The sequence below is a fragment of the Rosa rugosa genome, chromosome 6 (genome assembly GCF_958449725.1).
Source record: "Rosa rugosa chromosome 6, drRosRugo1.1, whole genome shotgun sequence".
In the NCBI taxonomy this organism is placed as follows: Eukaryota; Viridiplantae; Streptophyta; class Magnoliopsida; order Rosales; family Rosaceae; genus Rosa; species Rosa rugosa.
This window is the reverse complement of record NC_084825.1, coordinates 26,586,410-26,656,812: the sequence shown is the minus strand read 5'-3', so window position 1 is coordinate 26,656,812 and position 70,403 is coordinate 26,586,410. Positions and strand designations below refer to the sequence as shown.

The following is a 70,403-nucleotide window of genomic DNA, read 5'->3' as shown; positions in this document are numbered from 1 at the left end:
TCAAATTATGGAATTCAAACCAATCTGTTTCTTTTAATCCTTTGATAGGAATTCTAGCACTTTCTGGATCTTCCAGGTAGTGAATTTTTTCATTTTTAACAGCACTATGCGGAACTTCTTCATGCTGTGGTCTAGCATTTTCATGGACTTCCTCAGCTAAAGCGAACAAAGTTGGGAACATGATACCACTGTTTCTTTCCTGAAAAGCAAATAAGAGGTTATCTAAGATTGCCTTCTGGTGGTATGCTAGCCTCCTGACAGTTCTGAACACAGGATCAACAAAGGTTCTTAATTCATAATTAAAAACATTTATAACTCCAGTTGGAGTTGGTTTGCTTTTGGGCAAAGCAACAGCCATCAACGGTCTTGATGAGCCTTTACCGTCTGTCGTTTGAGACGGGCTAGCCAATCCTTTACCCTGGGATTGATCAGTTGTGGCTAGTCCTTTGGGACTTAGCAGGAACCTTTTGAGGATTTTTTCTTTGGGATCCTCAGCAGTTTCAGGTTCTTTCCCAGTTCTTCTGCTCCTAGGATTGCGACCTTCGTCGTCATCTCTTCGGCTGAACATTGCCATTTCTCTGGTTAAGGCGTCTGGAAGATAGTTCTTGTTTCCTGCAATTAATTCAACATTATAATCATATTGGTTAAGAAATAATTGCCAGTTTGCTAGTCTTCCTCTATCTGCAGCTTTATCAAGTTTAACTTTTTTGAAATTCTTTACTCTAGCACAATCGGTGCGGACCGTAAAGGGTTTTTCAAGAAAAGCTAGAGAATTTAAAATTGTTTTCTTGACAGCGAAGATTTCTTTTTCCCCTGTGGAATAATTCAGTTCTGCAGGTCTGAACTTGCCACTACAAAATTTACAGATCTTTTCGATGTTAGTTTCAGGAGTTTTTGCCAGAACTACACCGGACCAGTAATTATCACTCGCATCTGTTTGGAGGATAATTTCATCATTTTCCTCTGGTTGTTGTAGAGGAGGGAGATTTTTGCAGAGATTTTTTATCTGCTTCACAATTTTTTCATCATCTTCTGTGAAGTTCCATTTTCTCTTGGAACTTGTTTTAGGCGATAACATTGCTGTTAGTCCTGAGATTTTGGGAATGAAATCTCTCCCATAATTAATGACTCCTAAGAATCTCTCTAGACTCTTAGCTTCAGGAATTCTATCTGGGAATTTCCAGATTCTCTCAAGAATGTGAGGTTGGAGTTTTATTACTCCATTTTTTATGTTTATCCCTAGGAAATCAACTTCATCGAGGATAAAGTAGATTTTCTTTTCTCCTAGGATAATTCCATGCTGAACTATCAGCTTTACAACCTCATAGAGGTGTTTCATGTGTTCTTCTCTGTTTTTGGAGAAGACAAAGATGTCATCAATATAGACGACACAGAATTCAACCACATGCTTGAAGATGTTGTACATCTTTCTTTGGAAGATTGAGGGGGCTTGTTTTAGACCAAAAGACATTACTAACCACTCATAATGACCTTGTGGTGTTCCAAATGCAGTGAGAGGAATACTCTCAGGATGCATCTTGACTTGCCAAAATCCCGACTTTGCATCGAATTTTGAAAAGACTTTAGCTCCTCTGAGCTGGTTGATCAGTACTCGTACTTGAGCAATTTGATAACCATCTTTCACGGTCTTTTTATTGACATCTCTGTAGTCAATTACCATTCTAGCTTTTCCTCTTAGGTTTTCTGCATGATTTCTCACATAGAAAGCAGGAGCGTGATGAGGGCTAGTGGAAGGTTGAATTAATCTCTTGTTCAGGAGATCTTCAATATCTTTTCGGAATTCTTTTTGATCTTCCTCTTTGTATTGAGGAATGGCTTTAACATGACAGATAGCATTCATATCATGTAATCTTAGTTCACAGACCACTGGGTCTTTTTCCCAAAATTTCTGAGGGTCTACATCGATATTCTGTTCGAGTAGTTTCTTGATTTTATCAAGAGTAGGGGTTTTCTGAGACTCAAGCTTATTCTGAAAGTGCTTGAGGTTATGCTCATGGAGAAAACTAGCTTCTTCATCTTCACTAGTTTCTTCTTCTTCTCCAGAAGATTCTTCAACAAGTAATTCTTGTTGTTGTTTGATTTGGAGTATGGGTTCAAATTTGGGTTTGTACGGGGTAAGATCACCACTATTCTGTTGCGATCTCTGATACTGAGTAGTAAAGTTGGGACCTACTACACTTTTGGCTTGTGTAAGTCGGTCTGCCTAGAACACCCGTTCTCCTTTTCTGAAGTCTATCGCTTCTTCATCCTGGATGAATCTCTGTTGGAGAATAAAATCATTTCCCAACAAGAAATCTGATCGAGGCCTTCAGATTGTCAAACGTTGTGGATGATAACAGTTCCTCCACCAATGGTGATTTGAACATTTTTTGCTACTTTGTTCATTGTAAGGTGGCTTCCGTCAAACGTGACACCAGTAGCTGTTCTTTTCTTATCTTCTTTCCAGAGTTCTTCTGGAATTGCAAATCTTTTTGCTACAGTGAATCCTGACCCATTATCTACAAATGCATGTAGATGATATTTCTTGTGATCAGGGAATTTTAATCCAATCTCTATGTAGTTGCTGTATCTACTAGTAGAGATGATTTTTGAGTGTTGAAGCTCATTTTCTTGAGCTTGTTCCTGTGGTATGAATGGTTTGTATTCTTCTAGAACAATTTCTGGTGGTTCAACCAGTTCAATATTTTCATCGATTTTTTCTTCCTTTATTTTTGAGGAAGATGGTTCCATAATTTCTTGGAACAAGGATTCAACCTTTTTCTCTTTTTGTTCAGAGAAATATTCTTCATATTCTTGTTCAACCAATTGGCTGATAAGGCCATGCTTGGTTTTTCTTCTTGCTTCAGCTATGAAACATTCTTTGTGGTAAGTCTTTTTTGACTCTTCACAAAACATAGGAAGTCCATTCTTTTCATGACATAGGCAGTAGTCACAAGCGAATGTACCAGGGTTTACGTGATAAGAAGATATTATTGCTTCTGTTTTAATTTCTTCCCAGTTTTTGACTTTAAGAACATTCATCTGTCTAGATTCTAAGTACTCTACTTCAGAATCTGTTTCAGAGTCAGATGATTCTTCTTCTTCAGACCAGGCAGAGTATACTGACCTGTCATCTTCTTCATCATCAGAATAGGCTATTTCGTAGCCTTTCATATTAGCTGTTTCTACTATGAGCTCATATTGGTCAAATAGAGCTTTAGTAGATCTTTTACCCTTTTCCGAGCATTCATTGGCGTAGTGCCCTTCAGCTTTACATAACCAGCATCTGCAAGCTTTCTTGCTTGGTTGTTTACTCTGATGGTTATGGTTAGTATTCTTCTTTTTCTTGAAGAATTTCTTTTTAGGATCTTCATCCTGTTGTTTCTTGAAGTTGGAACTCTTCTTGAATTTCCAATCTCTTTCTTGTTACTCTTTCTAAATTTTTTAGAGTAATATTTTTCTTTTCTTTTTCTGTGGAACTTGGATTCATGACATCCCCAGTTGGTTGGCATATCCAGTATTCCATAGCAGAAATTTTCAACCCCTTTGAGTTTTTTCTTAGCCATCTTTGCTCTAAGATTGGCTTTGCATTGTTCTTTTAGTAATTGCCTGATTCTGTCGGCAATTCCTCCAACTGAAAATCTTTCAATTGGTTTTTCAGCTATACTTTCTCTTAAAGCTGTTCTCCATGGTTCAGGGAGTTTTCTGTGCAACAGATTAACTAGATCAGTATTCTCTAGTTCACCAATCGTACAGTAATATTCTTGAAATTCATTCAAGTATTCTTCAAAATATCTCATGTCACAAATTTTGAGAGCATATATATTTGATTTGGCCGTTTCTTTAGCCTTCTCACTTAGATTTGAGAGATCTCCACAGAACTGATTGTACAGGGGTACTGCAAAATCATACGGAGATTTCAAAGTTTTGATTTCTTCTAGCCAGTCTTTTCCTCTGGCAGTGTCTTTGAAAGAGAAGTAATACTTTTTTGCTACACCGGTGAGAGTAGTTTCATAGTACACCTGAAGATCTGGTGCTTCAAATTTTCCAAGGGTTAAAGCAGAGGCCATCATCAGGCTATCAACCCATTGGTCAAAAGTTTTTCTCTTGTCTAGAGCTTTGTCTAGATTTAACCAGATACCATGAGAGGAAATTGGTACTCTGGGTATATTGTCCTCCGGGACAAATCTTTGAGAATTTCTTTCTCCATTTTTCCCCGTAGGGGCTCTCTGTATAGGGAGTTTTACTTTTCCTTTTTCTCTATTGATGAAAGTGTTGGAGCTTTCTCCTTCTTTCATTTCAATATCTTGATAGGGAAGGAGTTTTATTTCCTTTCCTGGTTTGAACTTTCTCATTTCTTCGATTAGTTTTTCTAATCGTTCAAGATTTTCGCAAGATTCTGCTTCGTCATAGAGATCATAGAGCTTTTGTGCTCTAAGCATATTAACTGGTCTGTTTAGATCAGCTTCTAATTCTTCTTCAGAGATAGGTTTTGTTGATTCTTCAACAGAGAATTTAGTACCACTAACACTAGTTTCTCTAGTGCTGTAGCTTCTTCTAAGAAGATTGTTTTTTATCCTGATATTTTCAGGATAGACGTCACTTTTTCTGTGATCGTCGAATTTAAGACTGATATCTCTAGTCTTTCTACTTTCATAGATTGCCGCTTTGGCATTTTCTGCTGTTTTTTTTCGGACCAGATAGTTTCCATTCAATAGGAAAAGTTACTTCATTCCAAGCAACTTTGTGAATAGTTCTTCTGACTGGTGAGAAATCCAGTAGTAAGACCTGGGATGTTTGATATCCTTGTCTTAGGTTCTACTGTGGTACTCATCAGTTTATAGTATATTCTGTATACTATAGACAATTCTTGCATATCCTTTTTCATGGATATGTCATCTGTCTTGACTCTCAGTCTCAGACAGTGAGCTGCATCTTTCAGGCTGGTCGAGAAATTTGGGAAGCAATTGAAATAAGCTACTTGATTGCATAAGGATGCTTCAAGTGTTCCCAGTAGACTAGCTTGAAAATCTGTTAGTCTATTGTCTTGTAGGACACATAGAACTGAACAGTTTATGCCTTCTTGGGCAAGAAGTTTTATGCCAACTTGGACTGCTCCAATGTGCATAAATTGAAAGTTTTTTGTTTTTGCCCTGGCAACTTCCGCAGGAGTGATCATTAAGAGATCTGTTTCTCCTGTTGTAGAGGGGGTTGTGAATTCCAATAATTTGAAGTGATAGCTATCCATCAGGTCAAATTTTCCCCTTTTGTAGATTTGTTTAAAATCTAACTTTGGAATTGAGGAGTTTTTTACCTCATGTTCAATTTCACTGTATTCGAATCCTTCAGCATTTAGGAGTTGTACTCCTTTCTTTTTTCCGAAGATGCTCATCATTTTGACATCTCTTACTTCTTTCGGATTTTCATACCGAATACTAGTATTACTAGTGGATGGTTCCAGAAAAATCATGTTTGGAACAGGATTCTTGTCTGGTCTTTCTAATGTTTTGAATCCATTAGCTTTCTTTGTTTTTACTGTAGGCACTTTCTTGTCCTTCAGTATATTTTTCATAGAATCCAGCGTTTTTTGCTGTTCATTGATTTTTCTACTAACACTTGTTAGTTTTTCTTCTTCCGTTTTTGGAAGATCCTTGATATAATCTATTTTGTTTTCCAATTTTTCTAATTGGTAGATTATAGCAGGTAGTTTTCTAGATGATCTTGACATCTAGATAATTCCTTTTACAGGTTCTGATGTTTCTCATCAGAGGATTTCAGTAGAGAATTCAACTTCTCTAATATTAATTCTGACATTGTCCCCATTGGGGATTCCTCTTTTGAGCTCTTTGCAAGCTCTGATACCAGTGATTTGCGGATCTAACCAATGCTCATATAATCAAGAGGTTTTTGTTCCTCTTTAAGAGTATATAAGAGGTTTTCAATATTCTGCTCAATTGTATAGATTATTGTTTGAAGTCTAAAGATGGTATCCCAATAATAGGGAGTTGCTCTTTTAAGACTTTTTCTATAGTCTTTCAATTTTTTCAACTTTTGTCTTTCTTTCTTCAATTCTTTGCTAGTAATTTTACAGATAGCAATTAACTCAAGTCTGTCAAAGATCGAAATTATGAATAGGTAAATTTTAATTGTTTTCCTTCGAATATAGAGGATGAACTTTAGCTGCAATTGCTATTTAAGCAAATAATTTCAAAGATTAGGCCTACCACGTTCCGTCAAAAATAAAGAAAAATTATTGTTCACTGTAGTAATAGTAAAACGGAAATGATAAAAAGAAATGATTGTGAAAGAGTAAGGGTAGGTAGTGGAATAAATATTAAGTGAAAGGAATAGTTGGGAGAAAAAGGAAAAACTTTTGGGTAAGTGGGGATAAAAATAAGTTGGTTGGGTGTATGGGATGTATTTTGGTATTTTATGGGTAAGTGGTCATTATCCCTATTCATTAATGAAGTACCTAAACAATTGTGGTATGAATTAAGTATGTGTATATATAAGACTAATTAAATATATTAAAAACCTAGACTATCATGGAATCCGTCAGAGTTGGGCCAAAGCATTTAAAAGCAATTTTTTTCTTCATGTCAGAACTCAGAGGGTCATATTAAATATAATATATGTATGCAGCTGTGTATATATCAGCCGATCATGCGATAATTTCAATAATTGAGAAGGGTCATTTGATCCTTCTCGCCCTACTGTAGCTACGCCACTGTTAGCGTCATGTTCAATAACTGCTACGTAGATAGGGCTAGGCACGGGTCGGGTCCAACTAAAATTTTACTAGGCCCGAGACCAGCCCGTTTTTTATGGTTCAAGCGTAAAGCCCATTTTGACACTAATAGGGACGGACCTGTTTCATTTCGGGCCGGGCTTCCAGGCTTTCGGGCCCAAACACCTGTTTCACAAGAACACCAAGAACACAACTTTACTTCAATCGAATTTCACAAGTATCAGCACATTTCTAGTAACATTTCCAGCACAAGCACAAGTACTCACAAGCCATGCTACTGTAGTCACCAAAAAAACCCAAGCACATTTGCAATTACTAAAAATCAAAATTTTAAAGCATAGAATTCAACAATGGTTCAGATCTTAGCAATGGTTGAAAAAATTGATGATGATGAAGTTAGTTACCGCGAGATAGAGAGATATGGTTTGCATCGAAGGCTTGCCTTGAAAAAAAATAAAAAAAATTGATGGATGATGAACAGATGATGTGTCCCAGCGAGAGTAGTTGAAGTTAGTCTCAACAATCGAAGAGAGAGCAGTCTCGGCGAGCCGGAGAGAGAGAGCAATCTCAGCCAACCGGGGAGAGAGAGCAGCGGGTCTTGGCGATCGGAAGTCAGAGAGACAAAAACATAGAGAAAGAAACTCACAGAGATTAGCAGTGATTTGCGTCGGATATGGTGAATGAGAGAGAGCAGTCTCGGCCGTGCAAGTGAAGTGGAGAGATTGAGAGAGAGAGAGAGCACACTACAGATTTCTTTTTTTTTCTTTTTTCTTTTCCCTTCTTTTCTTTCTTTCTCTCTTCTTCTTCTTTCTTTTCTTTTCTTTCTTCTCTCTTCTCAATGCACTTCCGCGTATACTATCAAAGGCAATTGGATTCCGCTCTCTTAATGGTGTTGACCACGGTTAACCCGCATTGACTATTTCGTCCTTTTGTCGGAAACTCCAATTTCGCACGATTTTTTCTCGTTTCAGCAACTCCGCTTATTTTCTACAAAATAAATAAAAATTGATTAATTACATAATAATTGACTTGAGGATTAACTTAGTTCTAGTGTTTTAGATACAATTACATGCATATAAATGCGTGTAATCACACCCCCACACTTGAACTTTGCTTGTCCTCAAGCAAACTAAATGAAATCTAATCCGAAAATCTACTAACTCACAAGCATAAAGGAAGTGTAGTATTAGCCTTTCCGACCATAACCCTCGGAGAACTAATTATGTTAATGACCATGAAGTAGATGTAAGCACAACATAAGGTTTTTGAATTTGTAAGGCAATGAAGATGCACATATGAGAAATGCTCAAGTATATACATGTGTTGACCATGTGTCAAATCAATCTACCATAATCAAATAGGCACATAGAAGACCCGATATAACCCACTAAACTCACATAGGTTAACTAAATATTACCGTTCAAGTGTTTAGGGGCTATATGTGTTTCACTCAAAGGCAATTTCGCAACACGAGTCACCATATGTGTGCTCTTCGATCTCATCTCCGCTAGGTAGCTCACAACATTCAAGATCAAGAGGTCTTTTATTTGGTTGTAATGGGGTTAAGGGCAAGTGGCTAATAGAAATCAAGGATATGGAAATACAAAGTCCATGGAAGCCCGTGAAGCGACTCTCTCTTGTGGAGATATATGCCTTTTGCTTTCGAATACTTAGTCACTCACTCTAATCCCAATGTACAACTCACTAACTAAACTATGTAATACTTTCTTTTTTTTCAACACTTTCTCTTTTATTTTCCTTTTTTTTTCTTTTCAAACAACTTTTTTTTTTTTTTTTTAAACTTTATTTTCTAAACAAGTTCACTCATCCCCACACTTATTCTTTTGTAACCTCACACTTTTGACTTTTTCTTTCTTTTGAAGCACTCAAACATAAAGTCATTCTCTCGATTCGCTTCATCAACTACCATGGAATGATAGGGTAAAAGTGTATAGGCTAGGTAGAAATTTGTGGTGGAGATGAACAAAAAGGCTAAATATATAAATAGGCTCAAAGTGGCAATCTAGTGGTAAATATCTTTGGGCACATGCTTCTTTGGCCATGGTGGTATTAAGCCTAATGCCTCAATCCTTTCCATCCCATCGTAAGCTAACATATAGTCTTGAGAGGTCTCAAGCAAGTTCTAGATACGCAATGTCATGAAATTGTACACACATGTAAGAATAAGTGAATGAACGATGCATACACTATAGATATAGGCACAAAATCTCACAAATAAGGCATGCAAGTTAATCAAATCATCTATATGCTTCTTTAATTATGATAAACCAACCTAACCATAGGCTATGTGCACACATATAGTCAAGCATAGATCACATATACACTTAACCACTAGGGCTAAGTGGTACCCCTAGATCATGCTCAATCTATCCACAATCATAATAAGTTAAGTCCATGGCTCGTCATTGGGGTTGGAAAAAGGCATTAACCACTAAAATATAATTACAAAAATCTAATCAAAAGGTGAAATTTTTTTTTGATAGGGGTACCCTCATCCTCACCCCCACACTTAAAACCAACATTGTCCTCAATGTTGTCAAGTGAGCTCGAAATCTAAAATCCATGTCGGATTTAGGCATGAGAGTGAAATCCGGGCGAAGGCACAAAATTTAACTATGAAAATGGAAATCTAAATGTGGAGAAGAAATGCTAAAACCCCCTTTGTCGACATTTCCATTGCTCACGACCTTCGGAGAAGCCCAATATGAGACACCAATCTCAAGGCACAAAGCCTTGACTTCCTTAACGTATGCTCCATAATAGCTCTAGGTGCTCATGTAAAGATCAACTCCATCGAGAAAGATATAATGTCCAAAGAGCAATGCGTCACAAATAGCCCATCAAAGAATAAAGACAAAGATCCTCCATTAAAATCATAGGTTTGGCCACCTCCAACACACCTCACAGCAGCCCTATAATGGCCTCCATTGAAGAATTGAAGTGCAAGAAGTCCAACCACCCCGAGTGAACAAAACTAGTGAGTGCAGATAACTTTCAGCAATGACCTTTCTATTTTCAAATTCCCATATCTCATACTCAGAAATAGATAAGTAAGTGAGACTACTTGGATTAGAAAATAGACTCAGAGAGCTTTCTATCCATATAAAGGAAGCCACCTATCTCCAATTGAGATGAAAACTATAGCTGGTCAAAGTTGCCAACTCGTAATGAAGTCTGCTGGTGACCCCCAGTCACCAAAACTGTAATATCTGAAGCTTCAGAGGTAAGAGGGTGAGGCCAATAGGATATGAAACTAGACTCAACAGGATACCTGATGGTAAAATTTTACTGGAATCTGAGTCAAAAATAGTTGTCCTCCAAACTCACTGATATGTTCTGCAATTTCTGTTGTGCCCTGTTTCTGACCTCTGTCACTTAGAACACTATATCTGAAGCTAGGAAGCTTCAAATGAAAAATTGTTGTATCAGCACACATAATACATATGAAGATACATCTCCAAAAAAATTTAGCTCCAAGTAACTTAATATGTAGAGGGTGTTGCTTCCCAAAGTCACTCTATAATAGCTGTCTCTTTTCTGACCTCTATGATTTGACCACTAAATAACTGGAGTTTCAGTAACTCAAAAGGACTGAAATTTTGGCACAAATTAGTAGACATATAGAAAAATAGACCAAGAAAATTTCAGCTGAAAATATCATGCATACTGGAAGCTATAGTCACCCAAAATCAACTGAATTTTCTGGATAGAAACTGCTCACTACCAAATTAATTCTCCTTCACATTTTCAACTCCATACACCTCCCATCCTCTGAAAAATGACTCAAAAACTTTATTCACAACAAAAATAAACTAAGAAAGAAATAAATACTACCGATGATGTACTAGGGTTGCCTCTCTAGCGAGCGCTTTGTTTAAGGACTTCATTGTCGGTCCATAGAACATGAACTTTGTCAAGGTGGATACTTCTCAAGTGCGACCACCCTATTGTTTGGGGCTAAGGAACTCCTCGGTGTGTCATAGATACAAGACCAAGAGCTACATAAGAATACTCCAATTGGTGGCCAAAAATATAGCTTCTTAATCTTCCCCTTCTTCTTGATTTTTCTTCTATGAATCAATCTCCTTGCCTTCTCCTTCTCAAGTGGTGTAGAAATGATACTCATAGGAACAATAAGTGGTAGAAGCTCTTGAGAATGATGGAAAAGGGTGAGTGTAATCGCTCCATTTCCTTTCCAATCCATCACCTCATTGTAGAAACATTGACTACTTAATGGTGGATTGGGAGGTAAAAGTACCTCGATCCCAATCCTCTCATTAAGAACATAAGTACGTGCTCAATGTTCTACTCTCCACCTTGGGAAGCTCATGATGGATCTCCATGGATTTGGGACGCGAGAAAGTCCTTATCTCTTCAACTTCTCCATCATCACAAGCTATTGAATGCTCTCTTCCTCCTTGGGAACATCAGCCTCAATGAATAAAGGATTATGGTATATGACTTAAAGCTCCATATCCTCCTCGATGAACAACGGATTATGGTGTATGACTTCAAACTCCGCATCCTCTTCACTAGTCAAGTCATCATCCTCTTCGAAATCATCTTCAAATATCTCTCCTCCAATAGGAAGCATAGATTTCCAATATTGCACCCATTCCTCCAAAGTGTGGTCTCTCACCCCACTTGCATTAGAACTTTCATAACCAAGCTCACTTTCTTGTACATCAACTTCACTATCATCATTTTCAACTTGAATAAAAGACTCTTGCTCAAGATGCTCTATATACACTTCTTCTCTTGAAATAGGTTCCACTTGGTCAAAGAAAGACTCATGCTCATAAATGACGAAGGGTGGCTTTTGTGCAAGACTTGCCTCAAGTTGGTCATTGGAATGTGCAAGTATTTCTTGAGAAGATTGCAATTGGGCTTGTGAGGCTTGCAATTGAGCTTGCAATTGGGCTTGTGAAGCTTGCAATTGAGCTAGCAATTCTTCAAGAGAAGGCTTCCTAGACTCATATGCTTGCTCATGAGGATATGCTTCAGGAACCATGGTCTCTTATGAAATTCTAGCTTGAGAGACTTTTAATAGAGCTTGGGAAGCTTGCAATTGAGCTAGTAGACCTTCAACGAATCCCTTCCTCGGCTCATAAGCTTCTTCTTGAGGATATGCATCGGGTACAAATGTCTCTTGATACATGCCCATCTTGTACTCACACTCTTGCATAAAATCCGGGCACTCAAAAGGTGAATGTCAGGGAGAATTACATAAAGCACAAGTTTCATTTCAAGAAGACATAGAACCCACCACATGAGAATTCCACTCTTGATGACCTCCACCATAGAAACATTCTTGCTCATATCCCCTCGAGTCATCCCATCCATAGCTCCATTGATCCATAGCTCAATATGATAAGAAATAAGCACCTATGAGTTCCCAAAAGTAAGATTAGTACCCAAAAAAAATTAAAAAATATAAAATTAGAGAGTAAGCAAACAAAATAAACAACTAATTTTTTTTTTAAATAAAGAAACAAAAATATGCTAATGTGACCTAAATAACTGATTCACCAAGGGATTAAGGCTATTAAAACCTAATCCCCAGGAACGGCGCCATTGACTTGAATCATAAACTCTCACAAGCGTACGATTTGTGTCAAGATAGGGAAGTATTAAGCCCAAAATTATCGTACCACGGGGATTATTGGCTAACCCACAATCCTTGGGTAGTCGGAACTAAAGACACTTAGCATGCAAAAATAAACAAAAATTCTACTCTAAGGCTCCAAGCCTTAGCAATGCTCGGCTTTGGATCTCACCAAAGCCTAATCAAAACTAAGAGCCTAGTGGTGGTTATTTACAATGAGTCGGAGTTTCAATATTTTGAGAGAGAATTTTAGATTAACAAAATGTAATGAAATGTAAAGCAATTAATAAAAATACAAAGAAATTAATAAAAGTGTAACCAAATAAATGGGAATGTCAGGTGCTAGGGAGGTTCCTTCACCCAAATCTCATGTGTCGGAAGTTAATCTAATGTATATGCAAATTTCCTACTTTTCGGTAGTTGTATCCAAGGCGGTTCAAGGCTCAAGAACCAAAATTCTCTTTCATGGTATTCCTACTCCGGTTCAAGGGTCGTAGGAACTCACTTGACATAAATTAGAGCCGGTTCAAAGGTCCCTAATTCACATCAAGAGGCCTAGAGATCGAGGAATTAGACTAGTAAGCGACCCGCCCACGCAATAACGCAACGGGTGTAAATCACCATGCTTATAACCCTTCGAATATGAAATTGAAAGCTTCTAGCTTAGGAATTAGATGACAGGACCTGCCCCGGATTTCACCCCGAAATCCGAAGTGGCCCTACGGGGCCCACTTTAGAAGAAATTATACCAAAAATTTGGCGGAACTTCCCCTAAAAGTAGGCTACCCAAAACCTGTAGGAAACATTTACACTTCTAAATCATCCATCCTTATTCTCCTGGAGCCATCAGCTCCCCAAATCACAACATCGTCCAATTCACGTAACACCAAACCGCAACTTGAATAACATTAATTCCACAGGTAATCAGAGCAATTCTAATAGAAAGGTAAACAAGGAAAACCTAATTCAAAGGCAAACGCGGAAGCCATGCTGTTGACTATACCTCAATTCCATGTACGCCCGACCTCAACTAATTTCGCCTGCAAACTGGGCATTTGAAACCGAAGGGCCCAGGGGAAAGTATTGAAAAAAAACACGTTAGTGTGAGTGGACAAAAATAAATAATTAAGATGATTTAAATGAAGCAAACTTGAATACTCTCCCACTTATTTAAATTTATAAAACCTCGATGCATGCAACGTTTATAAAACATATTTCTATAAACTCAAAATCTCGTGAAAACATACCAGCCCCGCTGGTTAAGAGAAATCGGTCTAGGCCCCGCTAGTCAAGTAATAATAGGATATGGGGAAGAGATATCACCATACGGGTAAAGCAGCCCCTTAGGCTCAACCTAACCTCGACTACCACTCACGTGAGGAGGAGAATAAATCACCTCGACTGCCACTCACAAACACAAAGTAAGTGAGGAGGAGACCTAATCGAATGACCCGAGTATGGTGAAGAAAAACAATCGAAAACCAGTAAATTAGTAAAGCTTCCCCAACCTCGCAACAAAACACGAGTATGAATCCCATCCATACTCATAAAATCTCAAGAAAATATATACACCAAAGACGTGGCCCCGCACGCTAAAATATTCTAGAATTCATAAACCATTAGACGAGAAATAATCGATACAATAAATCAATCGAAAATCCCATTTTCGAAAAATATTCCAAAAAAATCTCAATATTGACGAATAAAATATATTAATAAATTCCGGAAATCACCTCGGAAAGTAATTCGTCGAAAATCACTTAAATCATGATTTTAAATAAAAGCCATATATCGGAGATACTTATCAAAGGCTCAAAATCCATTCCCGAATCATAATTGAAAATAAATTATAATTAATTTCCAAAAATTTAATCATATTCCGAAAACAAATCATAAAATCCAAATCTGAGCATAATAGATTCGTATCTGAAATTCATATGGAAAAACAATGCCAAAATTATAATCTAAGGCAAAATATTATGCTCGATAATAAAATAATAAATAAATTATTATTTCGGAAAAAATAAATGCATGCATCATTCTTTAAAAATAAAAGTCCAGTCACAGTACTATTCAGGTGATCACACATACGAGTTCCTTCGTCGAGCAATCGCTCGGTACGTCACCCTGTACACAATTATATTCCGTGAATAACTATTCAACAAATTAATATGATTCCTAAGATCAATTCCTTATAATTACATCTCCACTTCTTGTCAAATTCAACCCAAATTATACCACTAATACCAATTCGTTAATTTAAAGGTTCCAAGGAAGAACCGAGAGATATCCGACGGTCGGATTCTCGTAATCCGATAATCGAAACCTTAAACTTCAAAAATTCATAATTAATTTCAAGCTTCTCCAAAATTCACCAAATTTCATATACAAGCTCTAAAACAATTATAGGATTTAATGGACTAAAAACTAAAGTCAAATGGCAGCCGGAGGCGCCGCCACGCGCTTGCTACAGTGGAGGCGCGTGGGATTCACGTGCCGCCTCCACCAGCTCCGATGGCCGCCAAATTTTGGCAGCAACACCTACTCATCAAACCTAATACTTTTCTCAACTACAACAAGTTCCAATTTTACCTTGAAGAGCTCCAATTAGGCCGGTGAAAAATTTCCAGAAATTTGAATCGGGTTTCTCCTTGATTCTCCCTCTACACTGCAAATCGTGGCTCAAGGATAGGGGGAAAATGATCCTTGGCGAAAACCGCACCTTCGTCGCCGGTTTGGTGGCTGGAGACGGCCAGAATCGGGAGAAATTGCCGGAAAACGTCAACTGCTACAGTAAACTTCCAAGCTTCAAATCGTGCTTCTCCGGCCAAATCGTGACAACCCACGACCACCAGCATGTAGAGGAGGAGGAGGCGAGTCGGTAGCCACTGGTGGCTCACCGATTGGTGGTCGAACGACGACCAATCGAAGGGAAGAAGGGAGGGCCGACGCGGGGGAGAGAGGAGAGGAGAGAGAAAATCTCGGGGTATGGGGTAGGTTTCCCGAAATGGAAACTTACCCTGGTAACTTTCTATATATATATAAAGTTACCGGGAACAGTAACATTAGAATTTAGGCTATAACTTTCGCATACTAACTCCGATTTTTACGTACCACATATGCACGCTCTCGGTTTAACGTCCTCTACAACTTTCATGAAAGAAATTTTCTCAAATTTTGACCCGAACAAAAAGTCAACTTTTAGGGTCACTAAAAGTATCGAAACAACAGTAAAAGTGAAAGTAGTAGTCGTTTACCGTCCAAATGACTAGTAAACAGGTAAATTGAGATACAGGACGTTACATTCTCCCCTCCTTATAAAAATTTCGCCCTCGAAATTTCATGTCAGTTAGAAAAGAAAAGGCACACCAATTGATTCAAAATACCACAATCTCAACACTTATTAACTCTTCCTCAGTTAAACTTTCCTTTTCGCAACCTCAAGTCAACAACCAACAAAACTCTGGTGATCTCCACTACAAAAGCAAAGAAAACATGTTCATAATCCAAAATTATCAATGTCCAAATTCAAATCACTTGACTTGCTGAACCATGTTTTGCACCATAAACTTGCGAGCATATGAATTCCGGTGTAGAAGAAAATTTTATTTCAATAGTTAGCTCAGACAACACCGGATATTGACGTTACAAACCACCCTGTTAAAATTATAGCATTCGTAACTTTCTCATAAAAGTCGCTTAGTGAAGATCCAACCCATTCACCATCAATATTGTGATAACCACAAGATGGTCATTGCTAATCGGCAATTCCAGGACAAATAACTTCCTTAGCTACCACAAAACAGCACTTCCTCCCTGGGTTGTTTGTGCTTAAATTTCTAATCGAATGTCGTTCATATAAAAGTCCCACAGTTGTCAAGCATAACAAATGGTAGCCTCAAGCAAATCTATAAGTTCTTAATCATGTAGGTTAGAGGCCACCACCCTTCCGTTGTGCCACGCTGATACCTGACTAAAACATTGATCAAGCCTTGGGATAACATTTAAGTCAATTAGAAAAACTCCTTAATAGCTACCCTGCTGGCCATACTTACAACATCTTTAACTGACCAACTAGCATTGTTCCTCAAAAACTTTTTTAAGTACGATAATGTGGAAAACTTTTCTAACACAGATGTGTCTCAAGAGCTCTACTAATTAACAAAGTCTCTAATCATGACTGCTAATATTCCCACAAGTTAGTACTCATTTAACTGCCTATGACATGTACCATGTCTCTACAAATTCGGTGCAAGGCAAGAATCATAACTACTAGCTCTACTCCAGCCCAAGTAAAAACATCTCCAACCAATTGTCTGAATAAACCTCATGACAATTTTATCACAGATACGACATTGCGGAAAATTTCCAAACCCTGTATGTACCAAATCCTTTAATGGACTACGATGCCTCCAACAACACTAGTAGATGCTCCAAATCTAATCCAAGAGTTGACTAACTAGGTTAGAAACTCAATACTTGAAATGAACAATTCTCAAACTGAAACCTTGCCAGCCAGTCATAATAATCTGATCGATTCCATAGCAACCCCGCCGATTTCAAACATCCCAAAAGAAAGGTTTACCTCCATTCGTGACTAAATAACCTTATGTTCGAAGCAACCTGTAAATGGTTCGATAAGTATGCAAAAGCGCATCGTGTTACGTAAATGTAAAGCACCCCAAATACTGCAGAGAGAAAAATCAACTCGTGAATTAAGAAAAAGAGATATTGAATCTACGACGTAATCCACAAGCAGGAAAGAAATTCTTTCATAGTCCCCAAAAGACTTATCGAGAAACCCATCATTGAAAGCTACCAGAATCCCGAAATTTGTTGAGAAGCGTCGCCCCGCAAGGAAAACTACTGCCAAACCTTCGCCATAACTCAAAGATTTTAAACTAAGATCATAACCGCATCACCTAACACTTCCACTTGAATTACTATGGACACCCCCGTGGCGTCACTACGACTATTTCTTGATCTCAAGTTCAACAATTTCACCCAAATGGATATCCAATGACACCTAATAGTACCTTCATGCACGATAAACGTGATCAAAACCATCGTAAGACGATCCGAATGTCCATGATTTCTGAAACCTTTCAAAACTTCAATACACCCCTTTTTGCGCTCTTAATTGGTTCCAAATTCCAAATTCTTGCTACACGGGGCCATTCCCCCCCTGACCTCATCACCAGTTTTAAGGTGAAGGACACCCGTCCAACATCACGTATCACTCCCAACGATACCAAGATCCGAAGGTGGTCCCACCACCTAACGATCAAATTTCCAAGTTCAACCCACAAAAAGTTTTTCTCAAAATACAACTCAGAACTCTGGTCAAACTATGACCTGAAATACTTTCTGAGTCAACTAGGAAAACCTATGTCCTTAGAGTTACTCTACTTACTACTCTTATAAAATCTCAACCATTCCATCTATCACTTGCTCCACCAAGAACTTACCACAATTCAATCCCTATGACTTCACGATTTAGAATTCGAATCAAACTTTGTATCACATAGTAATTCGCTTGAACCACTATGGATACCCAACAGTGTCACTACCGTCACTCCCCGAATTTGCATTAAACTATTTCACCAAAAAATGAAACACCAAAGACAAACTTGTACAATATCATTTACAAAGAGTTGGTTCTAGTCCCTTGAAAAACTCCCTTAAAAAACTTTAAGCATCACGCTTACTTAAACTTAAAACATAGAAACAACTTCAAAAACTCATTACTGTACATCTCCATACACACAACGATTCCTAATTTAAAAAGACTAATTCATAACTCAAAGAGCCAAAACTATGGAATACTCAAAGTTTACTTAAAGTCGATATTCTCAAGTGACAACCGTCTTCACTGAAATGAGAATAAGATTGCTGAAATCCGCTCTCCGAACCACACTTAATTAATAAGATTTCGGCTACAACAATATTCTCAATGACTTTCCTGTGCTAACCAAAATCGCACCAAAAAATTTTTCCGAACCTCTTCTCACTGAGAAAATAAACCAACAACACAACACAACTCACCATTTAATACCTTAATTAAATGTCTGTTGAAACCTTGATAAAACTTAAGTCCAATCAATTAATTCCAAACTCAACTCCTACTTCCTGTTCAAGTCATCTTACTATTAAACACATGATGGTGATCGGATAACACTCGTACCAAAACTTTCTATACATACTATTCCAATCAAGAGTCATCAAGTCGTCAAAAAAATCGATCAAAGCGAGAACTAATATCATAAACAATTAACCCATCACCACCAGTAATGGCACCAAGGTAGTAAAAATTCACTCAATTCTTCCAAAACATTCCGTTACTTTCAAACATTGCACTCAAATTAATAATCAAGGACAGACATCGGCACAATCTCAAGTACAAAAGTTATTCCTGATCCTCCCAATTGAATACCGATAAAGATCGTAACTCCATTGTAAAACTTCAAGCATCCAAATAAATACTCAAGTTTCAAACATAAAATTATTTCAAAAGTCCATTCTATCCATCTCCCAACTCTCTACAATCTAGAACTTAATAAGATGATACAATAACTCAAATAACTCAAATTACCTGGAATCAATTTCTTTCGCTACGAATAAAACTAAATTCAAATGTCATGGTCAGCTCAATGACTCAAGATAACCAGTCCTATCATTTTCAAGTAATCTCCCACGGCTGCAGTAATGTCTCAAATGTCGCTTATGTAACCGATCACGTTAAGTAGACATCACCCGAAACTGGGTTCAAAGTGAGAACCACCATTACTACTAATTCTGCTTCTAACAACAATCCTGATTCCTGAAGCAAATATATTATCTAGGGACAGCCAAACCTATGGTTGCTCGTCTCAAACACTCAAGCACAAAATAGAACTCCAGTCTCGCACATTAACCTTGCTCCAATAACTTACTGGCGTCGAGGAAGAAATAACCACAACATTTTCTCGAATCATACTTCGTAGCACAACTCGAAATTGTAGAGTAGTCTTACTCTACCATCAGCAGGGAAATGTGGAAAACATGCAAACAATCCACTATGCAACGAAAACCATAGGAGGTCGGCGTACAAGAGGCATAGCACCTAAAGGAACATCATCTAGACATGCACCTTACACACTTAATGAATACATCAGTACCGAAGAGTAAACGATGGGGAACCGCTGCAGTCGGGCCATCACTCGGGAGGTACTGTGTGACATCAAGCATATAAGGTGACAAGATAGAAAATGGTCTACAGAATCAGACAACCTAAAGCTCTGATACCAACTGACAGGACCTGCCCCGGATTTCACCCCGAAATCCGAAGTGGCCCTGCGGGGCCCCCTTTAGAAGAAATTCTACCAAAAATTTGGCGGAACTTCCCCTAAAAGTAGGCTACCCAAAACCTGTAGGAAACATTTACACTTCTGAATCATCCATCCTTATTCTCCTGGAGCCATCTGCTCCCCAAATCACAACATCGTCCAATTCACATAACACCAAAACGCAACTTGAATAACATTAATTCCACAGGTAATCAGAGCAATTCTAATAGAAATGTAAACAAGGAAAACCTAATTCAAAGCCAAACGCGGAAGCCATGCTATTGACTATGCCTCAATTCCATGTACGCCCGACCTCAACTAATTTCGCTTGCAAACTGGGCATTTGAAACCGAAAGGCCCAGGGGAAAGTATTGAAAAAAAACACGTTAGTGTGAGTGGACAAAAATAAATAATTAAGATGATTTAAATGAAGCAAACTTGAATACTCTCCCACTTATTTAAATTTATAAAACCTCGATGCATGCAACGTTTATAAAACATATTTCTTTAAATTCAAAATCTCGTGAAAACATACCAACCCCGGTGGTTAAGAGAAATCGGACTAGGCCCCGCTAGTCAAGTAATCAAAGGATATGGGGAAGAGATATCACCATACGGGTAAAGGAGCCCCTTAGGCTCTACCTACCCTCGACTGCCACCCACACATAGATTGTGTGAGGAGGAGAACTAATAACCTCGACTACCACTCACGTGAGGAGGAGAATAAATCACCTCGACTGCCACTCACAAACACAAAGTAAGTGAGGAGGAGAATAAGCTACCTCAACTGCCACTCACAAACACAAAGTAAGTGAGGAGGAGACCAAATCGAATGACCCGAGTATGGTGAAGAAGAACAATCGAAAACCAGTAAATCAGTAAAGCTTCCCCAACCTCACAACAAAACACGAGTATGAATCCCATCCATACTCAGAAAATCTCAAGAAAATATATACTCCAATGACGTGGCCCCGCACGCCAAAATATTCTAGAATTCATAAACCATTAGGCGAGAAATAATTGATAAAATAATTCAATCGAAAATCCCATTTTCGAAAAATATTCCAAAAAAATCTCAATATCGACGAATAAAATATATTAATAAATTCCAGAAATCACCTCGGAAAGTAATTGGTCGAAAATCACTTAAATCATGATTTCAAACAAAAGCCATATATCGGAGATACTTATCAAAGGCTCAAAATCCATTCCCGAATCATAATTGAAAATAAATTATAATTAATTTCCGAAAATTTAATCATATTCCGAAAACAAATCATAAAATCCAAATCTGAGCATAATAGATTCATATCTAAAATTCATATGGAAAAACAATGCCAAAATTATAATCGAAGGCAAAATATTATGCTCGATAATAAAATAATAAATAAATTATTATTTCGGGAAAAATAAATGCATGCATCATTCTTTAAAAATAAAAGTCCACTCACAGTACTATTCAGGTGATCACGCATACGAGTTCCTTCGTCGAGCAATCGCTCGTTACGTCACTCTGTACACAATTATATTCCGTGAATAACTATTCAACAAATTAATATGATTCTTAAGATCAATTCCTTATAATTACATCTCCACTTCTTCTCGGATTCAACCCAAATTATACCACTAATACCAATTCGTTAATTTAAAGGTTCCAAGGAAGAACCGAGAGATATCCGACGGTCGGATTCTCGTAATCCGATAATTGAAACCTTAAACTTCAAAAATTCATAATTAATTCCAAGCTTCTCCAAAATTCACCAAATTTCATATACAAGCTCTAAAACAATTATAGGATTTAATGGACTAAAAACTAAAGTCAAATGGCAGCCGGAGCCGCCGCCACGCGCCTGCTACAATGGCGGCGTGTGGGATTCACGTGCCGCCTCCACCAGCTCCGATGGCCGCCAAATTTTGGCAGCAACACCTACTCATCAAACCTAATACTTTTCTCAACTACAACAAGTTCCAATTTTACCTTGAAGAACTCCAATTCGGCCGGTGAAAAATTTCCAGAAATTTGAATCGGGTTTCTCCTTGATTCTCCCTCTACACTGCAAATCGTGGCTCAAGGATAGGGGAAAAATGATCCTTGGCGAAAACTGCACCTTCGACGCCGGTTTGGTGGCTGGAGACAGCCGGAATCGGGAGAAATTGCCGGAAAACGTCAACTGCTACAGTAAACTTCCAAGCTTCAAATCGTGCTTCTCCGGCCAAATCGTGACAACCCACGACCACCAGCATGTAGAGGAGGAGGAGGCGAGTCGGCAGCCACTGGTGGCTCGCCGATTAGTGGTCGAACGACGACCAATCGAAGGGAAGAAGGGAGGGCCGACGCGGGGGAGAGAGGAGAGGAGAGAGAAAATCTGGGGGTAGGGGGTAGGTTTCCCGAAATGGAAACTTACCCTGGTAACTTTCTATATATATATAAAGTTACTGTGAACAGTAATATTAGAATTTAGGCTATAACTTTCGCATACTAACTCCGATTTTTACGTACCACATATGCACGCGCTCGGTTTAACGTCCTCTACAACTTTCATGAAAGAAATTTTCTCAAATTTTGACCCGAACAAAAACTCAACTTTTAGGGTCACTAAAAGTATCGAAACAACAGTAAAAGTGAAAGTAGTAGTCGTTTACCGTCCAAATGACTAGTAAACGGGTAAATTGAGATACGGGACGTTACATTAGAGGAAGTCAAGCTTCTAACTCCATCCTCGACATGCTCAAAATACACACCCTAGAGTTGACTAGGCTCCTAGACATGCATTTCAACCAAACAATAATTGATATAAGCATCCATCATATGAAAATTGCATCATTACATTAAATTAAACATCTTTTACACAAAATTTGGGTTAGGGCACACAACCCTAACCCCCAACAAGGAAATTACTCACAACTCATAATTATAGACATCAAAATTACAAAATTCAAATAGCAAAGAAAATAGAAGTGTAAGAGAAAACAAGAATAGTCATAAATAGCTAAAAAACTAGCATGACTAGTCTTGAATTACAACTCCCATAATTACTCAAGTCTTGAATGTTATAGAGGTAGAAGCTTTTAATGAATATTTGAAGCTTTGAGTGAGTAATCCTTCAAATTCCTAAAATAAAACTAGAGAAAATATGGAAAATAGAAGATGAGGCGTGAGAATGGGTCGTGGTCTGATGGGATATGAGAGAGAATGGGATAATTGTAATGAGATTCATGGGTGCGTGTGGTTGTGAGAGAAAAGAAGAGAGATAAGGGACATGTGTACAAAATTGAGAGGAAGAGAGGAACGGAAAAAGAAAACAAATGAAAAAGAAAAAAAGAATAGGCAGCATGTGGGGGGAGTAAAAGATGAAGGCTGATGATGTAACATTGCTGACGTACTGATGACGTCAGCACACTACAGATTTCTTTTTTCTTTTCCCTTCTTTTCTTTCTCTCTCTCTTCTCCTTCTTTCTTTTCTGTTCTTTCTTCTCTCTTCTCAATGCACTTCCGCGTATATTATCAAGGGCAATTGGATTCCGCTCCCTTAATGGTGTTGACCACGGTTGACCCGCATTGACTATTTCATCATTTTATCGAAAACTCCAATTTGCTCCAATTTCGCACAATTTTCTCTCGTTTCCGCAACTCCGCTTATTTTCTACAAAATAAATAAAAATTGATTAATTACATAATAATTGACTTGATGATTAACTTAGTTCTAGTATTTTAGATACAATTACATGCATATAAATGCATGTAATCACGCCCCCACACTTGAACTTTGCTTGTCCTCAAGCAAACTAAATGAAATCTAATCCGAAAATCTACTAACTCACAAACATAAAGGAAGTGTAGTATTAGTCTTTCCGACCATAACCCTCGGAGAACTAATTATGTTAATAACCATGAAGTAGAATACAAAAAACTCGCAACCCTAATCTGTACCAACTGAGACTTTTATTAATTTCACGTAAAATACAAAAAACTAATACGAAAATCTAGGTCATTACATTCATCTATGCCCACAGACGAAGGATGAAAAAAAGACAACTTTTGATCAACTTACCATTAAGTCCAACTTTGGCCTTCCCACTACTTCCTGATTCTGACCAAATCAAAAAAATCAAGACTACGCTCCAGAGTAGTACGAATCAATGCCACCTAGATTTAAAATTTCCAATTGTAAGACATTAGGAAGCTAATCAACCTAATCTTAATCTTAAACTGAGCCAAGTATAGGGAAGGGGATTAGTGTATACTAAAACCAGAAATAAAACCCAACAAAGAACAAAACTAAAATCAAGATTTCACCTTTTTTCTTTTTCTTCCCAGTCACTCAAACAAATGAAAAAAAAAATCCAAAAAATTAGATCCAATCTAACATGGAAATTCATAAACACATAATATGAAACAGTCCTAAAGAGGGAAAACAAAAACAAAAGGATGGAGTATGTCTTACAATGTTCAGTGCAAAAGCTGGAACAAAGGGATCGGTCATTTATGACATTCACATAATAGAAATGACCATTGGTCCAATCCGCATCAAAGACTTAATGTTGTCCAGTACTTTTTTTACCCAAAATCAATCTCCATAAATCTAAGTCACATAGAGATCATAACATGTAAGAATTTATAGTTTACTAACCATTTTGGTCCAATCCGTATCAAAGACTTAATGTTGTCCAGTACTTTTTTAACCCAAAATCAATCTCCATAAATCTAAGTCACATAGAGATCATAGCATATAAGAATTTATAGTTTACTAACCATTTAGAAAAATCTAACCACATTGAACATCTTATTTTTCATAAATAAAAAAATAAAAAAATAAAAAAACACAAATCCAAAAATAAACATGTTCCAAATACACAAATATAACTCCCAAACTTTATAACAATCTTCCCGCAGGTTATCATAGCAATCTATAAAAGAAAAGAAATTTAGATACAAGTAGGTTGAATAAGTAACCTACAATATGGAATACAACAGATAGCATCTCCTCGAATCTTACTATGTCGAAACAGCTACTCTGCATATTGAGCATTTGAAATCGAAGGGTCTCGGGGGAAGTATTGAAAAACATGTTAGTCTGAGTGGACAAAAATAAACAAACAAGATAATAAATGAAAATAAGCTTTAATACTTTCCTACATATTTTCCTTTAAAAACTGATGCATGCAACATTTATAAAACACTTTCCTTGAAACTGAAATCTCGTGAAAATAGACCAGCCATGCAGGTTAAGTAAAAACATAAAATATGGGGAAGATAAATATCACCATACAACAAAGAAGCCTCCCAGGCTAGGATCGGAGCCTCCTAAGCTCTATCCTGACTTCGACCAACAAACACAAAATAAGTGAGAAGGAGCCTAGACTGCAACTCACGTGAGGAGAAAAATTAAAATAAAGCAATCTCAGTATGGTGGAGAAAACATTTGAAAACAGTAAAATCCATAAAGGTTCCCCAAAATCTCGGAAATGGAGTCACGAGTACGATTCTCAATCGTACTCGAAAAAGTCTCAAGATAAATCAAATAAATCAATGACGAGTCTCACACGCTAAGATATTCTCGAATCAATAAACAAATAGGCGAGATTAAAGTAAATCATATATCCAAATAGGCGAGATTAAAGTAAATCATATATCCAAATATGAAATCATCACTAAAGCATTCCTAGCGCCAAAACTGAAAGTCGAGTATCCATTGAAAATTTCATTTTCGAAAATCTTCCAAAAATCTCAAAATCGACGAATAAAAATATATTTAATTCCGGAAATCACATCAGAGAATAATTCGTCGAAAATCATCATAAATCATAAATCCAAATCCGAGCACAACAAACTCATATCCGAAAATCATGATGGAAATGGAATCAATGCCAAATTATAATCCAAACCAAATAATGTCTGAAACCAATTAATATGCTCGATAAATGGAACAATAAATAAATAAATCATAAATTCACAAATATAAGTGCATGCATCATTTAAAATCAAAGTCCACTCACAATATACAGCTAATGTGACCCCGCATATGGATTCTGGTCGAGCCATGGGTCGGTACCTCGTCTTGTACAAAATTATAATGTGAGCCCCAGAAAATATTTAAAGAGTAAAAGTGGAATTAGTCGAGATTGAGTTTATTGGTCTCGATAATTATTATAAAGCTCGGGAATAATTTTAAAAAATTTCACAAAGTGGAATCTTTAATTTAGGAGTCTAATAATAAAATACACGAAACGACGAGTTCGCAGGGATTTTCAGGAAATTTTTTAGGTACCCGACCTAATTTCTACGAATTTCGGAAATTTTGGATTAAGGAAAAATCTTTATATGGTGCCATCTGAACTGTTTAATCTAGTATCTCTTCATCAGAACCGTCGAAATTAATTAGGAGGAGGGTATAAATATAAGTGGGATCAGATGAGAGGCCCAGATCGTTCGAAAATCCCCCAGAACTCTCGACCCGTTTCGGAGGCTCGGTGACCCGCGACTGGGTCTGACCGTACTCTCGCCATCCGGCCACCGATCGATGGTGCACCGACATCAATCTGTTCCTCTGGACGTCGCTGACACGCCACCGATCACGGCTTGACCAATTGTCCATCGTGGAGAACGAATCGACGGCGACAAGCTTGAAAATTTTCCAGCGAGTCTTCTGCAAATTCCGGCATGTGGTATGAATCTTACTCCTCTCCTCGTCCTCTACACCCTAGTGTAATTATTTTTTCAATTCGATCGATTTTGATTGATATGGTGTCCTCGGCTCCGGCGCGGCTCTTCGGTACCGGCGACTACTCCTGCCACCGTTTGAGGTGCATGAAGTATGGAAATCGATCTACTCTTCATGCGCTACGTCCTGGTATAGTTAAATTTCGAATGTGGTTGAGTTCTGATGGATTGGTTATCGACCTTCATCAGAGTTTCCTATTTCCGGCGACTTTTCTGGCTTCGTCTGGTTCGCCATCCGCCCTGGTCCCACCTGTTGGTGCACGTTGACCTCGGCTGGAGTTAGAAATTAGAATTTCTGGGTTGTGGACGTCGAGGCTTGGATCATCGAGTTTTTGAAAGCTGTTGCCGAGTTGGATTGGAAGCTTGGGTTCTTACCTGCAGGTTACACTACTGAAGGTAAATTCGAAGTTTAAGACAGAATGTTTCTTGTTTAGCTTCTGGCTTGAGAAATTGATTGGGTTGTGTTGACTGGGATATTGATAGTATACTAGTCTGTGAAATTGACTGTTAGTGATGAACAAGTTAATTGTGGGAATTCTGTTCTGTTGACGATTGGAATTTTGGTTATTGTCAATTGAGAAGTGAAAGTACAGAAATTAAGAAATGGTTGTTAAAGAAATGATATGTGGTGAACTGTTTGATTTGGTTTTTGTGATTTGAGTTTGTTGCGATTAAAGAATTGGTTGTGAAGTTAGACCGTTGATAATTGTTATGACAATTTGGATCACTTGATAGAATCTGGTATTGACATGAATATTTGGTGATACGAAACTGGATTCAGCAAAAATGGCCTAGGGTGTCCACAGTAATTCTAAGGAATTACTATGCGACGTATTTGCTAAGAGAATGAGAATTTGATAGCAAGTCAAGTACGATAAGATTGCAAGACTTAATTGTCTGATATATTATACATCTTACAACGGAGGTTTATATAGAAGGTTACAGAAATATAATATGCTACCACTCACACATAATGCATGAGTATGTCTACCACTTAATGATCAGTGCTAACTACACTATAGTATGTCTACCACTATAGTACGTCTATTACTCACGACACTCCCCCTCAAGTTGGCGCATACACATCAACCATGCCCAACTTGCATAGTGAGTCATAAAACGTCTTCCTGGAAACTCATTTGGTAAGTATATCTGCAAGTTGCTCTTCAGTAGGAACAAAAGGGAAGCTAATAAGTTTGACATCAAGCTTCTCTTTTATAAAGTAACGATCAACCTCCACATGTTTGGTACGATCATGCTGTACTGGATTCTGTGATATATCAATGGCTGCCCGGTTGTCACAATATAACTGCATAGTACTTTTGAGTTTGAAACCTAAATCACGTAACAAATTTCTCAGCCAAAGCAACTCACACACTCCATGAGCCATACCTCTATACTCAGCCTCAGCACTGGATCGCGCCACAACTTCTATTTCTTACTCTTCCATGTAACCAAATTACCTCCTACAAAGGTAAAGTAACCTGATGTTGACCTCCTATCTGTGATATTTTCAGCCCAATCAGCATTTGTGAAGCCACAAACCTCGAGAATGTTGTTGTGTTTAGAAAACATTACTCCTCTCCCTGGAGCTGACTTCAAGTACCTTAAAATTCTCACAACAGCATCCATGTGACTCTCACTCGGGTTATGCATGAATTGACTTACCACACTCACTGCATATGCAACATCTGGTCCAGTATGAGCCAAATAAATCAAGCGCCCAACCAACCTTTGATAGCGAGCTCGGTCAGTAGGTACTTGATCTGGATACTCTGCTAAACAATGATTTTGCTCAATAGGAGTGTCAATAGGTTTGCAATCCAACATACCTGTCTCTGTCAGTAGGTCAAGAATATACTTCCTCTGGCACAAGTAGATCCCTTCTCTCCCCTTGGCTACCTCAATTCCTAAGAAGTACTTTAGTTCTCCTAAGTCCTTCATCTCAAACTCAGAGGCTAGTTGTCTCTGTAGTATATCCATCTCAATAGTATCATTGCCAGTGATTACCATATCATCAACATAAATGATTAGGGCTGTTACCTTCCCTTGTTGATGCTTGAGAAATAAGGTATGGTCTGAGTTACTCTGTTTGTAACCAAACTTCCGCATGAACTGTGAAAACCTCCCAAACCAAGCGCGAGGTGACTGTTTGAGACCATACAGAGATTTTCTCAATTTGCATACAAAATCACCAGGAGAAGCAGCTACATACCCAGGTGGAAGACTCATGTATACCTCCTTGGCTAATTCTCCATGAAGAAACGCATTCTTGACATCAAACTGTCTGAGTGGCCAGTTTAAATTAGCAGCACATGAAAGCAGAACCCGAATAGTGTTCATTTTGGCAACAGGAGCAAAAGTCTCATCATAGTCTATACCATATGTTTGAGTAAATCTTTTTGCTACAAGGCGTGCTTTATACCGATTCACTGATCCATCTGCATCATGTTTCATGGTGAACACCCAACGACAACCTACATTCTTCTTGCCTTGTGGTGGAGGCACAAGCTGCCAAGTATTGTTCTTCTGCAATGCTTCCATCTCTTTTTCCATTGCCTTCCTCCACTTCGGATTCTCCAATGCATCCTGTACTTTGTTAGGTACTGATACAGCAAATATTTGATTCACAAATGATTCATATGACTTAGACAATCTCCTAGTGGACATGTAATTAGCTACTGGGTACTTTGATTTTGCATGAACAGTGGGTTCATATCTTCTGGGTGGTTGACCTCGAGTAGACCTATTTGGTAACACATAATGTCCAACATTAGATTCACTACTATAAGTACCAATAGGTGGACATACCTTAGATGAGTGATCTTCAGTAACAGGGAGCTGTGGGTCAGGGGTATGAGAAGCGACTGAGGGGACAGTTGTATCTTCAGCTTCATTTTCAGTGATTGAAACTTGTGCCTGGGTGCTTGGAGCTTGGAGCTTCTACTTCTTCGACTACTGGATTCGATGGATTAGGGATCTCAACTCGACCCGCCGAAATATCTCCTTCCTGTGTTACTTCTTCACTTCTTTCCAATTCCTCCCCCTCGATCACCATGATACAGCTCTTCAAAGTATGAATTCTCCCCCTGAAGAGCAGTGTCAGATGAGGAAAAATAACTCATGTCCTCAAAGAAAGTAACATCCATAGTGACATAGTATTTTCTGGTAGGTGGATGGTAGCACTTGTACCATTTCTGATATCCGCCATAACCAACAAACACACATTTAATCGCCCGAGCATCCAACTTAGACCTATGATTTTTAGGAACATGGACAAAAACCACACAACCAAAAACACGGGCAGGAGGATTATGAAATGATGGCAAGGAGACATGAGATGCTAGGACCTCAAATGGAATTTTTCCCTGAAGGACACTAGATGGAAGACGATTGATAAGATAGGAGGAGGCTTGTACAACATCGCCCCAAAGATACTTAGGCATATGAGCACTAAAGAGAAGGGCACGAGCCATATCAAGTAAATGACGGTTTTTCCGTTCTGACACTCCATTTTGTTCTAGAGTTTGTGGGCATATAGTTTGGTGAATAATGCCATGTGTTTGGAAATTTTTTTGGAAAACATGATTAACATACTCTCCCCCATTGTCAGACCGTAGGACTCTAATGGTGCTATTGTATTGTATTTGAACAAGAGTACGAAAAGTTTGAAAGGCTGGAAAGACTTCATCTTTGGTTCTAAGAAGAGCAACCCATGACAATTAATTCGATTCATCTAACAAAATGTTAGGAAGGTACACAGTGGTTTGAGTAATAGCCATAGGGAAATGATGTGAGATATCAACTAGCAAATCACAGAGAGTAGACGAAATGCCCAAAAACTAGGGTTCCAAGCTCACAAAAGCAACAATAACCAGATTTGAATAGTATTGATGATATAAACTTAAAGAAGAACTAGAATCACAGCTTAAATTATGAAGAACAGGCTCTAAATCCCAAAAATCTAGGTTTTCAACTTTGAACAAGTAACAATAATCAGATCTGAACCAATATGATGAGAAAAACCAAAAGACTAACCAAAACCAGAGCTTCGATGATGAAGAACAACCACTAAATCAACAATCGAACGCGGAGATTGAAACGAAACCAGTAGGAAGAACAAACTTAGCTGAAATTGACGAAGAAAGGAGCACCGAAGTAGCGGATAACATTGGAACTACGATCGGAAAAGTGACGAGGTTCCACAGTGACCGGCCATGGCTCTTGATACCATGAAAGCTTCAAGGTAAGCTTGAGAGAAATTCATACAATAAAAATATAAAATAAAATCAAAACTATAAACAATCCCCTTGGCAATGCTCGACTTAGCTCACATCTGAAAGATTCAAGGTAAGCTTGAGAGAAAACCAGAGAGAACCAGAAAAATAGAAACTGAGCTTGTATAAAATGGAATTATTAGTTACAAAGAGCTTAGGGTTCGGTATTTATAGTAACTAGCTTACTGACTTAATTAGCACGCTAACCATGCTAACTAACAATGCGTCCTAACTAATCCATGTAACCACCAGCTATATGACACGTGTCAAGATAACACACGTGAGGAAAATACAAATACAATTGTAGATAGGTGAAGTGGTAAAACATGTATATATGTTAACAATATCAAGCCTATTCAAAGCCACTAACTTGTAGCCTCAAGGCGAGTATACACAAATGAGTCGATGGATTCAATGATTGAGAGTTGATTTGAACTTAACAAAAATTAAGTAATGAAATGTAAAGCAATTAATATAAATGCAAAGGAATAATAAAAGTGTAAACAATATGAATGAGAATGCCAGGTACTAGGGAGGTTCCTTCGCTCAAATCTTATGTGTCAGAAGCTAATCTATTATAGATACAAATTTCCTACTTTGGCAGTAGTTGTATCCATGGCGGTTCAAGACTCAAGGACCGAAATTCTCTTTCATGGTACTCCTACTCCGGTTCAAGGGTCGTAGGAACTCACTTGACATGAATTAGAGCCGGTTCAAGGGTTACTAATTCACATCAAGAGGCCTAAAGATCGAGGAATTAGACTACTAAGCGACCCGCCCGCATTCACGCAACAGGTGTAAATCACCATGTTTATAACCCCTCGAATACAAAATTGAAGATTTCTAGTTTAAGAATTAGAGGGGATCAAGCCTCTAATTCCATCCTAGATATGCTCAAAATACACACCCTAGAGTTGACTAGGCTCCTAGACATGCATTTTAACCCAACAAAAATTGATATAAGCATCCATCATATGAAAATTGTATCATTACATTAAACCCTTGCCCCCAACAACAAAACTACTCACTACCCATCATTAAACTAAATTCCATATACATAATTTAAAGCGGAAGAAGTGAAGAGAAGTAAGGAGTAACAAGAACAAGCCACAAATTGCTATAGAGGAATTATGGCTAGCCGTGATTTATGGCTCCCCACTTTTACCCAAATTTGATGGTGATGAAGTTCTTGATGCTTGAGCTTCCTCTTTGAAATTTGTGGAATATAATTGATGAAGCTTTGTGGTGGAGTAGTGAAGAAAATATAGAAAATGGGTTGGTGGTGGTGTGTTTCGGTGGGTTAGAGGAGAGGATGGAGTAAATGGGGTGTGGTGTGTTTGCGGCGCTGTAGGTAGAGAGAGGAAGAGAGAATGGGTCGTGGATAGGGTTGGTTGGAATATATATAGAGAAAGTCTTGCCTGGGGCAGCCGCACCACCACGTGGTGGTGCGGCTGTCCAATCAGTGCCCAGCAGGGGGGTATTTTGAGTATTTCATTTTTAAAATACAGAGGTAGTTTCAGAATAAGGCGAAAAAATTTTGGTGTGTGATTGGTCAGGCGTACCACATGTCTGGTACGCCTGAAGTGCGCAAGAATTTTTCATAAATATATTGGTCTCCGTGTGGCTGCCAGCAAAGAGAAAAAAAGAAATGATCATCTCGCGTGTGGGAGCATGGGGGAAGAAATGAAATGTGGTCTACCACGTGTCAGAGATAGATTGGTTTCCAACCAATTAAATAAGCAATTGTATTGGCTGCACGTGATGCCTGTGGCTGAAACCAAATGTAATCAACAGTTTGATCAATTAATCAAAGGTTTGATTAATTAATCAAATCATTAATCAAACTCTATTTTTCTTTTCTGCACTTTTCTTCTTCTTTTCTATTTTTCTTCCATCCCCACTTTTCACAATTTTGAATATTTTCATATATATTGTCAAGGGATTAGTCGGGTTTCGCTCTCTAGCTTGCATTGACCATGGTTGATTTGGCGTTGACTTTTTGTCTTTTTGTCGAAAACTCTAATTTGCACTTTCTCTCGATTTCCGCAATTCCGCTTATTTCCTACACTATAAATAAAATTGGATTAATTATATAATCATTAACTTGAGGATTAACTTACTTATAGTGTTTTAGATACAATTACATGCCTAAAAATGGGTGTAATCACTCACTCTCCTTCCTCCTCCTCCTCTGGAATCTGACTCTCAGATCTCATCCCTCCTTTACGGCAAGTTCCACTTCTCTCTTACCTCTACTATTGTTTCTGATTCTAAACAATCAGATCCGAAATTGATTCACTTGCGATTCCTGCAGAGATTTCGCAACAAGTTCAAGCAGAAATGGAGGACATGCTCAACTTGATCATGTCAGTTTGAATTAGGCGCAGAAGAAACTGTTTGATTTTCATTCCGTTGCGGATTTCGAAGTCACGATTTGTTGTTTTCAGGGAAATTGATGAAAAATCTTCTCAAATAACGGAGGAGATTGACAAGTGCAAAGACGTCGGTCTACTGGGCTTATTGGGTCGACGCCAGTCTGGCTTCGTTGGTGGTCGTCGATGACATCATTTCGCTTCAGTCCACAAACCCCGGAAATCCAAACCCTAGAAATTGAAATTGAAATGGATTCCCAATTTCGATTTCTTTCTCAATTTGAGAGAGAGAAACGAAGTTGCAATGTATTCAAAATTTTTTTAAAAAAATATTAGGGTTAAAACATGGAGTGACCAAAATACCCCTCAAAATGTGCTAGGTGGCACAAGACTTAACCGTTTATAACGGCGTGTATGATTATTGGGTCGGGTTTCAAACATCAGGTACTAGAGTGATAGTTTTGCATCATTGGGTACTGAAGTTAAGGGTGGGCCTTAGTTTGAGTACTATTTGTACAATTTTCTCATGTTATTATTGTGTTGTTTGCTGAGCTTCATAATAGATGACATTTAAAAATAAAAATGAAGGAAGAATCTTCATCTTACGTTGAAACTAAAGATCTTGCAATCATATTTGGAATCCATTATTAGTATTAATAATTATTTTGTTTGTTTATTTTTTTTATTTTTTTTGTTAATATTATTCATTAATTGTTATTAATTGTTGGATGTTCTCCGCCAAGATTTTTTAGGAATGGATAGTAGTGAACTAAATGAAACAAATAAATAAGGGAGTAGATGGATATGGACAAGAGTATCACTTCGTAGTTAATTTAGTGACACTTGACTTCTTCAAGCTATGTAGTAAAGTATTTTCTTGCATACTTGCTTTTCTAAAATAAATATTTATTCATAAATATGATTCTAGAAAGAATTTCTTAAAGCTTCATCCTTGAACAACAAACCCTAGTATAGTACCCACGGGCTTGTATTTCTAAAGGTAATGTTTTAAGTACTCATACAATAAATGATGGCTCATAAATCCACATAATTTGCAACAAATTAAACATGAGATTGCATATAGGTAATGCATTGTTGAAGAGGTCACAACTTAATATTTGTTCGGAGTAGCATTGGGGATCAGAGGCTGAAAACCATGTCGAAGCGTAGCTTCCCAAACCTTGTCGATGTCGGACATGGCGTAACCACACTCATGTTCATTCCAACCTTCCAAGGCATGCACTATTCCAGCTATGCGCCATGCGCTCATCACCCTTCTCGGCAACCAGTTCTAGATATCAAAATGTAATTGGTTAAATTCTGAAAAATTATGGATGAAGAAGTTGATTAATTGGAAACCATTACTACCTCACACGAGTAAACATTCTCAAGAGGCTTGGGGATCTTCATTGCTGGAGTGCAGTGGTAGAAGCAGTCCCTGCGCAACTTTTTCAGGGGGAATTGGGAGAAGGGAACAAACATTGTTCCTTTTGGTGCATTTAGTTGGTCTTCTTTACTCAATCCATCTCCCACTAACCAAATCTGCAAATTTAATGTAGTATATTTGAACGACTAGGAAAAAAAACCCTAGACCGAGGGTTAAAAGTTGTCTCGGCCAAATGAGAATATTTTGTTACAAGGGTTGCGAGTTTAATTACCTTTGAACCAGAGCCTTTTGCAAGAACCACCTCACTCTTAGTAGCACTTAATGATTTGGTGAGCTTCAAATACTCATCCTTGTATAATGTAGCTACCTGAAATAAACCCATTTCACATAGTTTGAAGATATATAGGAACGAAAAACAGATATATTCTTCTCAATGGCTTCGATTCGAGTTATGACTTCACATATATGTACTCGATACGTACCTCAATGCCCCTCTGGCTCAAAGAAAATGCAATTGCATAAGCGACCTTTGTAAGGTTGCCTGTAAGAACAACTTGGGTTGTCTCTTTTGGTATGCTGTTGAGGATTACAGCCACAGCTAAGCTACTTCCATCAACTACCTTTACTTTCAGCTGAGGATATCTCCGAGTATATAGACCACCATATCTATTCAGCTCCTCACCCTGTACGTAATTCAAAAATTCATAATCATTTATCCTAAAGTGATTTCTCATATATATAAATTACTCAACAATTAAATTTATGCAAATTAAGCCTCCAAACCACTGCCTCAAATTCAACTTTTCCCACTATCACCCACTGGCCACTCTTGTTTTAAATTTTCAATCCTTACAGCACAATGTGGAGTCCTTAGTACTGATGTTCATCATGACTTGATGAGAAGAACCAAATTAGTGTGGATCCACTTTAACACACACACACATATATATATAGAGTTTTTTTTTTTTTTTTTGTCCTTTTCTTTTAATTTTTTCCTGTCTTAATAAGAAAGAAATCCTATAGTCTATCCCAGTATAGAAAAATGAACATAATCAAACCGTGACAATTAGTAGACTAGAGACTTGCCTGGTTTAAGAGCCCCAAACTTACTACTTTGACACCCTTTTCCTCTGCTTTAAGTATAGCTTCCTCAATCAAACTGTTGATAGCTTCATTTTGCCATGGCAAGAAGTACTGCAAGTCATAAAATTAAATCAATTGACTTGGAAATGATATTAATGAACGAGAATCAGTAGAGAAAAACAAAGGCTGAAGTTTATTGTGCATCTTACTTGCAAACTGTATTTTGGGATCGCCCAAGTTTGTAATTTGAGTTTATCAAACCGCTGCCTCTCAACCACAAATGTGCGACCATAAATCCATGTGAGCATCATCGACCAAAATGTAACAGGCCACATCAACCACATGTACCATGTTGAAGTGTGCGGCTCAGAGGCCAAGGAAGCGAATCCCAAAGGAAGTTGATAGATGGAGTCGGGTGTTGTAAGATGGGTTAGATGCAACACATCTGGAGCTTCATCTTTTCTTTTGAGTGAAGATTCATACAGTTCATCACTAGTCTTTTCCATGGTGCCATAAATGTAATCATAAAGTGGCATGAAGAGGCAATAATTGGTTCGAAATAGGGTGTGATGCAAAGAGTGGTACCTGCATATCAGGTTCCGCTTAGGTATATTTAGGTATCCATATAAATTAATGATAGACTAGCTCCTCACATCGATATAGCAAGATTTGATGGTAGTACTAGGCTAGATGCAATGGTGAAAAAAAAAAAAAAGTTTGAATTGTTTATTTTTTAACTCCGGATCAAGATCGGAAGGTAGGCATTTCACATGCGCTGAAGGGGTTTATCTTGGGTCTAGGAAGTTTTTGGGTTCCTCTTAACAAAGTCAAAAAAAAAAAAAAAGATCGGAAGGTAGCTGACCAAGAATTTCTTGGTACCAGAAGACAACAGTACCACATTTTCTTATAACTTATCAAGCTAAGATTATATGAAAGTAAAGAATACTTACGATGGGGTATATATGAAATACTTGAGTGGAGGAAAAAGAGAGAAGGTCCAATTTGGAATGAGCTCGAAGTTGCAGTGTCCCATGTTGTTCATCAAGTCAATGTAAGTAACATAAACTGCATAGGATATGATTGAACCTGTTCCCGTCAACGCCATTGTGTACAAGGGTATTGCGAAAAGGAGAAAATATGCTATGTGCTCCCCAAATGGGTGAATTACGGCTGCAATGATAAAAAAAAGAAATATTGATCTTATCAAATTTTTGTGTTGAAATTATGCTTGTATAAATCTAAAGTGCCTCTTTCAAAAAAAAAAAATGATTAGGTTTAGATCTAGAAAAAAAAAAAAAAAAAAACAACATCTGCAGAGGTGATTTATTATGAACTTTTCTTGTGCAATATAACTCAATTATCGGATTCATCAATCTTTAGTTTCCTCCAAACTCTTGGCAGTGTGGATCCGATGAAATGGCAAAAGAACCAGGTATATATTTCATAAATCTTCATATATGGAGTATATCCAAATTAAAGATTAAATTTTACAAAAGAGGGCATTGAAGAGGAGCAATAAAAAGGTGATAAAGTGTTGAAATGGTGTCTCCACCACAGAGGATCGACGATAGTGACACTTTTCTTTACCTCCCCAGCACCTGTTTTGTGGGCGATTTAATTTTATCAGACATATATCACAATTAGGTCATGAAGATGTAACATGATATTAATGTGTACAAGAGATAACATGCAGCTCCAATTTCTTATTTTGACCACTTTTGTGAACCACATAATCAAAACGAGTCACGTTTGCATTAGGGATGTGATACATGAGTTAATGATGTAATACTTCATTAATTTTGTACCAAATGTTCCCCATTGAGCACAGGAGAAATAGTATTATCGTACAACTATCTCGATCAATATATTAATTACTAGTCTTACTCACCTAAGAGAAGTTATAATAATTTGAAACTGTATATTTGTTTTCAGCCGTCAGATTCACTTGATTAGGTGAGTATGCCTCTATTAATTACCTAAAAAAGAAAATATATTTGTAATGGATCGAACTAGGACTTACAAGTAATTGGTTCAGTGACAATGGAGGAATGGTGGTGAGAATGGTAGCGAGAGTATAGGTAATGGTGGTGCAGAGCTCTATGCAACCAGTAGTATAGAAACTCTACTGGACCAGCATGAAGCAGAAATGTTATAACGAATCCATCTCCTCTCCACATCGGTAGGTTTCGACCTCCGGTCACGTGCCTGCTGCCTAGGAAGAACAATAGTCCATTGAATATAATTTGGTCATCCCTGTCCAATAAAAACAAAATAACAAAACATAAATAATAGTTAATACGTAAACCCAGAAAATCATTATTTAATTGATCTCTCCGAAAACCCTAGCTAAAGCCGAAGCCTACTGACCAGTTTCTTTCTCTGTCAACTTGTTCGAACTCTAGGCCCTTGTCGATGATCCGGCCGCTGCCTTTGGAGGTTTTATATCGAGAAAAAGAGATCCATAACTGGTTGTGCAGCATCCTAAACAACATGAATGGAAATATGAGGAAGTAAGATAGATCTCTGTCTTCTCCATCATTAACAATGAACGAGTATATGCTGTGTATCGCCCAGGGAGCCACCAACACGTACTGTGCACCACACAACCAAATTAACTAGAGAGTTAGTACACTTAAATATATAAATGGTAATAAACATCTATCAGAATAAATAAAAACACGAAGACCTTAAAGTTTCCAAGAGGTGTCCATGGCCATTCAGTCAGAATGCCAGGATTGGAAGCCATTTTTCTTTGCAACTGTGCCTTGATTAACTTCCTGGTTTCATCTTTTATAGGGGTCCATGTATACTTAATGCACATGCATCATACGTTAGAAAAGTGGTTAAAAATGTAGATATTCTGTCAACACATCAAAGTAGTTATGGGTTATGTAGATCGACGGTGAAGAATTTATTATAGAACCGATCGACCTGTCTATATGCACAACATTTATATACATTGATTGCATAATTTAATTAATGCAAAAGCTACTTAATTATGAAAAAGGCAATGAAACTAAGTAGGGAAATGCATAGGATGGTAATGGGGCGGGTTGGGGATGGGGATCACAATACCATCCCCATCCTCGGGGTCATTCTTCACCTCATTCCCGCCCCAATCCCCAATAAAAATATATTGGGGATTCCCCGTCCTCATCCCCACTGGGGACTAAGCCTCCAAACCCGCCCCAAATCCCCGATAAGAATTTAATAAATAAAATAACTTTTTTCTCATATTGCCTTTTTAAAAATCAAAATCTACAACAAATAAAATTAAAACATGATTAAATTCATAAATCAAGTGAGTGCAAAAGTCAAAACACCATTAAAGTAAAGTAGTAAATATATATATTTGTGATTTATATTATAAAAAATAAATTAATATACTTATATAAATTAAATATATGTATATATTATTGGGGCGGGTTTGGGGATGGGGATCACAATACCATCCCCGCCCCATCCCCAATCTTAGATAGTGGGGATTGGGGATCCCCATCCCCATCCCCATTCCCCATTTGTCCCCGAATTCTCCCCCCATTAGGGGCGGGTATCCAATGGAGCTCCGTCCCGCTAGGGATTTTTGCCATCCCTAGAAATGCATAATTGGTCCTAGGTAATATGTTTTATACCCTCTATGCGTGTATTGTTGACTCAACTTTGAATAGGGCATGACACTTCACTCAACACCAAACAAAATAGGGTCCTAAGACATGCCATTCTAATTGCTACTCTTAATAGTGAGGAGAATAATTTCTCAGAGGTAAGTCGAGTTTTAAATGATTGTAAAGATTATTTAAAAAAAATTTAGTCAATTAAAATTCATATTTACTGTGAAGTAAATGGTGTATCGGATACGCTTGCTCACCTTGCTAGTTTATTTGTCATTGATGATGTTGTTAATGCTCAAAGTCTGGCGGTAGCCAAACCTTCGTTTAACGCGGGTCCGGCGGGCGGACCACTACTCTGTAGACTTGGTGAACTTCGCTAGCTGTCAAATGAAAGACAGGGCGTCAGAGGGAGACCGCGTTGGGCGGTCTTCACTTCTCCGATGCCTAAGTCAGTCCAAACATATAGACAGCATAACAATAAATGAGTAGTAAATGCGTAATTAATGAGGAGAGAGGAGAGAACCTTTTATAGGTGAGGAGGAGGCTGATCTTCTCCTTGTTTTCAATGTGGGACTGAAGTGCTTCAGTCCCCAGCTTTAGGAGCTTCTGATGCTATCTTGGCACGGCGCGTGGCGGCGCGTCGGCGGTGATATGGGGGTGATCCGAGGCTCAGGCCGTAGCCTGCCTGGCTGTGTATCTGTATGTTATTCCTTTGGCTGGAATTAGTACCTCTGGCGGTACAATGAGCGTAGCCCATTATTGCTAATTATGCTTGTAAATGTACATGTATGTACAAGTCCCCCAAGTCCCCAGTCAAGGAGGGCAATCTTGGTTAGGGAGTTGTTCAGCGGTTTGAAGCGTTATCTTCCGCTAGACTTGCAACAGCATAATTAGCATCAGTGCGTTGTCAACCATGGATTTACTGAGCAAACGCTTTATACCCTTTCGGGTGGGCCCCTGCTAGGCCCTCCAGGGAGTCCCCCACTCCCCGGCTAAGATAGACCTCCGGATGGTCGGCAAATTGTTTGTTGAGGGGGAGCTGCTCGGAGTAGAGGGTGTTGGGTAGCGAGCCCAATCTTTAGTACCCAAGTGACGGGGGTCAACGTGCCTGATCAGGGCCGTCGTAGACTGTTGACAAGTCCCCGTGTCCCGTAGGGACGGTCTGACCGTAACGCCGCGTGGCGGTCGTTGTCAGAGTGAGGCGTGGCCTCGGGATCCGCCGCTGGCGGATATCCCCCCGCTGACTGTAGCAAGAAGCAGCATCCAGTAGACGTGCTTGGCGGTATTTTATTGACCGATATTGCGTTGAACAAAGTACGCAGCTGGCAAGCTGGAAAAGGGGGTTCCGCTAGAGGTGTGTAGCGGAAGCCGCCCCGCTTGCAGGATGTCAAGGGAGAAGTTCCGCTGGCGGAGTTTCGCTCAGCGAAGACTTCGTCACTTGGAAGGTGACAAGGGAGAAGTTCCGCTGGCGGGGTTTCGCTCAGCGGAGACTTCGTCACTTGGAAGGTAACAAGGGAGAAGTGCCGCTGGCAGGGTTTCGCTCAGCGGAGACTTCGTCACTTGGAAGGTGACAAGGGAGAAGTTCCGCTGGCAGGGTTTCGCTCAGCGGAGACTTCGTCACTTGGAAGGTGACAAGGGAGAAGTTCCGCTGGCGGGGTTTCGCTCAGCGGAGACTTCGTCACTTGGGAGGTGACAAGGGAGAAGTTCCGCTGGCGGGGTTTCGCTCAGCGGAGACTTCAGACGGTTGGTGACTTCTTCCGAAGTGGTTACTTCCATTAGACGCTTCGTCTGATGGTGGTCGACACGTGGCCAACGCCTAGAGGGTTAGCGTCTGGAGGCTTGTCTCCTAAGCCTGGCCGTCTTCTCGCCATTAATGCGAGTAATTATGGATTCCGTAACCGAGGCGATGCCTCGGTTAATCCGGAGAGTAAGTGGAGACGTGGGACACGTGTACGGCTGGTGTGCGATGTCGTTTTTGAGCGGACGGTTTAGAATGCGTTGATGTTGACATAAAAGGGGGGGAACTCAGCGAGATTTGACACTTTGCTTCAAACTCTTACTCGTCGTCTTCAAGCTATGCTCGTCCGAGACTCAAGAAAGAGGCTGTTGGAGTTTGGAGATATCGTTCCATAAAAACGAAGATTTTCCCCACCGAAGGGTATTGCTCACCATCACACCGGAGTGTTCGCCACTAAGGTTGGTATTATGATTCTTTTCCCTATTTCATTGGATCTGTTGGTTGCTGGGTTTTTTTGTGTCTTTTTTTGGGGTGCTATCTGGTCTTCTTTGCTGTGTTCTGAGGTGTGAAGTGAGATTTTGGGGGGGGGGGGGGGGGGGGGGGGTTATGGTGTTTAGCAGAGAGTTGGCGTTTAGGGATTTGCTAGATGGTCGAATCTGGGTTGAGTGTGTTTGTTCCTGTTTTGGCATTTTCTGGGTAAACTGTTCTTGATGTTCTTGGCTATAATTGATATAGGCATAGGCTAGATCTTGTTTGAGCTAACCGATTTGGGTTTTAGGGTTTAGGATGGCTAACGTCGTAGAGATTTCGAGCAGTGAGGATTCCGGGTCTGACGTGTCGTTCAGCGTGGCAGATAGAATATTTATTGATTCGTTGCGTCCGTCTGCCCATGCAGGAACCTCACTGCCAGAACCGATAGAGGTTGAGCCGCTATAGACCATACCCTGGGAAGTAGCTATGGGTCGTGCCTCGCGTCCAGAGAGTTCTAGGGCAGGGGAGGCCACTGCTGCCAAAAATAGGCGTGACGAGCGGTTGGCGAGTAACAGCGCTGCCAGTGGCTCCGCTGGCGGGGGACGATGCTGAGTCAGCGTGGGTCCTCGAGGACGGCACCCCTGTTGACGAGGTAGGAGGGCGGATGAATGTTGCTGCCGTCAATCGGGTGAAGCGGATGTTCTGGTTGCCAGGTTCGGTGAAGCTGCGTCCGCCGACGGTGGACGAGAAGGCATCGATTCTCCCAGAGGGGTTTGCCGCCGTGCACGAGGCGATATTCCGCCAAGGAGTGACACTCCCGCTGGTGCCCAACCTTTAAATTTTGGTGTGCGAGTTTGGCCTTGCTTTTGGGCAAATTTGTCCCAATATGTGGCGGTTAATGCTGGCGCTGAACTCCCTATGGCGGCTGTCCGGTTGCAAGGGGCCAACCGTGGCGGAAGTGCTGCACTTCTACGAGCTGGTGTACGTGAAGCGCCAAGGTTGCAGAGGGCAGGTGAACTTGAGTCGCCACCAGGGGGGGCCCAAGATGATCGAGAACTTGAGGGATTCCATGTCGTACTGGCGGGGGAGCTTCTGTGTTGCCACGGCGGGGTGGGAATACTAAGCTGGGTCCAACGAGGGGGAGCCGGCGTTTAGGATTAAGTCGGAGTTTCAACACATCCGAGGTTGTTTACCGGTCTCCGCTGAACATAGCCGGCGGTTTCTCTTATGCATAGCCTTGTATTTCTACTAATGATTACCGTTTGTTTGTGCAGCGGGCTTGCGCTACAACCTGACTCGTGAAGAAGAGTATCGCGTGGCACGCATCAGAGGCTGTTGGCGGAATCGCAACTTGCTGGACTTTCGCCTTCTTACCGGTTGGGAGTTGTTGGTCGATCAACGATTGACTCGCACCGTTGGTAAGAAATCTCCGCCAGATTGTACTTAGGGATTTGGCGTTTAGGGATTTGCTAGATGGTCGAATCTGGGTTGAGTGTGTTTGTTCCTGTTTTGGCATTTTCTGGGTAAACTGTTCTTGATGTTCTTGGCTATAATTGATATAGGCATAGGCTAGATCTTGTTTGAGCTAACCGATTTGGGTTTTAGGGTTTAGGATGGCTAACGTCGTAGAGATTTCGAGCAGTGAGGATTCCGGGTCTGACGTGTCGTTCAGCGTGGCAGATAGAATATTTATTGATTCGTTGCGTCCGTCTGCCCATGCAGGAACCTCACTGCCAGAACCGATAGAGGTTGAGCCGCTATAGACCATACCCTGGGAAGTAGCTATGGGTCGTGCCTCGCGTCTAGAGAGTTCTAGGGCAGGGGAGGCCACTGCTGCCAAAAATAGGCGTGACGAGCGGTTGGCGAGTAACAGCGCTGCCAGTGGCTCCGCTGGCGGGGGACGATGCTGAGTCAGCGTGGGTCCTCGAGGACGGCACCCCTGTTGACGAGGTAGGAGGGCGGATGAATGTTGCTGCCGTCAATCGGGTAAAGCGGATGTTCTGGTTGCCAGGTTCGGTGAAGCTGCGTCCGCCGACGGTGGACGAGAAGGCATCGATTCTCCCAGAGGGGTTTGCCGCCGTGCACGAGGCGATATTCCGCCAAGGAGTGACACTCCCGCTGGTGCCCAACCTTTAAATTTTGGTGTGCGAGTTTGGCCTTGCTTTTGGGCAAATTTGTCCCAATATGTGGCGGTTAATGCTGGCGCTGAACTCCCTATGGCGGCTGTCCGGTTGCAAGGGGCCAACCGTGGCGGAAGTGCTGCACTTCTACGAGCTGGTGTACGTGAAGCGCCAAGGTTGCAGAGGGCAGGTGAACTTGAGTCGCCACCAGGGGGGGCCCAAGATGATCGAGAACTTGAGGGATTCCATGTCGTACTGGCGGGGGAGCTTCTGTGTTGCCACGGCGGGGTGGGAATACTAAGCTGGGTCCAACGAGGGGGAGCCGGCGTTTAGGATTAAGTCGGAGTTTCAACACATCCGAGGTTGTTTACCGGTCTCCGCTGAACATAGCCGGCGGTTTCTCTTATGCATAGCCTTGTATTTCTACTAATGATTACCGTTTGTTTGTGCAGCGGGCTTGCGCTACAACCTGACTCGTGAAGAAGAGTATCGCGTGGCACGCATCAGAGGCTGTTGGCGGAATCGCAACTTGCTGGACTTTCGCCTTCTTACCGGTTGGGAGTTGTTGGTCGATCAACGATTGACTCGCACCGTTGGTAAGAAATCTCCGCCAGATTGTACTTAGGGATTTGGCGTTTAGGGATTTGCTAGATGGTCGAATCTGGGTTGAGTGTGTTTGTTCCTGTTTTGGCATTTTCTGGGTAAACTGTTCTTGATGTTCTTGGCTATAATTGATATAGGCATAGGCTAGATCTTGTTTGAGCTAACCGATTTGGGTTTTAGGGTTTAGGATGGCTAACGTCGTAGAGATTTCGAGCAGTGAGGATTCCGGGTCTGACGTGTCGTTCAGCGTGGCAGATAGAATATTTATTGATTCGTTGCGTCCGTCTGCCCATGCAGGAACCTCACTGCCAGAACCGATAGAGGTTGAGCCGCTATAGACCATACCCTGGGAAGTAGCTATGGGTCGTGCCTCGCGTCTAGAGAGTTCTAGGGCAGGGGAGGCCACTGCTGCCAAAAATAGGCGTGACGAGCGGTTGGCGAGTAACAGCGCTGCCAGTGGCTCCGCTGGCGGGGGACGATGCTGAGTCAGCGTGGGTCCTCGAGGACGGCACCCCTGTTGACGAGGTAGGAGGGCGGATGAATGTTGCTGCCGTCAATCGGGTAAAGCGGATGTTCTGGTTGCCAGGTTCGGTGAAGCTGCGTCCGCCGACGGTGGACGAGAAGGCATCGATTCTCCCAGAGGGGTTTGCCGCCGTGCACGAGGCGATATTCCGCCAAGGAGTGACACTCCCGCTGGTGCCCAACCTTTAAATTTTGGTGTGCGAGTTTGGCCTTGCTTTTGGGCAAATTTGTCCCAATATGTGGCGGTTAATGCTGGCGCTGAACTCCCTATGGCGGCTGTCCGGTTGCAAGGGGCCAACCGTGGCGGAAGTGCTGCACTTCTACGAGCTGGTGTACGTGAAGCGCCAAGGTTGCAGAGGGCAGGTGAACTTGAGTCGCCACCAGGGGGGCCCAAGATGATCGAGAACTTGAGGGATTCCATGTCGTACTGGCGGGGGAGCTTCTGTGTTGCCACGGCGGGGTGGGAATACTAAGCTGGGTCCAACGAGGGGGAGCCGGCGTTTAGGATTAAGTCGGAGTTTCAACACATCCGAGGTTGTTTACCGGTCTCCGCTGAACATAGCCGGCGGTTTCTCTTATGCATAGCCTTGTATTTCTACTAATGATTACCGTTTGTTTGTGCAGCGGGCTTGCGCTACAACCTGACTCGTGAAGAAGAGTATCGCGTGGCACGCATCAGAGGCTGTTGGCGGAATCGCAACTTGCTGGACTTTCGCCTTCTTACCGGTTGGGAGTTGTTGGTCGATCAACGATTGACTCGCACCGTTGGTAAGAAATCTCCGCCAGATTGTACTTATGATCAGAGTGCCTCAGGCTGACTGGTTTGTTGTTTTTTTTTTTTTTTTTAGAAACTCCGCCAGGTAACAAAGCGAGCCGCGACGCTTTTGACTAGGCTATGGACCGCGCAGAGATCGACAACTTCCTGGAGACCATGTATGCCTCCGGATTGGCGGCCCAGCAGACGGTCGTGAACCCGAAAACAATGGCACTGAGCCCGTCCGAGGTTCCTGTGGTGCTACCTATGCCTCACCACTCCCACCTTGGTGGTGACGGCCTGCCGGTTGTTCAGGCGGGGGAAAATGTGAATGGCGGGAAGAAGGGATCTGCTACCGCCGCGCCGCAGAAGGAGAGGGTGCCTGCTAACAGGCGCGGCTCTCATAAGGAGAGAACGGTGCCGCCGGCGGAGACTGTCACCGCTGCAAGGGAGGAGCCGCCGACGAGGGGAATGAGGCCTGCTACTGGGAACACAAGGGTGCTCCAGCGAAGGCGCCGGCAGAATGACTCCCCTGTTGAGAAAGAGGGGGACGACGTGGAGACCATTGGGGCCCGCCAGCAGAAGAGGGCTCGACAAGCTCCGCTCAAGGCTCTTGTGGTCGAGGAGAGAGAGACGCCCGAGAGTGACCTGGACTCGTTCGCCGCGTACGCGGAGTTCATGACCGATGGTGAGCGGGAATTTCTCTACCACCTCTGCGAGCGGCTGGGGTTTGGCGGCCGAGCGGGGATCTCGCGTCCAACGGCCATTGACTAGTCGCCCTTTAGCTCGGCCTTCAGTCACCTGTCGGTTGGGCTGCATGCAATGTTCCTGGCGGCGTCGAAGCTGCCCCGGGTTGAGCGGGAGCTCAGGGAGGAGGTCCAGGGTCTTCAGAGAGAGCTGGCGGAGGCAAAGGACAGGCTGGCGGAGGTGAAACGGCACCTGATAAAGGCGGACTGTGACGCCGCAGACGCCCGCGGCAAGCTGGCAGTGGCCATCAAGCGGGACTTGGAGCGGAATGAACATGTCTCTGACTTAGAGCAAGACATGTCCCTGCTGCAGGAACGGGTGGCCGCTAAGGATAAGAAGATTGATATCTTGCAGTGGGAGTCCGCCGCCAGGCTAGCCGAGGTGAAGAAGCTGGAGGGTGAGGTCGCCCGCCTGAAAGCTGAAGGGAGCCGCGCCGCGGCCGCCGCTGTTGAGGCATTCAAACAGTCGGTGGATTATAAAAAAACAATGACTGAGGCGGCGAAGGCTGGGGCCCTAGCCAATGTAGAGATGCTGACACAGAAGGGAGCTATCGACTGGGCGAAGGCGTCCCAGCCCAATGTGCCGCCAGCTCATAATGCCCCGCCGGCGAAGGGTGTGGTCCCCGCCCAACCTGAAGGTGCTCGCTCGGGAAGCGGAGAGAGTGGCGCACGTCCGGCAGATGGTTCCCAGCGGACTCCTCCTCCTACCTAGTCGGAGGTGTCCCGTGCTGGTTTCTTGGCGGCTCACACTCGGGCGGATGGTACCATAGAGACTCCAAGTCCCACCGCCCAAGGGTCTGACCAAACAAGCCGCACACAGCCGCCGCCGCATGCTGAAGGTGAAGAAGCCGAGGCCAACCCCTGACAGATGTTGGAACTTCTCATTTTTTTTTTGTAGCCATTGAGGCGTGAACTTTTTTTTTTTTTGTAATGAACATTTTTGGGTGGGGAGTCCCAGCCCTTTATATGAAATGAAGTTTTGAATTTTGGTGTTTGTCATGATATGCTTGTACCGCTAGGGTTTTGACTTAGAGTTTTCTTTTGTCAATCAATGAAACATTAAAGGAATTAAGATTGGTCCAACTGCACCATGTAGCGGACGTGGTCCGCTGACGATTGCTGGTGTTGCCAGTTGCCCTCAGTGCTAGATTTGGTAACAATGGTTTGAATAATTCCTCGTTTCATTGATAGCTGATTGATCAGCGTGTACAAAAGTGGGGTAGTACCCGTTGGGTAGCTTCCTTTAGCTAAATATTGAACAAAAATTTAGCTAAGTCAAGATGCTCCTGGGTAGCGGCATGACTATTTGTAGTAATACCGAAGGTGTTCGGTATTCCAAGGGTGGGTCGTTGTGACGCCATCCTTGCCCATTAAGTAAAAAGTGCCTGGGCTAGCGACTTCCACGATTTTGTATGGACCTTCCCAAGTTGGGCGGAGTTTTGTTGGCGGTGGAATGACTTCCTTCATTACCCAGTCCCCCAATTGGAGGTTCCGGGCTTTGACTCTGGCGTTGTAGAAACGCGATACCCGCTGCTTGTTTTGCAAGTTGTGCAAATGGGCCTTGTGTCGTTTTTGCTCCAGGAGGTCCTTGTCCAGGATGACGCCGTCGCTGTTGGTCTCTGGGCAGTAGCCTTCGACCCTAGCGGAAGGTTGAGTTACCTCAACAGGTAGAACAACCTCTGTTCCGAACATCATACAAAAAGGGGTTTCGCCGGTGGCGGAAGTTGGAGTTGTCCTGATGGCCCATAGAACTTCTGAAAGCTTCTCCACCCACAAACCCTTGGCGTTGTCGAGCTTCTTTTTTAGCAGCTTCTTGATTATCTTGTTTGCTGCTTCGACCTGGCCGTTGGTTTGGGGGTGGGCGACAGACGCAAAACTCAACTTGGTGCCAAAGTTGGCGATGAAAGATATGAGTTCTTTGTTGTTGAACTGTGTGCTGTTGTCTGTAATGAGTGTATGTGGGACACCATAGCGGCAGTAGATGTTCTTCCAGAGGAAGTGAATTACCTTGGCGGTAGTTATTGCCGTCAGTGGCTCTGCCTCTATCCACTTGCTGTTGTAGTCGACAGCAACAATGTTGTATTTGAACTGGCCCTTGGCGGTTTGGAATTCTCCCATCAAGTCGAGGCCCTACGTAGAGTGAACCCATGGGCCAATGATGATTGAATGCGGCTCTGCCGGTGCGTGTGGGAGATCAGCATACTGGTGGCATTTGTGGCAAGATCTAGATATCCGCCCGGCGTCATCACCGAGTGTGGGCCAAAAGTAGCCTTGTCGCATTGTGCGGTTGGCTAGGGATCTGGCGCCCGAGTGGTTTCCGCATTCTCCGCCGTGGATCCTTGCCAGCACGACTTTTCCCTCTTCTGGGTTAAACAGCGGAGGTTGGGGTGGGTGAACCCCTGGCGGTAGAGCTTGCCATTCTGGATGTTGTAGCTGGTTGCTCTCCGCTTGAGCTATCGCGCCTTGACTTTGTCCTCTGGCAATGTCCCGTTACGCTTGTACTCGACGATCTCGTCCATCTAGCTGGGATTGACCTCGATGCTGAAGATCTCCGCCAGGGTCTTTGTGATACTTGGCCTGTCAAGGCACTCCACTCTTGTGTCCGCTGGACTCTGATGTGGCTAGGCGGTTACCAGTCTTGCCAGTGAATCAGCCTTGGCATTCTTTTCCCTGGGGATTTGTGTGACGGTGTGAAATTTGAATTTTTTGAGCAGTGTCTTGACGTACCCCAAATATGCCGCTAACTGTTGGTCCTTGGCTTGGAAGCTGTCGTTGACCTGGTTAACGACTAATTGAGAGTCGCTGAAGATGTTGACGCTGTCAGCACCTGAGTCGATGGCGAGGAGTAGGCCGGCGATGAGTGCTTCGTACTCCGCCATATTGTTTGAAGCTTTGAAGTTGAATTTCAACGCGTATTCCGCGTTCAGTCCCCCGAGGCCTGTTAAGATGACTCCATCGCCGCTGGCCTTGGCGCTGGCGGAGCCGTCCATATGCAGGTTCTAGTTTGAATGTAGGGGAGCTGATTCTTCAGCGGTTACCATTTCCGTTCCGGTCTCTGTCCCCGCGCCGGGTTCTGGCTGACGCTCGGTGAGTTCAGCAATGAAGTCCGCCACCGCCTGGCCTTTCATGGCGGTTCTTGGTTTGGAATCAATGTCGAACTCGCTGAGCTCAATGGCCCACTTGTTGAGGCGCCCCGAATGTTCAGAGTTCTGCATTACCTGCCTTAGCGGTTGATTGGTTAACACATGGATTGTGTGGCCATGAAAGTATTGGCGGAGGCGCCTGGCGGCGACGATGAGTGCAAGAGCGAGTTGCTCTAAGGGAGGATATCTTGTTTCTGCTCCGTTCATGCCCCTGCCGACGTAGAATACTGGGAGTTCTTCCTGGCCCTCACGCTGGACAATGGCGCAGCTTACCGCTGATATCGATACCGCTAGGTATATGTAAAGTGTTTCTCCCTGCACAGGAACGGAAAGGAGTGGGACTGCCGCCAAGTATTCTTTCAAGCCCTGGAACGCCGCCTGACACTCTGGGATCCAGTCGATGACCTTCTTGCTGGTCGTTTTGAGGAGTTTCAAAAATGGGGCACACCTATCTGTGAGTCTGGAGATGAATCGAGAAAGGGCAGTTAACTTGCCCTGGAGGCACTAGACGTGCACCTTATACTCAGGATCCGCCAGGTCGAGGATGGCTTGTACTTTGTCCGGGTTAGCCTCGATGCCTTGTTCGCTAACGATATAACCTAGAAACTTGCTGGCGGTAACGCCAAAGAAACATTTTTCTGGGTTGAGGCGCATACCATAGGCCAAGAGAATGGTTACTATGATCTTGAGGTTTGCCACATGTCCGCTGGCCTTTATGCTCTTGACCAGCATGTCGTCCACGTAGACCTCGATTATTTTTCCGAGATGCTCCGCGAACATGGCGTTCATCAGCCGTTGATAAGTTGCACCGGCGTTCTTCAGACCAAAAGGCATAACATTGTAGGAGTAGAGGCCCTTGTCGGTGGTGAAGGTGGTGCACTCCTGGTCGCCGGGATGCATCTTGATCTGATTATAGCCGGAGAAAGCGTCCATCATGCTAAGGAGCTCATGCCCGGCGGTTGCATCAACCAGTTGATCAATACGGGGTAGCGGGAAACTATCCTTTGGGATTGCCTTGTTGAGATTTTTGAAGTCGACACACATCCACCACTTTCCGCTGGGCTTTTTGACCATGACCAAGTTGGAAATCCACTGGGGATAGATGACTTGGCGGATGAACCCAATGCCCTGGAGCTTGGCAACGTCCTCTCCTATTGCCCGGTACTTTTATTCATCAAAGGCCCTCCGCTTCTGCTTGATAGGATAAAAGGATGGTTTGATGGTCAACTTGTGTGTGATGATTTCAGGAGAGATACCTGGCATGTCTGCGTATGACCATGCAAAGACGGCAACATTGTCACGTAGGAATTGAGTGAGTTCCGTCGCCACCTCTGGGTCTAGTTGGGCGCCTATGCGGACTGTCCGCTCAGGGTGCTTGTCCGAGATGCAGACAACCCTCAACGACGTTTCCGGGTTGACCGGCTCCTTCTTTACATACTTCTTCTCCTCATCTCTAGGATCCTCGAAGATATTTGGTGGCGGTGCCTGATTACCCACTGTCAGGATTTCATGGCGGCACGTTGACCGCGCTATAATCGTTGAATAGCATTCTCGTGCCAACTGCTGACTTCCCCTCACACAGCCCGTGCCGTTGGGTGTGGGAAACTTCATGAGAAGCATGTATCCGGCGATGATGCACTTGAGCTTGTTGAGTGTCGGCCGTCCAATGATGGCGTTGTACGAGCTGAAACAATCGACGACTATGAACTCTGTATGTACCTCCGCCATGCATGGACTGGTGCCAATAGTCAACCGCATGTAGTCGGAACCCAGCGGTTGCGTGATGTCGCCGGAAAAGCTGAGCAGTGGCTCGTGATCTTGGAGTAGTTTCTTGTTCCGCTTGAGGTGGTTGTAGCAACCGCTGAAGATGACGTTGACAGCGGACCCGCTATCCACCAAGATTCTCCCCACTGAAAATCTGCCAAGAATGGCGTCGACCAAGAATGGGTCGTCATGGGGTAAATGCACTCCGCGCTCCTCCTCCTCTGAGAAGGTAATAGGTTCCCAACCTGACCTTGGGAGTTTAGCGGATCTTTCATAGCGGATGTTGCAGACTTCCTTTGGGTGATTAGCGCGTGCATAGTGCTTCCTTGCCCTGTGAGACATGCTAGTGATTAGAGCACCGCCGTCGATGGTGTTGATGCGGCCCAAGGTCTCAATGTTGGCAATCACAGGTGGCGGTTGGCGCACCTTGAACTGCTCCATCTTGCCGTCACTGTACAAGGTCTCGATGGCCATTTTGAGAGCATTGCAGCTGTTGGTATTGTGACCGCTGTCCTCGTGGTATTTGCACCACTTGCCGGTGTTTCTTGGTTTTCCCGTTTTTAGGTATCTTGGTGGGGGTGGCGGTGGGATCTGATCCTTGCACTGATTGTATATTTCCTCGTACGAGGCTGTGAGGACTGTAAACACTGCATACCGCTGAGAGGACTCCGCCTGTTTGTTGCGGTTATCCCCATGGGTTGGGCGGTTGCCCTTGTTGTAGTGCTGGTCCCTCTGCCGCTTGTTCTGGTGGTGGCCCTGCTGCCACTCCCTCTTCTTATCAGTTGGCGGCGCTGAAGGGGTCTTGTTAGCGGTTTCCTGATGACTAGGGGATGGCTGTGTTGACTTTGTTGGTGTTGCTGGTGGCGGTGGGGTTTCTCCATATGTAATGAATTCCGCCTGGGCGTGAATGACCGCCTCACTCATGACGTGGTCATATGCCACATTTGGATGATTATAGTTGAGGTGATAGAGGAATGGCCCCTTGAGGAGTCCCTGCTTGAAGGCCGCCGATGCCATTGTTTTGTCTAGATCGCGGCAGTGAGACGTTGTCGCCCGCCATCTTGTGACGAATGCCTTCAGTGATTCGTCTGCCCCTTGCTTGACGCTGAACAGCTGACTTGTGTTGGGATGTCAGGCGGACAATAAGATGAACCAAGAGAGGAAGGCGTGTGATAGTGCATGGAATGAGTCAATGGACCCCGGCGGACACTCGAAGAACCAGTTCATTGCCTCACCATCCAGCGTTTCGCTGAACAAGTGGCACAGGGTGGCGTCGTCAAATCCCTTATTGTTGGTGTCCTTCTTGAAGGTGTCCATATGGACGAATGGGTCTGACATGCCGCTGTAATGTGACATCTTTGGGGTTTTTCCATACGCTGGTCTGATAGCCTGAAGAATCGCAGCGGTGAAGGGCCCAGGACTGGAAGCGAAAAGCAGATTTTGAGTTGGCGCTGGGGCGCCCGACTCCGCCCGGATTAATCTCAGCTCCAGTTGTTGCATCCTTTCTAATATCTGGGCGGTTGCATCACCGGCGGAACCAGCCTGGATATTCCGCTGGACCTGTCTGCGCCTTGGCGCAGGCGGATTGCCTTCAGTCCTCACCCTAGCTTCCGAGCGGTTGGTATGTGGCAGTGATTCCGCCTCCTGCTCCAACATTAGTTGGGGTATGGACGGTGGTCCCATCCCCAATAGTTCAGGTGGGTCCAGCGGTACCTGCATCTGTATGACTGGTCCTGGTACCAATATGCCGGTGCCGGGCCGACTACGCCTGGTGCTACGTGATTGCTCGCTCTGCGCTGGATTGGTGGTGGCTTCCAGCGTCCTCTTCAGTTCATCAAAACGTGACATAAGCGTAGCCACTTGTCTTTGGGCCTCAGCCTTTTCGATGCGCTCCTCTTCACGCTCTCTGTTTGCCTTGTGAAGGTCCGCCAGTGCCAGCTCGTACATAGTGGTGAGATCTTGGCCCGGTGGGCGGCTGCTGCTTGGATTTGCCTCACCGCCGAGGTTGTTGGCTGGGGTGGTGAATAGTGCGCAGTTAACGCCTACCGCTGGGTCGGGGGGTTGGGGAATGGCGGATTGGTCCGCCTGCTCTTCAGCGTTTCCCCCGCTACCGTTAGTCATGGTGATTTTGGTGGGATGACCTTTTGTTCAAGGGTTCCTACAGACGGCACCAATGTTAATGCTCAAAGTCTGGCGGTAGCCAAACCTTCGTTTAACGCGGGTCCGGCGGGCGGACCGCTACTCTGTAGACTTGGTGAACTTCGCTAGCTGTCAAATGAAAGACAGGGCGTCAGAGGGAGACCGCGTTGGGCGGTCTTCACTTCTCCGATGCCTAAGTCAGTCCAAACATATAGACAACATAACAATAAATGAGTAGTAAATGCGTAATTAATGAGGAGAGAGGAGAGAACTTTTTATAGGTGAGGAGGAGGCTGATCTTCTCCTTGTTTTCGATGTGGGACTGAAGTACTTCAGTCCCCAGCTTTAGGAGCTTCTGATGCTATCTTGGCAAGGCGCGTGGCGGCGTGTCGGCGGTGATCTGGGGGTGATCCGAGGCTCAGGCCGTAACCCGCCTGGCTGTGTATCTGTATGTTATTCCTTTGGTGGGAATTGGTACCTCTGGCGGTACAATGAGCGTAGCCCATTATAGCTAATTATGCTTGTAAATGTACATGTATGTACAGATGTTTAGTTAGATGAGTCTCCTACTATCATTCAAGATGTTCTTTATGAGGATTATTTTCATATTTCTTATGTAGCTTGGAGTTCAAGTTTTATGTCTCACGATGCAATGTTCTACTATTAATATAATAAATGAAATCATGTGTGTGGTTGGGTTCTAAACCCCTTTCAAAAATATATATATATCAGCCCCAACAAAAACAACTTCCCCATCAGCCCATTCAACCCAAAAAACAAGAAGAGTGAAATGAAAATTTTGTAATAACATCAATTATAAATTTACAAAATCTCTCTCTCTCTCTCTCTCTCTCTCTCTCTCTCTCTATATATATATATATATATATATATATATATATATATATATATATATATGTATGTATATGTATATATATATACTCCCCCTCCCTCCCTTTGTGTGACAAAGGGGGAAAAGCCAAAAACAAAAACAAAAACCATTGGAAAAGGAAAAAAAAAACAGTGGTTCTAGTTGGACCTCCAAATTTGATAAAGCCAAAACACTCAAAAACCAAAAAACCAAAAAAATTGGAAAAGGAAAAAAAAAGTGGTTATAGTTGGACCTCCAAATTTGATATTTAGACCTCTCATACTTATTAAACTAGGTAAATATCATAAATGATCATTGAACTATGACTTGTTTGACACTTTGGTCACTAAACTTTTTAAAATATCACTTTAGTCACCTAATTTAGATATCATCTATCTCTTTAGTCATTCGGTCTATTTCCGTTTATTGTATCCGTTAAAATTTTGTAAATACTCTATTATCTCAAGGATAATTTATTTAAATTATTAAAAAATTAAACCCTTTTTTCCTTTCCTCTCTCTCTCTCTCTTTTCTGCTCTCTACTTGCTTCTTCCTCTCCTCATCTCTAAAATAGATTCAATCTAATCCAGTCTTGTATTGTCATAGACTCATAAACATGATCAATTATCCCTATACTAAGTGGCCACCAGATTTGGCGTGATCCTATATACAGGATTAGCATCATCTTTGTCTTGATAAATGTTACATCCTGTACCTCGATTTATCGGTTTACAAGTCATTTGGATGGTAAACGATAATTACTTCCACTTTTTACTTCATTTTGGTACTTTTAGTGGACCAAAAAGTTGACTTTTTGTTTTGTTTCTTATTGGAGAAATTTTTTTTCATGAAAGTTGTAGAGGACATCGAACCAAGTTCGTGGAAATGCGGCACGCTTAAATCGGAGTTCGTATGCGAAAGTTATGGTCAGAAAACTAAAGTTACTGTTTAAGAAAACTTACTATAAATAGCCATTCACCTTCAGTAAGTTCCATTTTAGGAAACTTACCTTGAAACCCTAACCCCCCTTTTCTCCCTCTCTGATCCGGAAAACCCGACTGACCCGAATCAGTTTTCCGGTCGTTTCTCTGTCGTTCGGCAACCGGTGCAGTGCGTTTTAGGCCGTAGACAGCGCAGCAAAGAGAAGAACACGAGGCGGCGGAGCCATTCGACAACCTAACCTCAACTCACATTTTCGGCCACCGCCGACGACGATACCAGTCAGGTTTTGAAGCCCATTCACTGTAGAGCAAGCCCTCCAAATGACTTGGGATGATTCGAATGTGGAGGACGAATCGAGCTTCGGAAGATTTTTGGGGAAAAACTCGGCCCCTTGCTTTTCGAGCTTAATTTCGGCCATTCAAGGTATTTCTAGACTTTGTTGTAGTTGAGAAAGTTGTTGTGGTTAATTTTGTACAAGACGGGATACCGACCCATCGCTTGACGAGAATCTTCACACCTGGAGGTTTTAGTAATAAACTGTGAGTGGACATTTAGTTTGAATTAAAATGCATGCGATTCTAATTTTACATAAATAATTATTCTTGAATGATTTCTTTGGTATTTTGGAAGGCGATATTGGATTTTATATTAACTTAGTGATTTTTCTCGTGTTTGATGTAAATGTGGTTAATTTGTTATTTTTATTCGAATTGCGATATTATGAAAATTAAAATATTTCATTATGAATCTTGCATAAAAAATTTGGATTATCAATTGATTAATAACTTGTGCTTTCTTCGAACCATGTTCGTAGAACTATTATGATGAGGTGAGTTATTGCTTGACTTGTGATATTTCAATTTTTTATTGAACATTGATTATGTTGTTGAGCTACTAGGAGAGAGGGATGGACTAGTGGTCTCATAGGAGTGTAGCGCCAAAAGAGAGGGGATATACTGGTAGCTATATAGTTGATGTGGGAGAATTAGGAGAGAGGGGATGGACTAGTGGTCTCTAGGAATGGAAATACCATGAGAGAGGGAATAATGTACTGGTGGCTATAGAAGTAGTTGTGTCTCCAGGAGAGAGGGGAAGTACTGGAGGCCTAGATTGGATTAACATGTTTTGGGATTTATGTGTTAATGCATGCGGGTCTTTTTGCGTTGGCCCCTAGGGTTACTGTTGTACACTTAGATGAGGATAGCTTGTCGATTTCCTTTTCCAATAAATGTGTTTCGTATTTATTGATTTAAAGGTTTTTCTTACGCTAAGGTGAATCGTATGCTTGGTTTTAAGAATGTTACAAAAGTGGGAGAGTATTAAATTCTTTGTTCCAGTTAATTTGGTTATTTATTTTCATCCAATCACTTTAACGTTTTCCTATACTTTCCACTGGGCCTTTCGGTTTCAAATTCCCAGTTTGCAGACTTGCTGAGTCGACATAGTAGGAGTTGAGGCATAGCATCCTTCAGCTGTTACCATGTTGTGTAGGTTACTAGCTTAACCTACTTGTAATGTAATTCAGTTTGTTTTCTTAGATTGCTCTGATTACCTACTGGGATAATTGTTAGTTATGTTTATGCACTTGGTTAAATTTCAGATTTTTAGTGAACTGTGGAAGTGATGGTTTGGTTTTCACTTAGATGTGGAGTTGTTGTGATTTGGGGAGCAAGGTGGCCCCAAGAGATTAAGGGTGGTTTGTTTAGAAGTGTAAATATGCTTTATACAGGTTTTTGGTAGTCCATTTTTAGGGGTGACTCTACCGAATTTTCGGTAGAGTTATTCCTAAGGTCGGCCTTGCAGGGCCGCCTCAGATTTCAAGGTGAAATCTGGAGCAAGGCCTATCAATTAATTTTGACCTCCTGACCAAGTGCTTTAGTTTTTCATCTCTACTCTCCTATCGATAGCTGCTTCCACTGTTTCAAAAGTCAGCAAGTTCATCAATTCAGTCCAGTCTTGTGCTTTAATGGTAGGCAAATCGGGATTAAGGCTGTAGAAATAATGAAAATACTTGAAGAAATATAGATAAAAATGATGGAAGTTAACCAAAACAACCAAATTCATACCCAGATTAAGGGGATGATGAGATATGAAAATACCCATGTTATATCATTTTTTTTTTAGGAAACAGTACTGAGCTTTATTAATAAGATCAGGAAGGGTTACAATCTTGCTGCATAATGTCAAGAATGCAGCTCGGCATATGGTCAAACCACATCTCTCCTTGTTCAGACTCATAGGCAATATTAACCAATCTATGTGCTACTCTATTACAAGAACGTGGGGCAAAACTGATTTGGAATCCTTGAATGCCCCGCATTGCAAACTGAATATCATTGAGTATACTGCCCAGCGATGACAAAATGGGAGCTGAGCTTGTGATGTCGGTTACTGCTTGTAGGCAATCTATTTCAATTATGATATTTTGTAGCTACAAATGTTGGACCAAGTCTAGCCCTGCTTTGATGGCCAGCAACTCAGTATGCTGTGCAGAGCTAACATGGCATACCGGCTGACTAAAGGCAGCCCTGAACTGACCATTTGAGTCACACAGGACACCACCTACACCACCTCATGTTCCCTGTGGCAAGTAAGCACCATCAACATTTAATTTCAGTGTATCAGCCGCCTGCCAGTGCTTTACTACTCTTGGTAGGTTCGACACAGCCGATTTACGGGCATTCTGAAATTCCTCCAACCAAGTGAAGCAACTGAACGAGATATCATTTGGAGTTTGTACTCTGTTCTCCCACAACATAGCATTTCAATTTTTCCACAATCCCCATATGAGCATAACAAGCTTTTCAAACACCTCAACTTTAAGATCGAGTGCTGGCTTCAACATCCATTCTTTAAAATTCAAGTTTGGCAGTATAGTGTGATATCTTGTTCAAAAGAAAAAAAAAATCATTGAAAAGAAAATATGGATTAAGAGATTCAAAGGGAGAGAAGACAATCAACTGTATGAGCCTTTTTTTTTTCTTCTTATAAATAAAAATAGTGGTTAGACAAAAGTGGCCTCAATGTAATACATTATAATGTTAGATTTAACCGCTGTGACTAAAGTGATAGACGGTGTTTAAGTTGAGTGACTAAAGTGTCGAACAAGTTATAGTTCAGTGACCATTTGTAATATTTACCCTATTAAACCTCCAATTCACTTCTTTGAATACTTAAAAAGCCAAGTACACTAACATAATTTTACTAAAACACCCTTGAACTATCAAATCTGTATCTTCTACAATTTGTTTTTTTCTTTTTTTCTTTTTTAAAAGAGGATCAAAGGGTTTCACTCCTGCCCCAGGATATCTTCTACAATTTGTTGTCTTTTTTTTTTAGTCTTTCTACTTCTTTTTTTTTAACCATAACAGGCTACAATATATATTGATTAAATATATATATATATATATATATATATATATATATATATATATATAACTATATATATTTGTCCAATTCTACCTTTTCTCTCTCTGAGCGGAGGCGAAATTAGGGTTTTCGAAAGGTTTGTCTACATCCGTCCGACGGCGCGTCTATGGACGCTGTCGTCGGACGGGATCTATTGCTAAGCAATCAAAGGTCCCTCAAACGGGGTGTTCTAGCTCCAGATCGAGGGTGTTGGTATTAGGTAGCAGGGGTGTTCACGGTGGCGGGGTGGGTGATGATCAGTACTGGCAAGACGAAGTGGTGGGTCGGATGGGTTGTAGAGGTCGGATCCAAGGTGGTTCTTTTCAGTCTGGTTGCACGAGGATGGTGGATGCGAGTTGATCCATTTTGGTTTGGGGATGGGAGTGTTTCCAGTTCCGATCGGGGCATGGCGGCTTGTAGATCAGCTTCTTGGGACAACTGGGTTGGAGGAGCGGTGGCCAGCGGTGATCTGTTGCGGTTTTCGATCTGATTCGGTGGTTTCTCCAATGCCAGTAGAGGACCATTGCAGGTAGTGGCCGGACGCAAGGGAGGGTCCGATGCTGGTGAGCGCAATCCGTCTCGGGCGGTGGAGACCCGGTTTAGGTGGCGGCGGCCCAATGCTTGTGTTGGGTCAGAACTGGGCTGGGCCCTAAACTGTGGCTGTGATATCCTTGCCTCTTGGATTTGGGCCCACTGTTTGGGTCCGGCCCAGGCTGTTTTATTTTTTACAATATTTATTTTTTTAAGTTGTCTAGGCTGGATGCGCTTTATGCGAGCAATAAAATCCTATATTTGTTGTGTAGGACTAGTCGGTTTATGTGCCTGTGTATGCAATCTACGTGCCTTGTCTGCTCTAGGTCGGCGACGAGTTATTTCCTTCGTCAAATGGGCGCTACCGCCTAGTGGCAGGGTGAGACTAAGTGTCGTCAGATTTATTATTCGGCGGTAACATAGTAGGAAAGTTGTGCTTATGGTAATTATGCTATGTTGTAATCAAGTTACATATCGAGTTATCTTTTCGCTATGTCATTGCTATGTCAAAGCAAATGGAGTAGCTAGTTGTGCACTCTTTGCTAGTTGGTGCTTGTTAGAATACAAGTCTCCTGTAGAGATTTCTGATATTATTTCGGAAAATACTCTAGATGCTTATTGTAATTAGGGGTTTAGACTCAATGTCCCCCCCCCCCCTCGTATTCCATAGTTTCGTTAATCAAGGCTTGAGGGCAGTCGCACCAGCCTTTTATTCAAATATATATATATATATATATATATAGCCCCCTTCCAATGAGGGATACCTATTTTTGGCCAACTTGAGGGATAGGCTCCCAGCCCTTGGATCAGGTTTAATGAGCTTGGACGGCTGAGATCATAAACAGTGATAAACACTGATTTAACCCTTATCTAACCCCAATTCCTGAACTCCGGTCTGTTCTCAAGCCTCCCAATTTCTTCTCTTCGTCTCTCTCTCGCTCAGAGAATTTGTAAATCGAGCATGAACTTCTCTAAAATCAGGTGGGTTTTGTATTTGTAGTGAGTATTTGATCAGGCTGAGGCCGCCGAGCTCGAACCCAACGACGACGGTAGCGATCTCGAAGAAGACGGTTAGTTTACCTCACTGTAATTTGTTTTGAAGAAGAAGACGGTTAGATGAAGCTACTGCCTAACGTCCTCAAAAGGCCTCTCAGCAAAGGAAAACAAGAGGTCTTCTCTCTCTCTCTCTCTCTATCTAGCTCATTCACTTTTGTTTCGTTATGCATCAAACTACTAATCCCTCAACTTAATGGACCATAGTAGCCTGCACTTTGATTTGGTATATTTGGACTACTAGGAATCTGCTGCGCTTTGAGGACATCAAGTTCAATTTAATGCATGCCCAACGTTAGCTTTTGGGACTTTTCAAAGAATCTGCAACTCTTTCTTTTCCTCCCAAACGAATGCATTCTTCTGTGACTATTTTCTCGGTACTTGGAGTTTCTCAGCTGTCAGCTAATGCAATTAGCTTCATTCATGTGTTTTGGCGTCCTCCTCCAGCAGGATGGATTAAAGTTAACACTGATGGTTCTCTCAAGAACAATGGTAATGCAGGGTGCGGTGGTGTCTTTCGAGATTCAGGAGGATCATTCTTAGGGGCTTTTGCCTCTTCTATATCCTTTGCTAGTTCTATTGCCGCTGAAATTCTTGCAGTCATTGAAGCTATACAATTAGCTTCGACACGGCACTGGAACCATCTTTGGTTGGAGACAGACTCTACCCATGTGGTTCGTTTGTTAAACTCATCGCTGGATGTTCCATGGTTCTTACGGATTCCTTGGGCTAGCTAATTGTTTGTTATTGCTTAAACAAATGAATCTGAAGGTTTCCCATATTTATAGAGAGGGAAATAGCTTAGCTGATGCCTTTGCTGACTTTGGAGCAACTCATGATTCAAAGCACTGGTGGTCTGAGGTACCTGATTTTGCTTCGGAAAGATTTCGGCGTGATCTTTCTAGGCTTCCCTTCTTTCGGCAAGTTTAGCATTCTTCTGCTGCTTACGTCATAAGTTTTCTCCTTTATGGAAAATGGTTTGCAGGCCTTGGTTTGTGGTAGTAATTGGATGCCTATATTTTTCCTATTTTGCTATATGGTTGGGAAAGAAACAGTAGCTTGTCTCCTTTCTTCAAAGGAATTTCAAATCTCATGGAGATTGGTTGGTTGGTCTGACAACTCTTCTTGGATTATGCTCTTCAAAGGTTCCAGCAGCTGGGCCCTTTGTATGATTTTAAGAAGTGTTTCTCCTCTCTTTTGTTTTTTACTGAGAAAGATTTTGGCCTAGTCCCTCTTTCTCTTCTGTATTTTTTCTCTTTCATTCAATAAAATTTCGAGTAAGGGGACAGATTACTCCTTTATCTCGCTTCAAAAAAAAAAAGATGGATCTCTGTGTGTTGGGTACTCGATTTAAGGGGAAAGATCAAAACTTTGTACTCAATTAACCTTAATTTGAGTGATGAGGACCTGGGTTTTTTTGCTTTTATTGAATTTTTGGGTGATTGAGATTTTGGATGTTTGCTGATTTTGGGATTTGACGGTTGTTTCAGGTCAGTTTGAGTGCATTTGCGTTCTTGTTTTCGGAGCTTGTGCAATACAGCCAAATACAGGTTGACAACATTGCCTAGCTAGAACCAAGGTGATTCACGTTCTTGGTATTTCGATTCGTTTGTTATGTGCTCATGTACATTCAGAATTGGTTAGTTTAGGGGTTCTATTAGATTGAAGAATGAAGTGCTCATGTGAAAGAATTATATGAATTGAAATAGAGATAAGGTATGGCTTCTAGTTCTTGAATTGAAACATATTTCAATGGATATCCCTTTACTTCATTTTGGCAGTAACTAAGAAATAAAAGGCAGACGTCCATTTTTTGGGTGGTATAAGATGTAATCTATCTATAAATTGCTCCTATCTAAATGAATGTTACATTGGGTTATTTTGTAAACAAAATTCTAGCTTGAACAAAATTCGTTTTTACTGCTTCACTTTGCTCTTATTTGTTTTACTTTTTGCTAGTTCTGTTGCTGCTGCTGGTGTTATTGTTGTTCTTATCATTGTTATGTCTTGTGCCTGTCCACGTTTGGTAAAATCCGTGTGAACATCTTGGTGTGTTGCATCATGGGGCGAAAAGATTTAGGGGTTATGCTTGGCCGTAAATTTACAAATTCAGTTTTGAGTGTCTTTTATCATATGAAAACTTAAACATGGACATAAAGATATGTCCTGTAAATCTTATACTACTTTTAAGGTGGACATGAATCTATTAGGAGTTGTGTTCTGTGCAAGACAAGATGCTACTGTTGTCATGTCTAATAATTGCTCACTTTTGATTACATAAATGGATTGCACAATTTACTGGAACATAAAACTATCTGATACATGTACAGAAATGTAGATTGAAAAATATTTTGGTAGACTTGCCCAGTGAGTGAGGTGTCTTGTTTGTTATCATAAACAATATTAAAAGCTAATGCATTGCACATATGTTGGCTTTTGTGATCTGATTCTGGTTATTAACTTGAGCATGTTCAGATTGATTTCTACCACAATCAATTTTTTGTGCAAATTTGACATTTGTCATGTCTTTTGTTTGCAGGAAGTTACCTCAATTCTTTTAGCAGATGGAGTTGCAAGTGAAAAAATACTGAAGAATTTGTAACTAATACGTAGAAAGTCTGCATTGTTGTACCATTGTTGAGTAATAGTTACTATTAATTTGTTCCCCACTGCTGAGTATAAAATATCCTAGCTTGGAATCAGAAAAATAAATACAATTTTGGCGTTCCAACTTCTGAGCATTTTGTTGTTTTTATTTAAAACTGCTATTTGGTCGTCGGCATTAGTATGAAATATGATCCATTTGTGTCAAAATGTCTATGCTATAGCAACTATTTTCAAGTAAGCTTACACTTTTAATTTCATTTGAGATTTTCCGTTTGTGTGTTGAATGAAAGTCTAAACTCCTGAGAACCAATTTCATGATACCCTGAAAATATATAACAATAATAGATCACATACTACTTGCTTTGAAGTTTAGAGCATCTTCTAATAATGTGCAACTTGAAATGGAAAAAGAATTTCTTGATAATCGATTAGAATTTGACTGTCCTAATACATGATTCAAACGTTCAGTCTTGGAGAACAGGGATTGGTTCCAAGATACATAGATCTTCAGTGGTTTGAGCATCCAAATATCTTAGTTTTATTGATAAAAACAAAAAATCTTAGTTTTCCTCGTGGATTGGAACTTCAACCTTGCTAACTCATGCAAGCCACTCCCACAATATTTGAGCACTAATATAAATAGAACATACTGCAAAACAGTAAAAAATTTAGTTAAACTTGTTCAGCTAACAAGCTCCACTTTAATCGTCAAACCAGCAATGCTGAGAACCTCCTTTCTTTTTGTACTTTTTCTTTTCTCTAAACTGATCACAAAACAACTTCACCGTGGAGAATTTTCAGATATCAATTCATAATTGGGAATGTTAAAAAAGGCCAAGCCTCTTAATTCAATAGAAGTTTAAGGTACAAATGCAGGAAAGAGAACATCCCTCCCAACAATTAAGAATCAATGTAAACAAGACCAAACCAGGGAATGAACTCTTCGTCCTATAAGATCATACTACACATTACCATCATTAATGTCATCAGTTCCATTTCTACTGTGGTCTTTGATGTGCTTTCCATGGGGCTGCCAAACATTCTGCATCAACAAAACTCATCATCAATGCTGGACTTGTGACCTTGCATCAGTGAGAAATGCAATTACACAATAGACAAACATGATAGAACCAAAAACAAGTGTTACTCTACTATTCCAGACCTAGCCATTTTCAAATGAATGCAAAGCCGTTTTCAAATTGATGAATGCAAAGTCATGAAACTAAACACATGCAGCAGGACTAAAAAGTTAAATACAAATGTTAAAAGATCACAGACTTGAAAATACTGTGGGCCAATTGCGGCAACCACATCATTTTCAATGAGCTGCAAAGCTACATGGAGAAAGAGTGAAAGACATCACCATTACAGTTTGTTTTAAAAGAGAAATAAAGGCACATATAACAATTATAAATATGTCCTAGTTGATTCTTTCTCGTCCATAACTTCATGGATCTTCATTACTGGTTATCAGACAAGAGGTGAGTCAGGCGTGGGATCAACTTAAATGAAGGTCCTATTTGATAAATAACTTTAAGAAGCAAAAGGTAGACCTCTTGAGCTTCATATCTGATATAAGGACATATTAACTCTACAAAATCAGGACCAGTGATTATTCAGTATATAAAGACAAAATCGCAGATGAACAGAACATCAAGAAATTCATGCTAACTATAGTGTTCAAGCAGGAAGAAACACACAAACCATACCATCTGCAAATTATAAGAAAAATACAAGGACAAAATCTTTATAAAACATCACCAAACGTATCCTTGACTGAGAAACAAAAGGGCCTGATTTAACATTTGTATTTCAAGTATGTGATCTTTTAGAACTTGTTTCGAGCATAAGCTCATAGCACAGAACTTCAGCGATTAAAACATCCAAAAGCCAAAGAGTTTCAGGTCCTCCATATTAATCAAATCAAATTCCCATATAAACTCAAAAAGTTTAATTCTTTTCAAATAGACAATCAAAGATAAAGAGTGAATTGATGACAAAAATTAGAACAACAAAATAACAAATGTGGATAAACCCATAAAATTGAGCATCAAACAAGCATCAGAACAGAGGTCCTTGTAAATAATTGAAAAGAAATACCATAGCAAAAGAAGAGCCATACCGGATTTGTCTTAGAAAGTAAACATCAGGATACCACAAGCCTTTGTTTCTTCGACGCTCTCTATCTCTCTCTTGAGCGGACTGTTTGATCGTTCTCTCACTCCGCTTCCCGATCTTTTCTGAGAGCCAAATCGAAAGAATTGAGGATCCCTTTTCGCGCCCGAGTTCAGGAATTGGGGTTAGATAAGGGTTAAATCAGTGTTTATCAGTGTTTACGATCTCAGCCGTCCAAGCTCATTAAACCTGATCCAAGGGCTGGGAGCCTATCCCTCAAGTTTGCCAAAAATAGGTATCCCTCATTGGAAGGGGGAGTCAAAATATAACAAGAAACAAGAGACAATTTTGGCTGAATTACTTTTTGATATTTCATTCACCTTACAAGAAGGAATTATATACAAATTACAATTGTGCCTAATAAGACAAGTACTACTCCTAAGGCAAGTAGTAAATCTAAGGGCTAAATACAAATTACTACCCTGTGGTTTAGGTCCAAAATCAATTCAGTCCCTGAACTTCTAATTTCATCAAAAACACCCCTGCACTTTCAATTTTGATCTAATAGGTCCAATTTGTTAGTTTTCCGACAATTGAGTTATTTAACTTGTTAATGTGGATCATATATGGCCTATGTTTTATGATGTGGCGTCAAGGTGGTCTGCATTGTCAATTTAGGAGTGAGTCTTACTATTAAAAATAAATAGTTTTTCAACAAATAATCCAACTATTTGAAAGAATATTAACGAATTGGACCTATTAGATCAAAATTGAAAGTGCAGGGGTGTTTTTGATGAAATTAGAAGTCCAGGGACTGAATTGATTTTGGACCTAAACCACTGGGTACTAACTAGTATTTAGCCCTAAATCTAATAATACTACATATATTACAGAATATTACAGATCACATAATATTACAGAATATCTACATAAATAAGGTAAGTATGACTCACGCCAACACTCCCCCTCAAGTTGGCGCATACAGATCACAAATGCCCAACTTGCCAAGTGAGTCATGAAATTCCTTGCTCGATACTGCTTTCGTGAGAACATCAGCTAACTGTTCTTCTGAGTGGACAAACGGAAAAGAGATAAGCTTAGCATCAAGCTTCTCTTTAATGAAATGTCTATCAACCTCAACATGCTTAGTTCTGTCATGTTGAACTGGGTTGTGAGCAATATCCACCGCTGCTTTATTATCACAATACAAATCCATGGCTCGTTTGGGTTTAAATCCCAAATCACGAAGTAAATTTCTCAACCAAAGTAATTCACAAACTCCATGAGCCATACCCCTATACTCTGCTTCAGCACTTGACCTTGCCACAACCTTTTGTTTCTTACTTCTCCAAGTAACAAGATTACCACCTACAAAAGTGAAGCAACCAGAAGTGGATTTTCTATCTGTAACACAACCTGCCCAATCTGCATCTGTATAACCACTAACATCTAGATGATTATGCTTTGAAAACATCAAGCCTTTTCCAGGCGCAGACTTTAAATACCTCAGAATACGGATCACAGCTTCCATATGAGTTTCACTTGGATTATGCATGAATTGACTCACAACACTAACTGCATATGCAATGTCTGGCCGAGTATGTGAGAGATAAATTAATCTGCCAACTAATCTTTGATAGCGAGCTTTCTCTGTAAGAGTTTGATTAGGGTACTCAGCCAGTTTATGATTCTGCTCAATAGGAGTATCAGCAGGTCTACATCCTAGCATTCCTGTCTCTGTCAACAAATCAAGCACATATTTTCTCTGGCACAAGAAAATTCCTAAACTCCCTCTGGCGACCTCAATCCCCAAAAAATATTTAAGAGAACCAAGATCTTTCATCTCAAACTCTGATGCAAGCAGATCTTTTAATCTTTCAACCTCCTCTGAATTATCACCAGTAATTATCATATCATCAACATAAATAATCAAGGCAGTTAATTTACCTTCACTGCGTTTTAGAAACAATGTATGGTCAGAGTTGCTCTGCTTGTACCCAAACCGACGCATAGCTTGAGAGAATCTTCCAAACCAAGCTCGTGGTGATTGTTTGAGTCCATACAAGGACTTATTTAACTTACACACAAATCTACCTCTTGTGCTTGCCTCATATCCTGGTGGTAGATCCATATAGACTTCTTCAGATAGCTCTCCATGAAGAAAGGCATTTTTTACATCAAACTGTTGCAAAGGCCAATCTAGATTAGCTGCTAGAGACATCAACACTCAAACATTATTAATCTTTGCTACTGGAGCAAAGGTCTCCTCATAATCCACGCCATATGTTTGAGTATATCCCTTTGCAACAAGTCTTGCCTTATACCTGTTCACTGAACCATCTGCATTGTGTTTGATAGTAAACACCCATCTACATCCAACAACTCTCTTTCCTTGTGGAGGTGGCACCAACTCCCAAGTATTATTCTTCTCTAATGCCTCCATCTCTTCATTCATCGCTTGAGACCATTTGGGATCCTTGAGAGCATCCTGCACTTTACTGGGAACACATACAGAGGATATTTGATTCACAAAAGAAGCATGGGATTTGGATAACCGGTGGGTGGATACAAAGTTAGCTATGGCATACTTAGACTTAACATCTAAACTTGGCTCATATTGACGAGGTGGTTTACCACGGGTGGACCTAGGAGGCAAAACATACACACTATCACAATTATCAGAGTTAGAAGAAACACCACTAACCTCAAGATTGGGACGCTCCTCAGGGATTGGTTGACAAGGGTTATCTGTATCTAAGAGGGGTGGAGGAGCTTGGCCTTCTTGAACTGCTAAATTTTGGACGTCGTGTTCGCTGGCATTCTCAGATGAAGATTGAATAAGGGAGACCACTGATGGAGAGGGAGAGACTGAGTGATTAGGAGCTTCTTCTTGAAGGGTAGACGATTCGACAATTGTATTTTTTGGTTCGGAACTTGCAACGCTCTGTTCGGCAGTTGCATGATGAAGGGTAGACGATTCAGTAATTGCCTTTTTTGTTTCTGCAGGAGTGTCATTGGCTTCAATTGGCTGAATTTTAATCCCACAAGACTTCTCTTCCAAAAAAGTGTGTTTCTCCCCCTGAAGTGAAGGATTGATGGGAGAAAAATAACATGCATCCTCATAAAAGGTGACATCCATGGTAACAAAAACTTTCTATGTAGGAGGATGAAAACACTTGTAGCCCTTCTGATGAACACCATAGCCCACAAATACACACTTTAATGCCCTGGCATCGAGTTTGGACCGTTGATTCTTAGGAACATGGACGAACACAACACACCCAAAGACACGAGCAGGGAGATTAGAAAACGAAGGGACAGACACATGATTTGAAAGGGCAGCATATGGGGTTTGACCATTGAGAACAGAGGAAGGTAGCCTATTGATGAGATGACAAGCAATAAGAATTGCATCTCTCCAAAGATACTTAGGCATATGAGCACTAAATAGAAGAGACCGAGCTATGTTAAGAACATGACGATTCTTTCTTTCTGACACCCCATTTTGTTCAGGGGTTTGAGGGCAAGTAGTTTGATGAATAATCCCATGAGAATGAAAGAATTGGTGAAACTGAGAATTGACAAACTCCCCCCCCCCCCCCCCATTATCAGAACGAAAGACTTTAATATTGGCTCCAAATTGATTTTGAACAAGAGCAAAAAATTCTTGGAAAGCAGAGAAAACTTCATATTTGTGTTTCAACAAAGCGACCCAAGTAAGACGGGTATAATCATCAATAAACAAAACAAACCAATGTTTGCCAGACAAGGTTGACTCACGGGAAGGTCCCCAGACATCAGAATGAATAAGCTCAAAAGGAAAAGAACTTCTAGTAGTACTCAAAGGATAACTAGTACGATGACTTTTAGCTAAGACACATGACTCACAATGCAACTTAGACTCATCAATGCCCAGAAACAAGGATGGCATATATTTCTTCATGACACTAAAGGAAGGATGTCCCAATCTCCGATGCCATAGCCATAATTCTTCAACTTGATTAGTAACCCCAGTCGAAATCAAAGCTGCTTGGACTGCCTTTTCCAGCTTCATTCCGGCAAACATGCAATCCAGATGGAATAGTCGACCCCTCAGATAACCCCTGCCGATTATTTCCTTGGTGAGGAGGTCGTGAAAAATCACATACAAAGGAAAAAATGTTACAGAACACCGAGATTGAGTATTAAGCTGAGGCACAGATATAAGATGATGAGAGAGATCAGGGACATAAAGAACATCATGTAGTGCCTAAGAAGGGGTGAGACGAACAGACCCTATTCCTAAAACAGGAAAAGAATCACCATTGGCATTGACAACAGAGGAAATAGAGGGTGGATTGAGAAAAAGAAAGAAACTACGATCATATGTCATATGGTCAGATGCTCCAGAATCAATTATCCAAGTATTGCCACCAGTAAAGCCAGAAATTTTTAAAGCAACTCCAATCTTACCATTACCACCGCAACTTACGGATGCAGTATCCTTACCAGCAAAGTTGGTGTGATCTGATTTTGTCACCGCATAGTAATCTTGGTCTTGAACAAGACGACCAACAGCCTTTCCCTTAGGTTTGTTGTCCTGAGGTCGTGGCCTATCAAAGTAGATTGCTGGAAAACCAACCAACCTGTAACAGTTTGCTTTGATGTGGCCTGGATTCTTGCAGTAGTTACAAGTCAGACTTGAGGAGAACACGGGGGAAGAAGGAGCTTTCACCATGGTGAATATGCAGCGGAAGGAAAAACAACAAAGTACTTGGAAATATAAGAAGGCAACGGTGATGAAAGGATCGAACGACAACAAACAAATCCAAGCACAAAGAACAAGAGTCAAGGATCAAAGGACAATGAGTCAGAGTCCAAGATCGGATCTCTGCTCTGATACCAAGTCAAAATATAACAAGAAACAAGAGACAATTTTGGCTGAATTACTTTTTGATATTTCATTCACCTTACAAGAAGGAATTATATACAAATTACAACTGTGCCTAATAAGACAAGTACTACTCCTAAGGCAAGTAGTAAATCTAATAATACTACATATATTACAGAATATTACATATCACATAATATTACAGAATATCTACATAAATAAGGTAAGTATGACTCACGCCAACAGGGGGCTGTATATATATATATATCTTCAGCATCACCACTTCAGCGAAGCGACATTAGATCGCAACCAGATGAGAAAGATTTTACAGAAGTCGGCCGTGGCTTCTTTAGGGTTTTCTAGAGAGAGACCTCATGATAGTGGTCACGTTGTAACCAAAAATAAAAACTAAAAAAATAAATCAAACCAATATAATCTCTATCAATTCAACTACAAAGAATTTCGTAAGGGAGTTGCTTACATTTTTGGTGTACTTTCATATAGTGGCGAAACTAAAAATTGATTCTTGGAGTGGCCGAATTATAAAGACTCTTCTTTATTAATCTAAATCATAGTTTTTTTTTTCTTTTTTTTTTGCAATATTAATGGTTGTAAAAAAGATTTTGGTTCTCAAATATATAATTTCAGGATTAAATATTGTTTACTCCCTATACTTATAAGGTCTCGACGTTTCAATCCCTCACGTTTCAATTTCACCTAAATGCTCCTCCAATTCTCAATTTTCACACAATAGGTCATGCCGTCAAGCTCTGTCCAAATTGTCTGTTAAATTGCTGACATGACATCCATTTCACTCCGAAATGTCTATTTTAACCTCAATTACTTCTTTTTTTTTCTA

The 70,403-nt window shown here is 41.1% G+C and overlaps 3 protein-coding genes and 1 long non-coding RNA gene across 6 annotated transcripts in view; 1 reads left to right on the top strand and 3 right to left on the bottom strand.

Annotated features, from left to right (window-relative positions):
• LOC133716496 (putative B3 domain-containing protein At5g58280) overlaps nucleotides 1-358 on the bottom strand; it is a 1,899-nt gene extending 1,541 nt beyond the window's left edge. The window contains exon 1 of the mRNA XM_062143203.1: nucleotides 21-358. Coding sequence (XP_061999187.1) covers nucleotides 21-358 — 338 coding nt within the window. The remainder of the gene's footprint in view (nucleotides 1-20) is intronic.
• Nucleotides 359-10,470: 10,112 nt separating this feature from the next.
• Nucleotides 10,471-21,215, bottom strand: LOC133713434 (uncharacterized). Of its 2 annotated transcripts, none has more exons than XM_062139454.1 (3): nucleotides 21,151-21,215; nucleotides 13,336-13,421; nucleotides 10,471-12,154 (listed from the first exon to the last, which is right to left on the bottom strand). In XM_062139454.1, the coding sequence occupies exon 3, from the start codon at nucleotides 11,778-11,780 to the stop codon at nucleotides 11,232-11,234; it is 549 nt and encodes a 182-aa protein (XP_061995438.1). In that variant the 5' UTR covers nucleotides 11,781-12,154; nucleotides 13,336-13,421; nucleotides 21,151-21,215; the 3' UTR covers nucleotides 10,471-11,231. The 2 variants fall into 2 exon arrangements, with proteins under 2 accessions (XP_061995438.1, XP_061995439.1); XM_062139455.1 differs by lacking the exon at nucleotides 21,151-21,215 and adding an exon at nucleotides 14,440-14,629.
• A 4,863-nt stretch (nucleotides 21,216-26,078) lies between these two features.
• LOC133717189 (uncharacterized) lies at nucleotides 26,079-27,070 on the top strand. Its single transcript, XR_009849456.1, has 2 exons — nucleotides 26,079-26,365; nucleotides 26,610-27,070. It is a non-coding gene; the product is annotated as an uncharacterized LOC133717189 (long non-coding RNA).
• A 6,918-nt stretch (nucleotides 27,071-33,988) lies between these two features.
• LOC133717259 (very-long-chain aldehyde decarbonylase CER1-like) lies at nucleotides 33,989-38,383 on the bottom strand. 2 transcript variants are annotated; one of them, XM_062143942.1, is made up of 10 exons: nucleotides 38,226-38,383; nucleotides 37,907-38,130; nucleotides 37,560-37,792; nucleotides 36,490-36,709; nucleotides 35,749-36,124; nucleotides 35,543-35,650; nucleotides 34,939-35,139; nucleotides 34,728-34,823; nucleotides 34,438-34,611; nucleotides 33,989-34,360 (listed from the first exon to the last, which is right to left on the bottom strand). In XM_062143942.1, the coding sequence occupies exons 1-10, from the start codon at nucleotides 38,358-38,360 to the stop codon at nucleotides 34,181-34,183; spliced, it is 1,947 nt and encodes a 648-aa protein (XP_061999926.1). In that variant the 5' UTR covers nucleotides 38,361-38,383; the 3' UTR covers nucleotides 33,989-34,180. The 2 variants fall into 2 exon arrangements, with proteins under 2 accessions (XP_061999926.1, XP_061999927.1); XM_062143943.1 differs by having other exon boundaries at nucleotides 37,560-37,751.
• Nucleotides 38,384-70,403: the final 32,020 nt, after the last annotated feature.

What these genes read in the sequence shown, in the direction of transcription:
- LOC133713434 (XM_062139454.1), bottom strand. Translation starts at nt 11,780, where the DNA reads ATGGTTCCTGAAGCATATCCTCATGAGCAAGCATATGAGTCTAGGAAG.
- LOC133717259 (XM_062143942.1), bottom strand. Translation starts at nt 38,360, where the DNA reads ATGTGCATTAAGTATACATGGACCCCTATAAAAGATGAAACCAGGAAG. An exon ending in GTTGACAGAGAAAGAAACTG is followed by an intron (nt 37,793 to 37,906) that starts GTCAGTAGGCTT and finishes TTTATTGGACAG; the next exon opens with GGATGACCAAATTATATTCA. An exon ending in TATTTCATATATACCCCATC is followed by an intron (nt 36,125 to 36,489) that starts GTAAGTATTCTT and finishes CCTGATATGCAG; the next exon opens with GTACCACTCTTTGCATCACA.